General features: G+C 39.1%; 1 protein-coding gene across 2 annotated transcripts; it reads right to left on the bottom strand.

The window, feature by feature from the left end:
* Positions 1-13,309: 13,309 nt before the first annotated feature.
* slc4a3 (solute carrier family 4 member 3) lies at positions 13,310-65,465 on the bottom strand. 2 transcript variants are annotated; one of them, XM_018696673.2, is made up of 23 exons: positions 65,305-65,465; positions 58,056-58,476; positions 47,000-47,174; positions 44,894-45,144; positions 44,461-44,648; positions 42,144-42,370; positions 31,142-31,287; positions 30,356-30,536; positions 30,043-30,178; positions 26,180-26,363; positions 25,257-25,362; positions 24,561-24,745; positions 24,066-24,285; positions 23,388-23,603; positions 23,140-23,288; positions 22,801-22,995; positions 22,347-22,538; positions 21,431-21,520; positions 21,174-21,340; positions 20,825-21,078; positions 19,201-19,370; positions 18,046-18,219; positions 13,310-17,112 (listed from the first exon to the last, which is right to left on the bottom strand). In XM_018696673.2, exons 2-23 carry the CDS (start codon positions 58,107-58,109, stop codon positions 17,032-17,034), a joined length of 3,741 nt encoding a protein of 1,246 aa, XP_018552189.1. In that variant the 5' UTR covers positions 58,110-58,476; positions 65,305-65,465; the 3' UTR covers positions 13,310-17,031. The 2 variants fall into 2 exon arrangements, with proteins under 2 accessions (XP_018552189.1, XP_018552190.1); XM_018696674.2 differs by lacking the exons at positions 47,000-47,174; positions 58,056-58,476; positions 65,305-65,465 and having other exon boundaries at positions 44,461-44,643; positions 44,894-45,066.
* Positions 65,466-69,067: the final 3,602 nt, after the last annotated feature.

Here is a 69,067-nt window from a genome sequence, read left to right as displayed (position 1 = left end):
ATTTTCATTTGAGCATAATTAGATTTATTATAACCACATATGTTCAAATTCCTATATTCTAATTAAGTATAGTGGATTGTATTTTTTTTTATTTTTTTGTGAAGTTCATTTCAGGGCCAAGCCTAAATGACAACCACTAATAAAACTGACTCAGCATCATGCACACCATCTTAAAAAGGAAAGCTCAACTCAGAAAGCAAAATCACGTCTTTCCTTGGGAATATTAAAGTCAGTGCTGAGTGTCTGTGATGTGGCCCCTTCATTTGTTGCATGTCAGTTGGCACTCATTTAAAGGTGAAGTGAGGGGGCACAAATTCCTCTCCATTTCTATGCAGCCCAATTATTTTCTCCAATGGTAGCAGTCAACATTATGTTTTGTGCTACCAAAGCATATGGAAAACCCAACTGATTACAGCCTGAGTGCACCACAGCTCCAAACAAGTGACTGTTGACTTACACCCCATGAAGCTAGGACAGTTGTGATCTAGGGCTGACCTCATTGTGGTGTGTCTTTCCCCTGCTTTATTTTTTCAGTTCACCATGATGTTTTTTGACTTCGTCATTCAGTCCAGAATAGGAACATTTTCAAAGACTATAGCTACATAGCATTGTTCCTTTGCATGGAAGGAATCCGGGTGTTTTGTGAACCTGTACATAACCATCCTTGCTAGCAAAACCCCTGACAAGATTTTTGTAGCTGCAAAAGTAACAGCACATTCAAGTGCAACAGTGTAAGCCTAAGGGATCACATAAGTTGGTTGCTGTTCCTGTCATATACTGCTTCATAGCAGAATAACCTTGTTCCACACATCTGAATTAATGCCCATATCTCTTTTTTTTAAGTAATTCAGAGACATCTGATGTTGTGCTCACTGACAGCTGTTTCTGCTGACTGAAGAAAAAAATGGACTAATCAGAGCTTTGTAGGCAAGAAAAAAAGTTTCATCATTGTCCTACCTTGTTAGATAGCTACCAGGGTCATCCTTGAAAAACAAAGTCATATAAATGATGCAGATGAAATCTATGCAGCGGTACAGTTGTTGTAAGTCAGCTTCAGGAAACAACACTTTAATCAGCATATAACCAGGACCAGATTTGGAAAATTTTAAATGATGCCAGACTGGGGATCACACTCAAAGAAACAGGGACACACTTGGCAAACAATTAAAAATACATTTGGACTACAAATTTAAAACCTTGCCTCTTTTTTATTCAGAGTAAGAATTGCAAAACACAAAACTTTACTTATTCTTTAATGAAATAATGGAAATAATGTCAATAAATAACTAGAATTTGTAACTCCAAATAAATCCATAAGCAAAAGATTTTTCTAACATTTTATGTTTATGCTTGGCTAGGAGCATTATGAGCACAATGACCTCATATTGTTGTGAATACAATAAAAGATCAGGAATGCCCAGAGAAAATTTCATTTCATCTGGCACAAACATTCACTTGGACTCAGCAATGAAATGATTAGAATATGATGGTCAAAAGGCAAAGGTCAAGGTCACATGACCTCACGAAACATGTTTTTGGCCATAATTTAAGAATCCACACAGTAATTAACCAGAGTAACTTATTTTGGTGAAACTTCTGCAAGCGGAGAGGTGACTACTGTCACTGAAATAAAATTCCCTTCAAAAAAAAAAAAAAAAAACCCTCAACTGGCTCCTTTCAACACGAAGGAGCAGGGGCTCTACTCCGAGCTCCCTCCAGATGTCCACGCTTTTCACCCTATCTCTAAGGCTGAGCCCAGACATCCACCTGAGGAAACTCATTTCATCCGCCTGTATCCATGATCTTGTTCTTTTGGTCACTTCCCAGATATCTCATGACCATAGGTGAGAGTCGTAACGTAGTTGACTGGTAAATTGAGAGCTTCGCCTTCCGACTCATCTCCCTCTTCACCACAACGTTCTGGTACAACGACCACATTACTGCTGATGCTGCACCAACCCACCTGTCAATCTCACAATCGCATCCTCACTCTCCCTTACTCTTGAACAAGATCCTGAGATACTTGAACTCCTTTGCTTGAGGCAACAACTCTCCCCCCACCCAGAGGGAACAATCCACCATTTTCCAGCTGAGAACCATGGCCTCAGACTTGGAGGTGCTGATCCTCATCCCTGCAGCTTCACATTTGGCTGCAAACCGCCCCAGCGTGTGCTGAAGGTCACGGTCTGATGAAACCAACAAAACCAAATCATCTGCAAAAAGCAGAGACGCGATTCTGAGGTTCCCAAACCGGACACATTCCTCACCTCGGCTGTGCCTTGAGATCCTGTCTATGATTACCATAAACAGGACCGGAGACAAGGGACAGCCTTGGCACAGTCCAACACCCACCAGGAACATGTTTGACTTTGTGCTGAGAATGCGTACACAGCTCTCACTTTGGTTGAACAAGGACCAGATGGCTCGCATCAGTGGCCCCAGTACCCCATGCTCCTGCAGTACCCCCCACAGGATCCCTTGGGGGACACAGTCATAAGCCTTTTCCAAGTCTACAAAACACATGTAGACTGGCTGGTCAAATTCCCATGCCTCTCTCAGCAATCCTGCAAGAGTAAAAAGCTGGTCCACTGTTCTGTGACCAGGACAAAATCTACATTGTTCCTCCTGAATCTGAGGTTCAACAATCAGTCTGAGCCTTCTTTCCAGCACCCTGGAGTAAACTTTCCCAGGGAGGCTGAGTGATACCCTGATAATTGGAGCACACCCTCCAGTCCCCCTTTTTAAAAATGGGGACCACCATCCCGGTCTGCCACTCCCCAGCTACTGTTCCCGACCTCCATGTGACACCGAAGAGGCGTGTCAACCACAACAGCCCTACAGTGTCCAGAGCCTTTAGCATCTCAGGACGAATTTCATCCACACCTGGTGCCTTGCCGCTGGGCAGCTTCTTAACTACCTCAGCGACCTCTGGCAAAGGTATGGCCGAGGCTTCCCGTTCCTCCCAATCGCACCCCTCCAAGTTTCCCCATTGTCTCCCACGTGAGCGTTGAAGTCCCCCAACAGAACTATGGAATCCCGGCCAGGCCCCATGGACAAAACCCAGCCACCAGACGCTCGCTGGCAAGCTCCCCTCCCAGGTCTGGCTCCAGGAGGGTGCCCCGGTTTCCCTTGTCCAGGTGAGGTGACCAACTCTTGACTTGACTGACTTGTCGATTCATCAGAGTTTTGATTTGAACCACTCTTAGTCTGTCCCCTCCCCCAGAACCAGTTTGCCTTGGGAGACCCTACCAGGGGCTATTGCCCCGGACAACATAGCTCCTAGGTTCACCGGGTTCATGGGGGCACTCAAACCCCCCCACCATGATAAGGTAGCAGTTCACAAGTGATATTAATATTTAGTATTCAATTTCGTTCCATTAATTAAAACAGAAAAGTCAGTATTATAGGATTTTTCTGTTGGTACTAATGAGGAGCACAAGAGCATGAATGATGACGTAGTGACATATGATGTAATGGTGGACCAACACACAGTCAGTCATATGATGGAGCATGTGTTACACCTCTTGGGGACTAACAGGAAAGGACTGCACTAACAGGAAACTTTTCACCCATTACACAAGGAAGATATTTCCTCGTCTTTGACTGACCCCAGGACACATCCTAGGGTGTTCAGCCATGCAGTGCAGCTCCAGTGTGATGCCAGTGTAACATGTATAAAATGTTTCAACTTAAACTGGTCTGGGAGTATGAAGTGATGTTTGTCAGGGCCACTTGCATAAGGTTTCTGGACTGAAAAAAAGGTTTGCTACAGGACCAATGAAGGAAAAGGAAAAATTTCTGAGTTGTAAGTTTTGTTGTTTTGGACTGACTGACCGCTAAATAAGATTAAATTCTAAGGTTATGATTTATGATTTATGAAACTGAAGTTTCTAAATGCTAAGCCCTTAAGCATAGTTCTTAGTTCTATGTTAGTAAATTATTACTGTCTTAAAAGTAAAGCATGTATGAGGCTTCATACAATATTATGGGTTAACTTGAGACCTTATAGTATAGTTTGTTTGTTTGTTCAGGGATTTTTTTTCTTTGGCACCCCACAATGGTGGTGTCAAAAATGGCAGATGGCAATGCATGAAATCACTTTGACACAATTACTTTACAAAATTTCCAACTTTCTGGCCCAAACTCCAATTTGGACCAACATTCCAACCCACTGACATTTAAAGGCACTTCCAGTTTCCTTCCCACCCACATATGCAGCTGCATGGTGAGGGAGCACACTTGTTCCACTGAACAACTGGCATATGACAAGACATTTTTCTCTCAAGCCCCAAAAGGCTAGTAAGGCATTCTCTTCATTAATCTCTGAGAGCAAACTTCCTCCTCTATCATCTTTCACTTTAGTGCATCACTGCTGTCTTATTTGTTTGGGGGTTCATATAGTTTAGATTAAATAAAGAGATGAATGTGGTCAGTTATCCTGAAAGATGCACATAACCCATGCTTTTAGTACAGAGCCGGATCCAGCAGCAGCAAATGGCCCACCAGACTGGAATCCATTGTGATTTACTACAATATCACTGCGACCAGCCCCTGTTTGCCACAAAATATTTGCAGAATAACTCTCTGTTAAAAAAAGCTACTTATTATACTAGTTATTTTTTAACTTTGGACAGAGTCAGGCAAGCTGTTTCCACCTGCTTCCGGTTTTATGCTAAGCTAAGATAATGCCCTCTGGATCTCTGCTGCACAATGAATGCAAACAGTGGAGAGTGGTGTCAAATTTCTAATCTAATTCTTGGGACGACAGCATGTAAGTGTATATGTTAAAATGCAGAAAGATTAGATAAATGCAGCTTAGTGATTGAGACAGTGTTGATTTGCATTGTCTCAATCACTAAGCTGCAACCTGCAGGCATTTTATTTGCCTGCATAGTCTACATAAAGTCTCCACTCATTATCAAAGCTTGGTATCTATGCTGCAGACCTCTCCTTTAAATCAATATATACCTTTATAAATGAATAAATGCAATGAAAACATTAGGGTTACACTTTTTTGTGTAAAGTTTTACATTTACCTATATCTGTGCAATTGAGAGATATCCATGTAACACAATTGTTAAATAGGAGAACATCTTAAAGTCACATTTAATGGTGTATGTTCTCCTTCTTATCCACCACTGCTGTCTGGTTGATCATATCCTATCCATACTGAATTGTCTTGATTGTCATATTCCCTCCAATCTAATTGTCAAAGCAGCACATAGCCTCTTCCTTCTACTCATGTTCCTACCTGAGAAAATATTTTCCATGACTATAAATGAGAGATGCTGTCCAAACAGCTCGTGCATTGCCTTTCACAGGCACACAGCATTCATCAAGCTGTCTATCTGCTGGGCACTTTGTTTGCTCTGTCCCTTACACTATTATGCCTTCAATTTATAGAGATGGAATTGTTTTCTTATGACCACTCCTCAACATTTATCCACTCACAAATGCATTATGATTATATTATGTGTACATGTTGCTTAGAAACCCCAAATGAATGGGCAATGGCTGAACAATGTTGGATCATTTAATTTTACACTTAAGTGGAATAGTGCTAGTGCTTTGCTGAGAGATGTTTTAACTGGGCTCCTGAAAGATCCATCTTTCAAAGAGTGATTTAGTCGAGACAAATGTAATACCACAGACAGGTGGTCACATTTTCCACAGTCAGTCATTTTCCTCAGCCATAGGTATTATTCAAAGGAGAGAAGTGAAAAGATGGTCTATATTTGGAAGGATTCTGATATACAGTACACTAAACACCAGTGACATTGCAGGCATTTGGAATGAGCAGGATTTGTACAAAAAGGGTTAAAGGACCATGTTTCTATTTAATAATTCCTATTAAATATTTAGAATTAGGAAAAATATTGTTTTATTATTAACCACAAACAGCACTGATGATTATCCATAGCTAGGTACAATTAAACATATCTTTGTGTAAATACCTCAGAGCACTTTGTTTTCAGGGATGTGTGTACATAGGTTTGCACAGCCTTGAAATAAAGAATGCAAGAGAGTATACAGTATTTATTGACTGTTAAAGGTGTTTGGGGTCATCAGATCACCAAATAGCCCTACAGCAAGAAACATGACTCTGTCTTGTTTAATCAAACAGTAGCTGTAAATGAAGAACTAGGACTGAATTTGATCCAGTATCCAATATCATTTTAACCAATGTGTAATGAGAGGTTTGGCACTGTGATGCTGCAATAACAGTACGGTTCTACTTTTAATAGTAGAAAAGTTTACTTGTTAAACTTGACTACAGGTCAAGCACAGCACACAGCTAAACATCCTTGTTGCCTAGGAACTGCAGCATTTAATATTTTGGTCAAAGGTCGACTAATCAATATTTTTAATGTAAACGATGGATCAAATGGCTGGATGTAATTTGAAAGGCCATCCGGGTTCTGCATGTGACTGCAGACAATGTGAAGATGACATTCTCCAGAGTTAAACCTATCAAAGCAGCAGAACCAGACAAAATCTGATGCTATATCATCAAAGCCTGTGATGGACACCCAACAACTGCAGCATCTTCAGTGGAGTGTTGGGAGTGGTAATCAACTTACACACTACTCAACTCTAATATATGTCGTCCACCCAGCCCTGTTGCAAGCCACAGTTAGTCCAGATTGTTCTACATTCTAGTACTCCTCAGGACTGTGTCCTCAGTCCAGTCCTTTGCTGAAAACACCATAGTCTGATCAGCAACAATGACAAAACCACTTACAGAGAAGAGGTGGACCCACTAGCACTGACCTACAATCTTTCCCAAAACATAGGAAAAACAAAGGAGGTTATCATTGTCTTCAAAGAGAAGGATTTTGACCATATATCACTGACCATTAACTGGCACTGCTATGAAGAGGGTCAGCAACAAAAACCATCAGAGGCTATAGCCCACAAGTTATGTGGATATTCAATAAAGGCTTCAAACCTTGAAGCTCGAACCCATCAAGAATTATCACCTCAATATGTATTTCCCCTTAATTCTATTGGATGTTTTACCATCATTCAGCATTGTTTCGATTTTTGGCTTTACTTGTTGGCTAATTCTCACCACTTTCTGTAAAAAGGCTATAAAAAACTCACTGAAATGGAAATGAACTCCCTAGGAAAGGTCAACACTCTTTAAAATAAAAGTCTTATCAAAATAAAAGCACATCCAATTGTATGCCTTAAAGGCAACACACAGACAGACATACTATCTGAAGAACATAGAGGAGCTTTTAGAACCAGAAATTTCTCTTAGCAGCAGACAAGAGCGAGTATTTAACTTAAATCTGTCATGCAAACAGAAACACAACTTGAAATGAATGGTAATGTTGCACTGAATCTGCTGCTGCACCTTGACTTATGAGATATATTGACTATTTTTGTGCCAGTACTCATGTTAAATACGGTAACTGCCACTGATCACGCATTTAAGGTCAATTTCACATTGAGATGTTTTCTAGCGGCTTTGACACCTTGTAGTACACCAGCGTAAATTCTCTCTGACAGTCTATCATGTCTAGCAAAATATGTGAGGATTGGCATGCTATCATGCTATAACTGACAAAAGCCATATAATAAAAGTGTTTGGATTTGTATTTACGTGTTTCTGAACTTAATTAGCTTGTGTCATCTTTGGGGATAAAACTTGTGTCACCAATTCAGTTTCATTCCAATTGCATTTAGCATCAAATGATTTTTAACTTAATTAAAAGCAGGCAGCAAAAGCATATTAGTGTTAGCTAAGGGTTTCAGGAAATGAGCTGAGCCAATTAAACAGTTTCCTAAAATGTGCACCCACATCTTGGGAAATTGTGTGTGTTTTCATGTTCACATCTGAATATGTCCATGTCTATCCAGCAGTGGAAGTGCTGAGCATGGATGGGAACTTTCAGGTTTCTGTGTGTTTCCTCCAGGACCTCTGGCTCCCTCTCAGACATGAGGCTCATGTGATCTGGAAACTATAAATTGCCTGTGGTTGTGAATGTCTTTCTTTCAGTTTTTGAGTGTGCTGGCTTTGTAATAACAGCCTGGCAAACTGTTCAAGGTATTCCTCCACTTTGTGCTGTATGCATGCTGGGATTGCAGCATCCACTCCTGAATAGGAATAAGAGTCACCAAAAAGAAACAGTGACATTAAATATATTTGTAAAGAACCATTTTCCAGGCTTTTTGACACTGAGACCAGTTAGTTCAAGTGTCTCTGGGGGCTGTGTGTGGAACATGTCTCTGGGTAGCATGGGAACTGCCAGGCTCAGTCTGGGAAAGGAAGCAGGCTGTCTGTTGCTGTTGCACAATCCAATTAGTTCAGATAAGAAACTGGACCAGATAACCACAGAGGCTTTTTGTGATCATGCAGTTGAACATATGTTAGTTGACTGGTAAATCATCTGAAGCATCTTCTGCACAAGTTCCACTCAAGGTTTTAACCAGGGATCTAAAAGGGGAAAATAACAGCAACAAAAAAGCTGAGGTATGTACCTGTAAAACATTTTATATTTGTTAATCCGTTTAAGGTTTTAACATTTTATGCCTGCTTTACACAAGTATTTAGTTCAATATCTGATGCTTTTGTTTTGTCAATGTAAATAATATGTGAAAGACATTAAACCCATTTATTTTATAGAGTTTGATAAATTCTCAAATCTTCTATATGGACCTATAACTAACTTGCCAATCTAGGAATATACAGCATATACAGTATATTAGCTTCATACAAGCACAGACATTACATGACTGCATACTAAAGGAAAGGGAAAAAATCTTGTTCTCGCTGCATTCCCTGGTAACATCTGTTTTCAGTGTCCACCTCCCACGAGATAAATTCATTAATTTGTGGGAATATCCAGGAAGCAGATGGCCATCACGTCTGTTTCATACAGAGCTTGTTGTTATTGTTTTATTTCCTTTTTTTTTCAAGAGTGAGGCTCAACTTGGAGTTCAAACTGTTAAAATGCTGCCTGGGAGGGAATAGAGCTTGGTAAATGTAAGGGTGCATTTTAGATTCAGAGGAAGATCTAATGCAAGGAAAGAGACATCTTCTCCAGTTTGAACACAGGTCACCCTTATTATATATCACATCTATAGCAAGGCACATACACCAATGCCTTTTTTAATTTGGTTATGCATTTAACTGAGGTACAGTCTTGTACATTTTCACTGAGGGTAGAGGGATGGTAAAGAGAGGATGGATTTTTCAGCTGGAGAAAATGTGCCTGTTAGCCTGTATATGACAGATATCCCATCTCACGTTTTGGAGGATTATGTCGTTTACAGAAGAGGCTGAGAATTCACCCTATGTCTGATGTAATCACCAATGCATTTAGTTTATCTTTATTAGTGAGAATATACATTGTACAGTATGTATACATGTAAAACATTGCACTCCTATCCTGTGACATACGTTATAAAAATGTATACAATATCTATAATTGATTTGTTGCAGAACTGTAATATGTTATTATTCTATTTGAATATAGTATATAGAACAATCAAAACACACATATTTAATCCTTAGTCATAATTTTCACTATGATTTTTTTAAATTGTATTTTATTTTTCTTTATTTATTGATTTTTATTAACAGATGCTGTTGACAGCATGCTTGCTGGCACCTGCCTTCATATGGACAGGTAAGCCATACTATCGAGACAGCCACATCAGTTAGTGTTTCCTTGATTAACAGGTAGCATTTAATTGCCTTTGGCAAATTATTGTTTTATGTTCCTTCAATTAAAAATATCTGAAGTTTGACAAATTGTTTTCTCACTTTAACAATTTTTCAGACTGAGCCACTTACAATGGACTTAGTTGCAGTCAGTCAGTAATGGATATTTATTCTCCTAGTTTACACCTTTTTTCGTAGTCTGTTGACTACAATTTTCAACCCTGTTTACTGATGTTGCTCTCATAGATCTAAATGCAGATGTCACTTTAGTCACTGTTCATATTGAAACACTAGTCAGTTGAGGAGTCTTTGTGACTAAAGCTCTTGTCATCTATGCGCCAACAATTAACCCTCTTTCAAAGTCACTTAGATCTTTTCCTCTTACCATCTTGAAGCAAAATCATAATCAAGTGGGCTTGTTTCATACATGCCACAGATCATGATTGGATGTTGGCTGGTTAAATGTACCATGAAGTGTGTCTGTGTGGAAGCACTTGCAGACATTAAGAAACCATGCCTGTGTCTGTGATATCGGTAGGTGTTTATTTGGCCTGACTGGTCAGGACTGTTAAGTCTCATATGTTGAATGTCATTTTTTCCCCAGGAATGGCAGAATTTGTTGTTCGACCATGTGACCAGCACATGTTTCATAGCAATGTTGACAACTGCCTGTCAGAGTTCAACAACAGCATAGAGACAAGTGGATATCAGGACAGCTGCCCATGGCCCACTGTAAAATGGTAAAATTCATTTTACCATTATCATTTTAGTTATTTGTGAACTGATGTTAGACTCAAATAGTTGTGGTTGAGTTTCCAACACTTAAAGTTGCTATATATAAGGTTTTGTAACATTAGCATTAACAACTGTTTACTTTAGGCATTCTTGCATTTTCAAGACAAGAGGTTAGAATATGCCCTCTGAGCAGTGCTACTTCTTCATTCTCACATTTTGGACTGGGGGTAGACTCTTCAGTACAGTGACTCACTTTAGCAAAAGTGGAATTACAACATGGGACAGACTGGAGTTAGCTGGTTATGAGGTTAACTTCAGTAGAAGAAATATTGTAGAAATCGAAGTAAAACAAGAGTTAACATTGGTGTTGCTGTCCTCCACTGGAGTACAGGAATGAAGTTTGATGCTGAATAACATTTCTTCTAGACTGGTATGTAAACAGCTGTTAATGCTAATGTTGACAATAAAGAGCAATAGCAAAAACATAGATATAGCATCTTTAAATCATAAATTGTGTGTGATTGGAAAACACATGTAACTGTATTGTTACCACTTACACACAATGGTATTCATGTGACTGTGTTAATGGTTGCTGTTTGAGCCTTGGCATGCATGTATGGCCAGAAGCTGTTCCTCCACAGTGCAGAGCCCAAGTGAGTGAAAACACAGGAAGGCTGAGTAAAGTGGCACATTACACACTTTTTATTGCCCTTTTCAGAGAAGATATATGACCTTTAGTCATTGGAAAGTCAGATACTTTCCTGGCTACATTTGGTGGAGGTCAAAGTTTCAGCTAATTAGTCATTGGTTAATGAAAAAGTGCTAGACTGTTGCTCCTGGGCTCATATTCCCAGACAGCAGTTGTTTGTGGATACATTTGTATACTTTTGGATGCTTTTGTCATGCTATCTACAGTAGCCTTTAATTATAGCTGTAATAATCCATATTTTACTGTTAACTTGCTTTGAGGCTGAGCTGTCATAGAGCTCATATGGTGTCTTAGGGTGGAGCATACATCATCACAAGGAGCTCAGCTTGTTGATCAGGCTCACAGCTGTCAGGATCATTTGAATCTCAGTGGATGTTTTCCACACTAAAATCTCACAGTGACAACTGCTTGCAAGACTTGATGATTTAGTAAGGCTATGGTCGTTTCCCACCCAAAAGACGTGACAAATCAAAACTTAGTGAAATGTAAGCTGCCTCCTAAACATCAGTGGATGATTGTTCCATCCACAAAAAGCCTAGCATCACCATAGCTAGATGTTTTTGGCTTGTGTCACATTATTGCATTATTTCAGAGTGCTTTAAATATATCAGTTACCTCTTCTGGGGTTGCCAAAATGCAAGGCTGTGTTGTGCAAGGACCTTGCTGACCTTTTTAGTTTTCTTAGCTTTTAGATGTTGATGAATTTAACCTCAGTATTGCATGGAAATTCAGTTATTTGTAAGTGCAGACAAATGGGAAATGTTTGCACTGCATCATGTCATTTCATCAAGTTTAGTCAAATGAATTTCCAAATCTTTCAAATTCATAGAATCTCTTGATCAAATACAAGCCATTTAACATTGTCCTCCGGCTCTCTTCCTCTGCAGCATCTACAATAAACTGAAGATTTGCGTGGACGACTGGGCAAAAGTGTCTTGGTGTTGGGGGTCTCCGGTAGACAAGGTCTTCTTGGAAGTCCATCAGACTTACTTTTCGCTCTGTGGACAAGTCCGTGACCCCCCACTCACCACTCTTATCATGTTAATAACACCTGTCACCATTGCCACACTCTTTTTGCCTCTTCTGTGTGTTAATCTCACCACCTGGAACACAGAGATGCCTGGCACTTTGGGGCTCTGACGAGTTCAAATCTTTTCATTTTCATACTAAAACATAATTGCTTTATATCAAAGGTGCACTCTATGATTTACTGATATTTCTTCAAGTCATTTACTGTTGTAGTTATCTTTTGTCTTAAAATGTTAAATATTCACAGTTTCACCTTTCTCTGACTGGGTGTGCCACGAGGTTCTGTAAATCACCATGCTCATGGCATATAATTTATTCTATAGACATATAAAATTATACTTGACTTGAGCCATCTGGTACCTAAGAAGTAGGAAGACAAAAACAAAACCGTAGCAATTAACTGCATTTTTTGTGAAAACTAAAACATTTTATTGTATCATAAATTTTAAGGGTGACAAAAAAAGAATTCTGTTTGTATTTGAAACACATAATAAATATTTATTTCAGACAAAAAAATAACATTTTACAGTAGTTTGAAAACCTCTTTACAGCAATAGCAAGATAGACCTGCTATTCACACGACCCAATGTCAGTCTGTGTTAGGAATGCAAACTTACTGCATTTCATAATTTATCATCTGATTAGAATACATCAATTGATTGTTGTGTAGACCTCATGAAGACCATCTGTGTATCATCAAAACAATGTAAAGCTCCATCAAGAACGTTTTTCAATTTTAACATTGAATCTAATGACTACCTATGTGAAATGAATGCTAGTACTGCTGATCTCACTGAGAATCAATACCTAAATCTACAGCTCTATGTGCCCAGCATGGCAGCCAAAGTAAACAAGGGCATTGAGGAGAATCGAGGATGATGCAAATCCAAATCCAAACAGAAATACATTTCCTCAACAACTGGTGGACTACACCAAAGGTAAATTGACTAGTATTTCTTGACAATTTGAAATAGTATATCAAGGACTGCTGCTGCAAGTTTGTTGAAGAGTTGTCATCTGTGTTGCAGAGATTAAGAAAAAATGCTTATTGCAGCTTTACCAGTGTTTTGAGATAAATACTGATATTTACGGAAACCACTACTTTAAATGAATGGTATGGATGTTGAAACAAAAAAAATAAAATAAAATAAATACTATTCAGGTGGCATCATCATAATTCTGATACCAACAAATAAATAAATAAAATAAAATATATAACATTTATAAGGACAGTATTTTATTTACAGCAAGGGAGATTGCCAACAATATGTGCCAATGAACACCAAAATTAGGAAACTAATCCTACTAAGGAACTAACCCTTTGGTATTAAATGCCATTCTTGCAGTATTCAAATGATACTATCCTCAATAATTCTGTTGATCTTGAGAACATGAGTGTGACCAACCTTCCTTATAATAGATGATCTAGTTTCACACATATCTGATTTATAGTCAAATAATGGTTGAACCTAATACACCATTCCATATGCTACGAGTCCAAGATTGCCAGACATCTTTACTCAAACCAATGATGCTCAATTAAAGAAGGTTCAAAGATAACAACCTTACCTAACCTTAGATTTGGGTAGGTGGTCTGCCCTGCTACTGTGGTGGTATAAGGTGATGAAATGTGGTGAACTGAAAACATTGACAAGGCAGAACTTCTTGAGGGTCAAAATAATATTTTTTTCTTTTCATCTTATATGTTTCAACATCTAGTGCACAGACAGGACAGAGTGGCAGTACCAAACCTTTTATTATCTTAAATAATGCCCACAATTCAAATTTCTTTTACTAAAAGGATGTTTTGCTAAGTATACACTCACCAGTTAAGTCTGAGCTATGGCCTATTCAGGCACACCACTTCTTGTCATAACAAGAGCATGTGGATGTGTTTAACAGTCTTAACAGACTTGTATTCTCTAACAACGAAGGATAACATAGATCCTTGTGACTACTTTACCATCTTATTTTTGTTACTCATAACATTGCCCTTAAAAAATATTAAACAGAATTTAAGGTCTTGAGAATGTCAAATTGCTTGCCAATGTTTTTTTTTTTTTTTGGTTGTTGTTTGTTTGTTTGTTTTGGTTACAGGCTATTAGATTTCCAATTGAAACTCATAATCACAACTAAAATGGTATTCCAGGTTAATTCGAAGAGACTGCTCTTCTTTCAATTAACTGCTAGCTACTTTTGAGGACGCAGAGGCCATATCCTTTAAAAATCTATAATTTAAAAATAAATGTTTTTATTTTATAGGCTATTACAAATGTTTGTTTTTTTACTTAATTCTTTTAAATTTGACCAAAATTTATTTTTTTTTTTTTTAGAGGGAAAGGCATACAATTGTAAAAATAAAACACACACACAAAAAAATTCAAATAAAATAGCTGAATGAATTGCACACGTTCAATAATGTCATGAACACAGAAGAGCCAAATATAGTGGATAAAACGTATTTTAGCCCACAATTTACCATTCCTGTCTTTGTAAACTCTGAAACATAAACATGTGGTTGAAAAGGTTCATTAACAACAGAGTCAATTGTAAATGGATCTGCTATGGAGACCTAATGTAAAGCACATTCAGTAACTCGTTAACTTTTTGAGCTACACTACAGAATCAAATGCAGACTGCAGCAGGTATATGCTTCACATCAAACTGAAGCCTCAACTGGAGGCCTAAAGAAAACAACGGAGGGAGAAAAAAAGATTACTTTACAGATAAAAGTCCATGTGACCTCACTGGAGTAAAAACATTATTCTCTTCTCTTGACCTCCTTTTCTCCATTGTATTACATGAAGGCCTGGACTATATGGCATATATTTTTTCTATGCAAGTGTTGGATTGCCTTGACCGCTTTATGTACACAAAAGAGACAACAAACTAAACACTGGGAAGCAATATTTACAGATCGAAGGTTAGTTTCCCCTGAGACAGAATTCTTGCATGGCTTGTTATGTAGGACATAGTTAAGCGAAATGAGATAAGACTAAATCTCATGGTTAGCATACATAAATTCTAATACACTGCTGACCCTTGAAAGTACGGGTTTAAATTTTAGAATATCACAAGTTGTGTTTCACTTTTTAGTGTTAGTATTTAGTGTTAGTGTTTAGGTTGTATACCTGTAGCAACAAATTGTTTACTGGTTCCTATTTACACATCTTTGTTGTTGCAGACACAGTGCAGATGTTGACATGTACAAAAATGAGAGGTATTCACATCCAGTGAATGTTTCTCTCTTCTTGTTTATTCTCCACCTCAGGCTTAAATCTTCCAAGATGAAGTATTTTGAGTATTGGTAATGTTAGAACTGTTGTCAGAATATATCAACATACTGGTCTCAGTAAAACCACATCTATTTCTTATACTTGGGGCACTCGAATTTGTGCTTACATATTTAAGATAAATCAAGTGCTTTATGAAATTTTGTAACATTTTTATGTATAATAGCTTGTACAAAATGTGTTTCAGTGTGGCACAAGTAAGCTTTCTGAAAAGCATATGGCTGAATGGTTATTTAAATTCTGTAATGGGCTTGCAATATAGGAGGTGAAAACTAAATCTCTGGGTATTTCAAAACAACTCTGAGCACAGATGGTACGTTATAGTTCCAAGCTCACAGTCTTTTTATACAATGCATCATTCATACATTCTGCCAACACTCAACTGTTCCCCAGCATTTTTTTATGTTTGAATGCTTGCATGTTTGCTTAGTTTCTATGCTTTTCCAGTCAAGTGTGTCATTATGTCATCCATGACATCTTAAAAGTGCACCACACTTGGAAATTTTTCTGGAGAAGATGAAAGACTGGATGAATAGTTACATATTGTCTGTCTGAGACTGTCAACCTACAAATTTTCACATTTTACGTTTACACCACTTTAAGCTTTTTGGAGTCAAAAAATCACTAAGAATCTAGTGTGGCATCAAGTCCAATGGACACAAAAGAAATAAACAGAGCAAAATAGGAAACTAAGGTTGACACCATATTAGCTATGCAGTTATACATCCAAGGTCACAATAGTAAGGTCAATGGACTGGTATGTTGGGCATTATACACCTAACAAAGTACAGTAACGCCCCTTGAAGAGGCTCGCACAGTCTCTGTAGAGATCAAGGTTTCAGGAAGAGACTACATTTAGAGAGGAGTTTTGTGCCAGGGAGCTTGGTTGGCAGCAACAAAAGTGAACTATCATCCACTTAAAGTGCTCATTACGAAAGGTCTGTACAGAAAGGAAAAGGTCTGCTTAACTTGCACATCATTGCAATCTATAGGCATTGTCAGCAGTAGGGAAGGCTACTAAACTAAAAAGGCAGTGGAATTTGTTCAGGACTTTGAAATTTAGGGTCAATTCACCTGAACATGGTGATGAAAGTCCATTTCCTGAATTAAATTAAATCAAAGGAAATTGACTCCATTTCCTAGTTTCAATGCCAAAATTAGCTTAAATCATCCAGCCACTTTCCAAGAGGTCACCATTATCATTGCACTTTTGCCCAGAACCTGCACAGTAATTAAAGGGACAGATAGGATAAAAAGTTGGATTAAGTGTTCATGTAAGTTAGGTGTCCTGCTAGATTTGCATCTTCCACTTCTGGTAGGGTGCTCAGAGTTATTCGCTAGCCTCTGACAGAACATCTTCAGGAAGGTTAACACAAAACCACTACCACCACAGAGATCTAACATTAGGTGTGCTCTCTTAAAAACTGGAATAAACAAAGCTAAGAAGTAACAATCCAGCTATAGCTTTTGTATATTTAACACCATTATGATAGCTCCTCTTGCTTTGCCATGGCGAGGTTTCCAAGAGGCTTGCTCTGATTGTTTGAAGCTAGAGGCTGGAGGAAGTCCTGTTGGCTGGGTCCAATTCAAATTTATACAAGCATGTGGATCTCATTGTATTCATCACGTCCATCTTCATCAAAGTTGGGAGAATCTTCTTCTTCACAGTCAAGCTGCAAAAAGGAAAATTATCTTCAGTCAGTTTCATTTAAACTTCCATGCCTCTTTTTTGTGAGGTATTTGTACTATAATTTCTCTCTGTTCATCGCTATTTATTATACATGAGGTACAGGCAGTCTAAAATAACAATGTCTTTTGAGTTTTTTGAGAACACAAAAGAAGATAAATGAACACATCATTGAAAGTGAAAGGTTTTTTTTCACGTGGTTACATGCTTTACAGTGTTGATTGTGCAGGATGACATTATCAGAACTGTCTAATCTGTGATTTAACTGTCAACTCAAATGACTTCATGTTTTCTCCTTTTGGTTTATTTGTAAAAGTGTGTGAACACGACCAGACCAGAACTAAAATGTATCACACTGAACAAGGGTGAAGGTGTCATTAGGTACCAAATAACAGAACAACAAACCAAGGAATAAAAAAATAAAAAGGCAATTCTGCAGTGCCTTGGGTTCATGAGACCTTTAAATGAACATAACACAAATGGTGGTCAAGTTATGAACAAAGATGTTTATCCTAGCTCCTGAAAAAGTTGACATTTTGGAAATATGACATTTTAATATGACAGTGATGACACGTATGAGGTTAGAGAATCAAACCAAGAAAATATGAGGGCTGACTTCATGGTGGACCATGAATCTTTTTCTGGTTAGAACCCAGGGCAAAAAGAAATATTTGCCTATCATTTGAAAATATTGGGATGAGAAAGTTCTCCATAATCACAGAGGAGAAAATCATCAGGAAAGTCAAGCGTGAAGTTCATCTGAAACATTTCTTTAACAAATGTTAGTGTTGGACAGATACAAAAACATGCCAACATCCATCTTGCTGCAAAATAAGTACCCTGGAGCTACTGTATGTGGGATCAGATGATTGTGGCACAGGTTCACACATTCCTAGAATGCCTCAACTACCCAACTCACAGCCTGGAGCTCACGCTCCTCAAAGATCCTGGACAGGATGAGGCGGCGCAGTGGCACTGTCATGATGAGGACGAAGGGGAATGCCAGGGAGGCCACAGTAGACTTCACTACCCACAAAGCCACAATGCACGCCAGCTGGATGATGGTGAACATATTCATCCGCCATGTCTTCACCTGAAGCAGCACACATCTGATTGTTAATGGGTAGAAAACCAAAAGACCATAGACCACAGTACAGACATAAAGCATACACAGAAATACTCAAAGATACATTAAACACATTAATTCCCAAACCGTACCCCTGCATATTGAAAATCTGACATGTTTTGGCTCCATCTAGTGGTGAAACTAATCACATGTGTAATTTGTGTTTGACTTGTCGCTATGATCGTGAGGCATTCACTTTACAAAGTCATCTAACGGGAATGTGCCACTTGCATGTATTTGACTGGCCAATCCACCCCCACTGAATCAGTGCAGTCACCTCATTCAAATAAATGAAGGTGCACTATTTTTTCAAACAGTGTTGTTGTCTTTCTCTATATAATATGATAATAATAATAATGATAACAATTAAACAACAAGTAAATAGTGGGTTCTCTTCAAAATAGTTTTTTCATCTATTTCTTCTTTCATCTATCTATCATTCTCTATTTTACTGCTAACCTTAGCTGCACAGGATAGATTGCACTGCTCCCTTACTGATGATCAGATGGAGATTAAATAAATACACAGTCACCAGCTAGCCGGACACTAAACTGTTGTCTTTAGCTGTTGAGGTAAGATCTGGTTGTGGTCAATACTCAAGCAACATATCCCAGGGATGTCTCTATTGGTACGAAAATTGTAGATTTGCTGGATGTGGTCAAGTCCCAGACTTGCAAAGCTGTAGAAACCTGGATAATGTTCATGTGTCACAATCTGAATGATGTCTGTCGTGTCCTGTTCTGTTATGTCGTTAACTCCTCAAGCCACTCTGTTATTTCTGTACAAAGTTAGTTAAAAAGTTAAGGATTAACCCCCCCACCCCCCACCCCCTGGTCTCTGGCTGCCTGGACTCTGCTGCAGTTACCACTCTTCTGGGTTTGGCTTCTTCATCTTACCACTAATAATACAAGACGAGGGCATGTAAACATTCAACACTGCTTGTGTTACCTTGGTGACGTAGATGTGGTCAGGGTGATGCTTGGCAGGCGTGACCATAAGAGTGATGCGTTCATACAGCTGAATGCCCGTAAGAGAGGTGACCCCCATGTACAGGAAGATACCAAAGAGCACAGCCAGAGGGATGAGGCGGAGCACATCTGTCATCACTATGGACATGCCTGATGGGTAGAATGGGGTTAAAAGTGAGGTTTTCAAATGACATTATTGTTGTTGAAACACAAAAATGCACACTAAAATGCAACTGTGGAGAGAATTATTCATTCAACGGGGGAACAGCCCTCATGACAAATACACTGTCAGTGCTGTTTATTTGAAACATGTTCACTGTTCATATGTCTTGGTTGAAGCTAATCCAAAAGTCTTATTCCTAATCCAAACAGCATTTCAATCAAACAAAAGCTCAACAATCATCATGACTCATTATGGTTATATACCCAGACTGGATCAAATTATACTTAAGACTACTTTGGGAACCCTAACTTAACTGAAACAAGATATTCTGCAGGCAAAACATAATGGATAAGAGATGGATAAAAAACAATGTTACAACGTCAGACATGAGTTTAGCAAAAAAAAAAAAAAAAATGTTTTGATTTATTTATAAGATTATTTGTTAATAGAATGTGAAATCATTTGAAGTCACTGCATGGGTTGATTCATATGTCATGAATGTCTAGACATGCTGATCTGCAGAAGTGCCACTCTGTACCTTCTAGCTCACATTTGCATTTCACAGCAAATACTTGCCTGGAAGTTCCAGCACTGTAATTAAAGTTGCAGAAAAATATAATGCACTCATATAAAGATTTAAAAAGACAAAATAAGTTTTCTCAAGGTATTCAAATGGAGCATTTCACCAGCCAGTCATCCTTGGTTATTGCTGCTTTGCATGTCAGGCGTTTTCCTCTAGCACGGCTCGTATTTGCACTGTTTACTGTGGTAACAGTGGCAGATTTAACACTCAAGTCAATGGGTCTCCAGCTTCACTCAGTAGTAAACAAAAGTTGGCTTCTCATTTCTAGCTAGCAGTTTTTCAGCTGTAGATAGTGTAAGCTAATGCTAAAACCCTGGCTTATTAATGTCTTCAGCTGGTTTATTTGGAAATAAGAACCATGTAAAAGAGTCCTAAGTGCATAATATTATGTTTAAAGACTGGGGCTAAAGCAACATGTACAGTATTGTAGAGAAAAGTGTAATCATAATGTTACATACAACATAACCCTTGGATGGCTTAGATGCCTACTACAGAAAAACTTACTTGGACAGGTAACACAGTTGTTAGAGTTATTTTTAAATATTAGTAATTTCAAACTGTATGCCTTACTTTTACAAGAAGACATGCACTGAGGATGAGGACTAGCTGATTATTTGGCAAATGTGATGCTAACACAATTTTGTGTTCCTGACATGTTATTTTCCCTAAACCAAATAAAGAACAGCACTGAGTTGATAACAGTATTATAAATTCTGCTAAAAAAAAAAAAAAAGACACCAGTCAGAAATCCAAAGTGTTGACAGGCCTGTGTGCCCATCTACAGTTGCTAAGCTATGATTGGACATTTTATGATGGTCATCTGGCACCCCACACTTCCATCCTCCCTTTTCTGCTTACCAACAAGCACAGCCACAAGAAGCCCAGTTAGCCTCTGCTCTTTCACCTCCTGGATCATGGGCTTCTCGCCAGGCGCCGTGGCCTTGCTCATGACTGTGAGTGCGTTGACATGAGTGACAGAGCGAACAGTGGCTGCTGTGAGCCACGGCAGGCCGAAAAGGGGACAGATGGCACCCAGGATGACAATGAGCAACAGATCCAGGTGGAAACCCGAGCCTTTAACCAGGCGACGCTCCTTCTTACTGACTATCAATCTGAGAGATTGGTGGAAAATGTTTAAAAGGTGGAAATTTATAAAAAGTATACATTAGCACACAGATATTCTTATACATAATCACACTCTACATACGAAGTGATCTGAGTTTCCATGAAGATGAGGATGAAGACAAGAAGGGCAGGTACAATACTTGCTCCCATCATCCAGGTTGGAAAGGGCTGCTTATCACCAAAGGGACTGATGAACCAACCTCTCTTGTCAGGGGATGTGACTGAAAAACCTGATGGCACATTGAGTTTCTAAAAGCAGATAATGGTAATATTTAAGTTTTCAGAAAAGATTTGAAATGCAGTTTAACTGTTACTGTGACTGATGTGATTAACTGTTACCTGTGTGTAAGTGTCAGTAATGGAGTAATCCACCAACACTGAAACCAAAATTGAGATAGGGATGCCAAAGTCACCAATGATTCTTCTGGCCTGGGGACATTGAGAAACAAAATAAATTGAAGCAAGTCAATGGTCAGCATACTTCTAGTCATATTAAAAGTTTATAAAAAAAAGCCACAAAAAACACACACAAGCCAGAGGTGAACTACAAACAAGTCAAAGCATGTGTATCAGTATTGATGTATCAATATTATTGAGCTTCAAGTTCTTCTATGACAAAATGCAAATTATACTATTGACATGCCCACTTCTCCTCAGACTGTCTTGGCTATTCTTCCATTGTTGCTGGCATGAACATGACGTAAATTAGATAGACATGGAGAGCCTATAGAGACCCAGTAAATACAGCTTCTTTGTTGATATCCAAGACACTCTTGTGATCTTTAAAATTTGAAATAAAATGTGTAGTTGCAGTACACATTGCCACTTGTATTGATTCTTTAAGTAAGTGGTTTTAAAGGTGCTCTGTGGAGTTCTTAACCACGAGTAGTGCTACACAGCAATATTTTTATGCATCTCATGTATGCATCAGGTGACATAGGTCCTGCAGAAGGTTTTACAGCTCATCAGTTCGTGGCAATAACATGCCACAAAGCGTTGCAAAGTGGCAGACCCATTAGGGATGAAGAAGACTAACTAATGAACGTTAAAAAAAAACAAAATTGGTTTTGCTAATGCTTTATGAGAAATGAAATGCAGCATATTTGTTAGGTCTCAAGGATCTGTGCATCTTAGTGAGAAACACTGATTGTATAAATAATTTCATCTTCTCAAAAGAAAGCTCCACAGGGTACTATTAAATGTACATGAGAGGTCTGATATTGACAGCTTGAGTTAAAAGTTTTTAAAAGATTACCTTGCCACCTAAAAATCGACTGTTCCTGAACTTCCTGAGGAAGAAAGCAACAAAAAAAGTGCCCATCATAAGAACCAAGGAGAGAAGAGCAGTGTTGGGCTGGTTGAAGATGGGGCCATCAGTATCTCGAAGCCCAGTAGCTAGTGTGGAGTCAGTTGGGTACATTGCCATCAGTGGATGTTCCTTAAACACCTGGGAACAAGAGCCTCAATTCATCCTCTAGTGACTGACTGTAATGACTTTTTGCAGACAGGAAAATGAAAGGATTAAATCTTAATCCTGGCTGTGAACTTCATTTATAAACACAGTTCATGCAACATGCATCAGTAGTAGTAATTATAAAAAATTATAATAATTGAAAAAATTCTGGTATCCTTTAATAGGAACGTATTCATAAAAAGTGTTATGTTGTCCCAAGTCTTACAGAGCTCAGTGAGCTGTCTGAGGTAGTTACCTTTATGAGCTTGGAGAAAGTCTCATAGATGAAGATAAGGGAGATAAGGAAAGCAAAAATCTCCTGGGTAAAAGGCGAGATGTAGCGGACGAGGAAGCTGCCCTCTGCTGCCACAATCACCAGGACGATGAAGATGAGCCAGAAACCGATCCACACTCGACCAGTCAGGTACTCAAAATTGTGAGCCTGACAGAACTGAGTGAAAAGATACAGAGTATTAGGTACATGTTCAAGGAAAACAAAATTATGTACCAGAAACACTGGAGTATGTGATATGCTGTGTGGGTGTGGGTGCAGGTAAAATACATTCCTGATTTCTGCACTTTACAGGTAGAGTACCTTATAGTAGGCTTCTTCAAACACCAGCAAGGGTCCTGAGAAGCCAATGATGAGAAGAGGTTGACCAGCAAGCAGCGAGAATATAACTCCAAGAGTTGCAGTTGAAACAATAAGTTCAGTCACTCCCATCATGCCCTCTGTTTTCTCTCCTGTACGCAAAAACACATAAAAAAACATCTTCAGAACACAGAATTATCAAAATAATGTGGAATCAAATTATCCTTATGTCATTCAAAGTTTCAGTTTACCCAGCAGGCCTCCGAAGGTTATAGTGGGTGACAGTGCCGCAAAGTAGATGAAGATGACAGCGGCAATGCACTGCATGTCCACAGCATCTTTTAGATCACTGACATAGTGTGGGTAGCGGCGGCGAATGTCGTGGATCAGTCCTCCAAATGGGATCCCAGAGCGCTTTAACGGGTCTACCTCCTGGTCTCCCTCCTCCTCTTCCTCTGGACTTACCTCTAGAGAGTTTTTTTTACAAGCACCATTACATGAAGAAACTACTACTGATCATAATAATAGTACAACAAAAATATTTTTTTATAGTTGTAGTTATAGAAGTATATTGCTGCCTTAGATTCTCCTAAGAGCACCACATGTGTATTATTCCACAGCTGAAAATACATGTAAGAACAAAAAATGCACCACATTTTCACATTTGAGAACCTGGAACCACCAGATGTTTGGCATTTTTAAAACAATTATCAGAATAGATGGTAATTAATTTCTGTTGATTCAGTATTCAGTTAATTGACTAATCATTGCAACTCATCACACTTTTTTGCTAAGTGATTTCTAGCTGTAAAAAATGTGTTTGCATTGCAGAACTACTGGTTTGCAAAACCAGAAATGTCTCATTCAAAAAAAGTACTTTAATCAGAGATTTGATGTGGAATAGGCTCTCAAGAAATTTGACTGAGCACCTTTGTTGTCCTGCACCATTCCAACTGAGGAGTGGTGCTTTTTGAGCTCTCTTTCCTTCCTCTTGCGCAGCATCTGCTTCTGGAAATCAGCCACTGTCTTCAGGAGGTCTTTGCCTGCCACGTCTGAGGGTGGAATGACGATGCTGCAGTCCAAGAACTCATTGATACCGTTCAGGAGGTCCTGTCTGTCATCAGCAAAGTAGGCCACCTCATGGAAGTTCTACAGGTAAATACAACTACATGTCAACACCAGAATGCTAGAGAAAGGAAATTCAAGATATAAGTTATACACCATTGGCCCAGGGTTTGAAAAAAGGATTGACAACTTAAAAATATCAGTAGTGGACAGTAATTACTTATGCTACAGTATCCAAATAGCTATTTATTTACTGTGAGTGAGATAATTAATGTCCTGTTTGCATTTATCAATTTGATATTTTTAGTTTTATCATGCTTTGTTTCCTCTGAATGAAATAAGGAGAATTTTATGTCTACCTTATCAGACATGAGAGTGGAGAAGGAACGTCCAATCTCATGATAGTCCATGTTGGACTGACTGGGACCAAGCAAGACGAAAATAAAGCGAACAGGGACTGGGACCTCCAGCACAGACTCCAGAAGCACAGCGTCATTCAGCCTGACAAAAGCCATGGCTGGCTGCTCCAGAAACTCAACACAGCCTGACAGGGGAAATAAAAAACACACGCTGTTTAGTTATTAGTGATTTTCCACAGCTTCACATCAGAAACAGAATCTGTGATTGCACTTTGGCTTAAAGTATGTTTATTCATCTGTTTATTCTCAAATATCAAAACAGGAATAAATCAGCTGCTGTAGAGCTAATTTTCTGTTAACACCAGATGAAAACATCATGCAGCTTTACAGTTAAAGTTTTCCATGTCGTCACAGGACACAGCAAAGCAGCTGTAGAAGTATTGACTTGACATTAATGGCAGTTCAACACGACAAATTAGAGTTAAGGAGAAAGCTGATCAGAATGCAAAGAAATAGGATACTGTTAGTAGTATCAAAACATTATGGCATTATTCTGATGTTATTTAATAATTTCAATATTTCAGGCCCAAACTAATAGAGAATTTACAACAAGCAGATCCATCTCTTAGCAGTTTATAAAAACAAATAAAACATAATTCCTCTCACTAATCCTTTGTCAAAACTCACTGAGCTTACCAACTAAAACAATGACAGCTTCAGCATCTTTGGGAATCTTGGCGAGTAGTTTCATGGATCTGGCTGCAGCTGGATGGCTCTCAGGAGGCAGAGGGTGGAGAGATTTCTTGGAGAAAGACCAGTGCAAAGATTATCCATTTTATTGTTCTGACCAACATGATGTGACACGATAATGAGACATAACATGGGACCAATAATGTGCAGTTATTGTGGGGATGGTAATGTATGTATGAACAATAATTTACTAGTGCAATTCATTTTAAACCACCCAACTGTGTAAATGGTTCTTTACATTTGAAGAGACTGAAGAGAGGCTGTTTTAAATTTACCAACATTTTAAGCCACGTTTTCACAGTTAATGCATCAAGAAACTTTGACTAAAAACACCTGTAAGCTGACTAAAAAGATAATTCTACACATGTGGCCCAGGGAGGTTTGTTTTCTATGACTTCAAGAACCACCTACACGACTTCTGACCTCATGGAGGGGTGTTTCAAAGAGCAATGCAAGAGCCATAGGCCTCACATCAGGACTACAGTGTAATTATGCTTAAATCTACGTTTACTGCTGATACTTAATGCAAACCATAAACTAGAACAGTGCAGCTCAGTGTTGCTTTTATCTCTGTCCACTCAGATGGCTGAGTTCAATTATCCAAGTAGGTTCTAAGTCAAAAGTGGTTAATCACTTTGGCTCTCATAAATTGTGTTTACTGTGCAGTCTGCCTGCACTGTTTCAACTACATCACAGTCTATCATCAACCAGATCTCAGATCTCTCAGATCTTTGTCACCAGCCTCTCAGATTGACACAGTAAATGAAGTGTGAAGAATGGGGTTGCTTTACAGTTAAGGACCAAAAATGCCCATTAAAAAACATAACAAAAAAAACAAACAACCCCCCCGAAAAACCACAGAAACTTACAAACAGGCTGACAAACACATCTTGTTTGGGGTCGTATACTGGTCCTTTGTTATCCTGGTGTTCATCATGCTCTTCAGCCACTAGTGGCAGATTGGTGTCAGGGATGTGGTTGTGATTGAAGCTACCATGAAGACTGCTGGATGAGTGGTGGCGGTGAAAACGATGTTTGAAATCACTCGGATGGCTGTGGGGGGGAGACACGAATAACAGTCAACATGCTGGCAACTTTGTAAGGATGTAGGTACAAAAGTATGGCCAAGGTTGATGGGAATGTAAAGTTAAAGTACAAATAGTTCAAGATTAAAAGTTATGGGATCACCAAATCTATTACAATTCATCCTGGCCTGCACCAAATATTGGAACTCAGTGATTATTCAGACATGTTATTTTGATCCCAAAATGTCAACATCATGGTGGCACTATGTTAGAGAAAATGTCAAGGGATCACCAGTCATTAAACTATGAGGATACACATTCTGGGAACCATGAATGTCAGTCAGTTAGGATTGCAAAATTGCATCTATCGAGTCCCACTGCTAGATAGTGCTGGGTTGGATTTCTGATTTCTTCTAATATGGCCCGAACAGCTAAGTTTAATTCCCGCTTTATCTGGAAGACACTGGTACAATTACTCAAACTCAGCATTGCAGATTTATCTTCAACCAGTTAAAGCAAATTACAAACCATCATAGCAGCATAGTGGAGGGAATAACACATGCTTCTGCAACAATTTGACAAAATATTACTTATCTTTCCTTCACTGATATCACAATATGCTGTTTATTTAGATCTTTACAACATACATCACTTGTTTTTTTCTGTACTTTCAATGTCAAACCAAAGCCTTCATATGTGAATGGAATTTACAGATGGAGAGTACAGTTCCTTTAAAGATTGTTTTGTCAAACTGTTTCCAAGGTCAAGAATGAACATTAAGGCTTGAATGTTTTTTCTCAAAAATGTCAGAAACTGGAGAAATAACTACCTGTTATCTCTCCACCTCTCCACCTAACCCTAACCCTATCTAAACCACTTTTCAGGTCAAGCTAATTAGAAAGCTGTTATGAGAAAATTTGAGTTGACGTTTTTTCAAATGTGATGTTTGCATTAGAACATCAATAAATCAGCCAGAGACTAATCTGTGTAGTCTTACTATCAGCACATGCATGTGAGGGTAAGCACGTTTTCTCCCCCTGAAAGTGAGGTATTTATACACACAAGCCAAATTTTTTAACACAGGCTCATTACATCACTAAACAGTCCACTGGTGACATCATCTCACTCATTAGGCCCACATGGTCCAATAAGACGGTGCTTAAATTGGACACGACAGAACCCAGAGACAAAAGAATGAGGTGTGACACTAAAGTGAATTGTGCTTGAGATGTTTCCAAAGGATCTTTAAAATGGTCTGAGTAAGCCGATGAACTACATTTTAGCTGCACTTTCTTTCCACGTCATAAATCTGATATCTCAGACTAGTGATGACTCTAATAACAGAGTGTTTTTTTCCATGTTGAAGCAGCCAGTGACATGCTGGAAATTTATGTGGAAAGGCTGTGAAAGATGGCCTGGTAGTAAGAAGCTGGCTAAGCTTATCTTGCATCTATCCAAAAGGATGAATTTCTTTAAAAATAAAACTAAAACAGGTCTGGGTGACAGTTGTTTTGATCATGAAAACAACAATTTAAAAAAAATACCACTCCAGTGTCCATTTAATCACTGTTTTGGTCTTATCACACAACAAAAGTTAAGAGCTTTTAAGCTAACATAGATAAGAAGTCATTAAAGTTTGCAGAAAAATTAAAATCTGAACATATGTAATTCCAGGACAACTCAATCTGCTAAGGAAGTGCAATCAAAAGCTCCAAAACTGATGGAAGCAAATCTCTGGAGCTATATCATTAGCTTGTTTGTAGTGACAGTTTAGTGATTGGTGTTTGAATAACATTTAAAGTGATCCCTGAAGTGAAACAAAATATTAACAGTAAAATGAGCGAGCATAAGGGCTCACTCAGGGCGCCATTCCGTGTATTTTTGTCCTTATCTCTCATCTGGTAATTTAGTCTGACAGTCAACATTTAGTTATAAATAACTTGTTTTTTCATTATGTAACTCTGAAAAATCTATAAAGCTCTATGTGTAGCACACTGTTCCATTGATCAGTTTAGTTGGCGTGTCAATACAAGTGCCAATCAATAAGTGGGAACCATTTGAGAGAGCTAGAGATAGCTAGGAGATGACATGTCACATGTATTACTTCCACATGCTATTTAAGTATATTTAGCAGTACACAGGCTCTGATGCAACAATTGTCTCTCTCTGTTTTGTGAGCACTCATACAGAAAAGTGGGATCAGTTGACTAGATTTGTCTCTCTTTTGGGGTAAGCAAGATCCTGAAAGCAAGTTGCAGTGTCCTACAGTCTATCCCCTCTCCAAAATCTACCCCCATACACTTCCGCTTCTGCTGGTTTAACAGCATCACACCCAATAATTTCCAACAACGCCATTGACCTTGGCTAACTCAGCCGGCTGGAAAGAACCTACTCATACAGAAAACACAAAGCACCTCTCTGTTGGCAAGAAGAAAACTTTTGGAATGAAGATACCCAAATAACTTGATGTTTAGTCTCCTATCATCTTAAATGGATTTTACATCTGTCTCATCTCAAACCACAAATTTTAGACACGTAATGAGCATGGATTTAAAAATCTGGAAATTCTGGTTTCAAGTTCATACTTTTTTGAAAGGTCTCACACTAATAAACATCAGACTGAAACCCACTCTTACGTGTATGAAACGGATTACTTTAACAAAACCACAAATCAAAGGATCAGGACATCTAACTCAAAGAAGTATTTCATTTTAAATATGAAGGCCCTAGGCTTTAAGAGGCAGTGCATCTACAGTGCTGTCTTGACATTTACAATGAGCAAAGTCTTGTTAAATGTCACTTTTTGGAAATTCCCTGCTCAGTTACCCTGAATTTTTTCTTTTTCTTTTTTTGAAAACACCCATTACAGAATAATGATTAATGAGGAGGCAGAACAGAGAGAGTAGTTTGACTCCTCATTGCTGCCAACCCACAATTAACATGTAAACAAAGCTGCATCCACACTGCCATACACTAACAGGTCTGCTCTACATGGATAAAGAACAAACTAAATTGGAACCTGTCAGATGAGGCAGGAGTCAAGGGTTAGTCAGGTAACTTAGGGATTATTCCCACCTGACAGAAATGGCTGGTATTGCTTAAACTAACCTAAACTGTAAGCAGGAGGGTCTGTTTAGGCTTAACTCACAAAAACAACATTCATAATAGAAGCATATTCTTATCATCCAACAGTGAGTGCACAGCAAAATTGCCAATATATCCCTAGAAAAGTGTCTATATGTCCACTCTTTTCAGTGTTAAATTAACACTTTTAAAAGTGTTTTTACACTCACCCAGAGTTATTTCAACACTGTAAGAGCTGAAAAATGAACACTGGCACTTTCACTGTGTATGGGCAATTAAGAGTCACCAGTTAACATAATGTGCATGGTCTGTGGACTGTGGGAGGATGCCGAAGTACCCAGAGAGAACCCACACAGGCACAGGGAGAACATGTAAATTCCACACGGGAAAGCCCCGGGCGAACCAGGGCTCGAACCAGAGTTTCCTTGCTTTCAGGAATTTATTCTAGGGGTGTTAGTTTTGATAAAATGTGCTAAAATAACACTGACCAATGTTAATGTCAGTTAACACTGAAAATTTAACACTGGCAACTTTGCTGTGTACTTTCACCTCTCTCTTTCAGCCAAGAACATCAAATTAGATGTCCTCTAAATATTCAAGTCAGTGTAAGACTGGTTATTGACCTGTGTTTGAGAAGCAAAGCACGTAGAACACTGGGTCTGTCCTCTGCTCTGATCTGATCAGAGATGATCATCGTCTCCACCACCAGGTGAGCAATTCCAGGCAGAGAGTTCTGCTCAAGGTCCAGAAGGATGGCACCTAGGGCAGGAAGGTACAGGAGGAAGGGGGGAGAAAATGGCTGCTGAGACTGGTTTGTCCAGAAGGTTTGTCATTACCTGGTAATCCCAGGGAGAATGTTAATCAGGAGAAATATTTTCAAGCTTATGTATTTCTGTTTGGAAAAAATGTAGCCAAAAATACACTGTAGCTTTTTACCATGAGTGATGGTGCGACGAAGCTCCAACAAGCTGCGGAAGGAGAGTGAGGCCACATGAGGTTTGCCCCAGCGATCCGTGTCCTCCTCAACATCCTCTTCAAACTTGATCCAGCGAGCCCGTTCCTTCCAGCGCATTTCATGATCCTTCTCCACTATAAGCTCATTCAGCTCCACAAACAACTACAGATAAAGCAGGGCATAAAAGTATGCACCAGAGCACAAAATGCATGGCTTTACATTTCATATGTTTTGTCAAAGATAACATTACGTTCACCAGCTGAGTACAATATTTTAATATTGTGTGACTCTGAGGGGAAGACCTGAATCTTTCAAGTTGTTAATACTACAGAATCAAGTGTCTAGGAACAAATAAAAAACTGTGAACTGATAATAGTTTTCAGCTAAAAACCAATAGATAAATCCACAGTATGGCACCAGCCTAGCACCAAATAGCTGGCAGATGTAGCAATTAGCAAGAAACAACTAAAGAGCCAGATTCTTCTCAGGAGTTGGAGACCAAACCAGAGCAACAAGGAGACTGGATATTGGACAATCTGTTGAATGGTCACAGATACGGCTTCCACTGAATGTTACTGTTGCACACAGCCTGCTGGATGTGTTAATAAGCAGTTGTTTGCTTTCACATTCTTCATACTGACTTTATTCAGTAATACTGAATAAACGCAACTAGTGTAAATGTTGTCATGTTGTCTGCATATTGAAGTGGTCAGTATGCAGACTAATACAACTGGTTGGGAAAGCATTGCTGTGAGCACACTACAAACCTCATGAGTTTTCTTTTCTGCAGCTCTCTTCTTCTTCTTCAGGCTGGATAGTGGTGTGGAACTGTTGCTGGTCCGTGTCACCTGACATCGGGATGACTTCTTCACCAGGTGGCGCCTCACCCCGGGGTTGTCCTCAAATCTGTGACCTGAACAGCCACAAGTGTTTTAAGTCAGAAAGCGAAAGGTCAGCATTGCTAAATAGTGATGTCTACATTTTAGGAGGCCAGCTTGGTGACTCATTCAGAAACCAACCTACCAGGGAGCAGTTTATGTGCAGCAGTATAAAATGCTCTTTTAGGATTTTGAACAAATCAGACATCCTTTCGAAGTCAGAAAATGTGCTCCATGCTGGAAAATCAGAAATCATATTTATATGTCTGTTTAGGTTTCCAGCTGAGAGAGGAACATCCAGTAATAGAAGGCAAAAGCTTCATGGGTGAGTGAGAATCTATGTGCGGCATGGGAAACTGTTACAGAGGAGGTTGGTTTAACCCCCACACATTTGTCAGTTCAAAAAGAATTATTTCATTTTTAATTTCCTTGACCTGCAAATCATATTTTACTGAATTTAATATAATTAGGAGGTCTTCTCATTACAGCAACAAAATGTCTACTATTTGCCATGTAAAAGAGTGGGAAGCTTGGGTGGTCACCTAATTTGGATAAAGGAACTGGGAAATGCAAAGAAAATGATGTGTGCGCCTCTTACTTCAGTCTGAAAATCAGTTTGCAGCAACTACACATGCATGATTCAATGCAATAAATATTTTGTTGGAATTAATTTAATTTTGATCTTTGTTAGAGGATGATGCTAATGCACAAGGGACTATTTTGGAACCTCTCCCTTCTCATGTTTCCAAGGAGGCCGTTAGCAACAAGATCTAAGGGTGGAAGTGTTGGCAGAGCAATTTGTCATTATTACGCTGTAACGTGCAAAATCACTGGCACACATGGTTAAGTTATGCCATGGGGTTGGTGTACTTAAGGTCAGGGAAAAGATCTGGGGGACTGTTTAGAAACTGACATTGCATTCAGTGTGGAACAGTGGCCAACCAGTCAGACTAGCCAATGACTGGATTTAATTTCTTACTAAATAAACACTGTCTTTTTTAATCTTTTACACAAGCAGCCAGAGGTAACCAAAGTGCAGGTAAGAGTGTGTGTATGTGTGTGTGTGTGTGTGTGTGTGTGTGAGCATAAGCTGCAGTAAGTGTTCCACTCTGCTGCGTCATGCCTTCCTCGGGGAAGTGGAGAGAAATGGAAATGAAGATGAAATCAGACTGTATTTCATTTTGTAGAGTCTCCCAAGGGAAAAGCTTTAAAGGTTGTCCTTGTATGAACTTAAGCTGATTTGGAAGACCTGATGTTTTTTTCACCACAGGCCAGGGCAATGAAGGGCAAATAACTCTGGATGAAAAAGATGTCATTTTGTTCATATAATTAGAAATTACTTGCACTGCTACTAGTTTTATTGCTACTTTTGCAATTAATACTTTAATTACCACTACTATCATTACTTCTACTGTATTACTGGTATCACTTTACATTTTTTGCATGGAACTGTGTTATGATGTTCTTCTCTCGCTATTCTCTACCCCCCACACCCTTCTCAACCCAACCGGTCAAGGCAGATGGCCACCCACCCTGAGTCTGGTTCTGCTCGAGATTTCTGCCTCTTAAAAGGAAGTTTTTCCTTGCCAGTATTGCCTAGTGCTTGCTCATGGTGGGATCTCTCTCTGTAAATACCATATTTTAAAGAGTATGGTCTAGACCTGCTCTACATGAAAAGTGTCTTGAGATGACTTTTGTTGTGATTCAGCACTATATAAATATAAACATTAAATTGAACTGAATTGAATTGAATTGAATTAACATGTTGGCCAAAAGTAACTGTCATGCATTAATTGGAGAATGCACTTACTGGAAAAGCCACATCTGAATATATGTTGACACAAATATACTATAAGCTATGCAAAAAGGGAGTGCCACTCGTACTGCAAAGCAACCCTAGACATAGCCCTTAAAAGTGAAGTCTTTCCGCTCTAGCTATGGCTGAGCCCAAAGCCAAATGGGTGCCACTGGATCAATAGGAAAGCAGGAAACAGCACCAGTCAAGCAACATGTCAATTTGATCAATACTGTGGACAATCTTGTTCTGTTTGTGGCCATGAATGAGCCTCATATTGCCATTAAGCTAGCAGTGGGCTACAATCAATGGAAACACATGAACGACCACCCATTGATTATCTATATAAAAATAGAATAAAATGCTGATCCATGTGAATTTCCCATTGTGTAACAATTGCATCAGAACCTCTGAGGCTTGACAGAACTTTCACCACAGATGTCAAAAGTGCATGATATAAAACTCTTCATTGAATGGACCAAAATGTAATGTTTCTCAAGAGTAGAGGTGAACCTCCACAGAAACACAACTACACACAACTTACGGATAGGCTCAAGTGGTGACCCCAGCTGAGTGTGGATTGACTCAAGCAAGTCATAATCATCAAAATCCAAAACAAACTCTTCAAAGTCCTCAAACCCATCCACATTGGACACAGAGCTGTGGTGCTCATGTTGGTGCTGCTTTGTGGTGCCAAAGCCTTTTTGAACACTGCACCGTCGATCTGTTGCATGGTAGTCAGTGGCATGCTTCTTTTCAGAGGTCCCATGCACCTGGTTCTCCTGTCCTTCAATATCTGTCATCTCCACGGTCGGTACCTCCTCCTATCCTCCTCTCTCTGAGTGAACACACTGCTCATCCAGGGCTTCCGACTGTTGAACGCCGTTGCTCACCCTGGGTCAATGTTCAGAAGAGCCTGGGTCCACCAGCCCACCTCTTTGTATTGGTTGTGCAAAAGAACGTATGTCCAAACTAACCAGCTGCTGAGTGGCTCCCAGCCAACCAAGAGAAAAACAAAAGCTTATGGTCAGTAACTACAACTTCTGAACGAGATATTGTATGAAGCAAGTAACAACAAAGAGAAATTTTCAGAGGACAGGTACAGACACAAGATCCTTAACATCACAAAAACTTTTTTTGCCTTAAATCCAAATAAAATGCAGAATTGGAGCTATACTCTCTGCTGGATCCACGATCAGAAAGATGCATAAATGGTAGAAACATTCACTTTAGCTGCGACTCTGAAAGCAAATATCGATAAGGGGTGGTCTACTCTGTGAGACCTGCCTGTCAGCTGAATGGTAGAGCCACCCTTATTTAATGATGTGCACAGCCCATTGATCCTCCTGGCTGCTGGGAAACTAACATAAACAAGATTGGAGCAGAAGAGTTGATGCCTTTCGTTTAGTGCCACCATCACTTTCCAAAGGTGTTGTGCAGGGGTGTAAAGGTCAAGTTCCAAAGGTTGGTGTCTCCACCTGAAGTTAAACTGAAAATGCAGACATGTTCACCACAGAGACACATGCAGAAAAATATATTGAGAACTAAATCAAAGTAAACATGTGGAGAATAATATAACACCTAGGAATCAGCTCTGGCACTCTGCATAGTGAAATACAATGGTGTTAATTATCAGAGGGAGTGGTACCATTCCTGTCTCTTGCATCTCCATGGAAACCTGAGGTGTTGTGGTCTGACAACAGGTGCACCAGTGTGAACCCAACAGTACCCTCACTTTAACGTGCTGCCTGAATACTATGTGTCTCACCGTCTGTATTTGTACACATGCATGCTTGGGTGTGTGTGTGTGTGTGTGGGTGTCATACTGCTCTGTTTCAAGGCAGCTTATAAATAGATTACTGCAAAAGTTCATAATGTAATCTTGTCTAAAGACATCTATATCATTCATCAGTCTTCTCCATCCTGTTACTGTCATTGCCATGTCTGAGCTGGCCTCAGCCTCTCACCTTGTCCATTCATGGCCACATTCTTTAGAATTGGTGATGTCTAACACTTTGCCCAAGGATAATGGAAGGCTTTAATACTCTGACAGTACAAACCACTATATAGCGAGGTAACTCATGAGTGTAAATACATTTAATACATTTTTTGTTGTTGCTGACCTCTTTTAACTTCAAACTATAACATGCAACTTGCAATTTCAGCTAGTATGTGATTGGAAAGTTAAGTAATCCTCCAGACATACGAGGTATGGGTATTAAATAATGAGACTGTGCTTATGAGGATAAAACCATGCGGTTCACAGTCACACCCAGTGTTATATATTAATGGTTGGGTATTCATGCACAACTGCTGTAAGTTTCCAGTAAGTGATGTCTTAAGTTCACTGCTAGCTACTGAATGAAGTGCACATGTTTTTGCTAAGGCTTCGGAAAATGATATGATGATGATATAACTTAAAAGTTGAGTTACGACATTAACTTGAAATTGAACAAAACAGCAGCTTTTCGTACATTGTATGGGGAAAACTGCATGTCACACGCACGTGTGTTTGAATGGCACAAAAGATTTTGTGAAGGCAGAGAGGATGTCTAAGACAATGAACATTCTGGGCACCCATGTACATCATAAATTTCTGAAAACATTCAACAAACTGAACAAATCATTTGAAATGATTGATGACTCAGTATAATAATGATAGCAGAAATGATCTCCATTGATAATGAGACAGTTTGGCAAATTTTGCATGAAAATTTGAACATGACAAAAGTGTGTGCCAAAGTTGTCCCAAAACTTCTGTGTGCCAGCTAACACTGCGTTCTCCGTAAAGTTCAGTTCAGTTCAGTTTTTGGCCCAGAAACAAATCACAGTACTTGATCACCCTTCCTATTCACTTGATCTAGCATCTAATCTAATCTGTGCTCAAAGGAACATGTTTTGAGTCTGTGTCAGAAGTTAAGAAAAGAACGACAGAGGTTCTGAGACAACTGTCTGAAGAAGACCTTCTGCACTGCTTTGATCAATGGAAGACCTGAATGCAGCGGTGTTATGATTCAAAAGGGGAGTATGTTGAAGGAGAAAGACATTAAAAAATGTTTATGTTCAATAAAATTGTATTACAGCATCAGTCTTGTCATATAATAGCCACACCTCATAGTTCACAATAAAGACTAAAAAAATAATTCTCAATTCATACTAATAAGCAATGCTTTTTTCACTAAGAGCACAGATAAAGTACAAACTAATCAGAACAGAACAGAGGGACATACAGTGGTGATATACACAGCCTGTCAATGATCACTCTACAAAGCTTGTTCTGAGTGACTCTGGGTGCCCTGTTTTCTGTTTCCAGATCCTAAACAGTCAATGATTACTCTGCTCTGGTAAAGCAGGAAAGGCCAGGGGCAGGGTCGATGCTGAAGGGGAATCGACTGCAGCCTCTGTTAATTAATGCCCCTAGATGCTGGGGTAGAGTGTTTTTCTCTGGCTACATGAGCTTTTGATTCCCCATCTGTCTCCTCTTCTCTCTCTTTATTCTTTTTCTCTGTCTAACTTTACTCTTTCCTTACTGTTTATTCTCACTTTTTAACTCTGTATTTATTCCTGTGGCAGGTCATCAACTATGGCTTCCGCCCTGAAATAACATGATAAATGGGCAGCCACTTCATACAATAAAGTCTGTCAACAATGACAATTAATGTGAAGAATCAGATTATAAATGTATCTGACATTTAATACTAATGGTGCTACCATTGCCTCATTAGCAATCTCAACTGCAGTGAGTCTTACATTTGATGCTGTGACTCAACAATCATATCAATTAACATGAGATTGTGAGCACTTACAGAAATAATGAGTAGATACTGTCATTTTTCTGTCCTCCATCCGTTGTGTTATTTTGTTGGAGACTTATTTTTAACAGTGTATGTGGGAGCCAGGAGCTGTGTGGGTTGGCTTCATGAGACAGAAGGTGCAGGACGCCCGCAGTAGAGCCATAGGCAGCAGTGAGAAAAACTTGTGAATGGTCGGGAGTTGCCACAGACCAATATTTCAAAGAGGTGAATAATAACAAGATTTTTTTTTGTTTATCAAAAATTCCAATATAAATTACCTTAAATTAAGCTTTTAACAAAACTCTTGCTAATTCAAGTAGATTGTTTTGATTTGCTAAGTATGTTGCATCATAATTGAGAGTTGAAGAGTGTGTCACATAATTTGTAATTTATAAACAACTTTAATGTACTCTTGCAGATTGGTAGTCTTGTTTGTTCCAAGTCCAACTTTGTGATTTCTATGGTTAAAAATATTTCTGCCCAGGAGGGATTTTGATATTATTACAATTAGTAAAGTGCTGTTTGAAAATGACTGATAATTATGCTCTATTAACATCAAATGTAACAGATAATATACCATGAGCATAAAAAACAGTCAGCATCTGTGTTTAAGATTTCTAAAATTAAACAGTAATTTACTGTCCTGTTTTGGAGGCTTACAAGGATACAGCCTTGTCATTCATTATCAGTCAAGGAACCTCATAGCAAACTGATAATTGTTAGAAAAAACTGAATGGAAAAAATACTGGGCAAAATTATATATCTCTTAATACATATGCCCAATTCACTGAAGAGGGTCAAAAAGAGGTCATGAAATTACATTTAAAAAGCTGAAATGTTTCAACTGTGGAGTGTGAGTGGTGCACTGCAAAAGCACTGACGCCTCACAGAAAGAAGGTTCCAGATTTGATCCCTGGTTCTCCCTGTGTCTTTCCTGGTACTCCGGCTTCCTCCCACAATCCAAAGACATAACAGTTTTGGTTAATTGGTTTATATGTATGTATATGTATGTATGTGTTTATATGTACACACCGATCAGCTGTAACATTAAAACTACCAGCTGAAGTGAATAACATTCATCATCTTACAATACAATGTTCTGCTGAGGAACCACCCTTCTAAATATTGTTTTAGACCAAGCACACACCCCCAATGGCAACACCACTCCCGAATGTCAGGGGCCTCCCCCAGCAGGATGATGCTCCCACCACACCACAAAAACTGCTCAGAAATGTCTCCACACAGCACTGTTAGATTTTCAGTGTTAGAGTTGAAAGTAAAAAATATAGTCATTTCAACTCTTGTTAAAATCTAATTCAACTACAAGATAGTTATTCCTCTGACAGTGTCAGTGTTGATACAGAGAGTTAAATGACATACTCTGCTAACAACTCTAGAGTAGAGTTGATTTCACTAGGTAGCCAGTGTTATTGCCAGAGGTCCAACGTGTCTGTTTTTTCCAGCATCGAGGCAGGAGACCAGCCAGCTATTGTCTTTATTTTTGACTGGATGTGACCAGACAACACTCCGAATGTGACCAGGAGCATTGATGTGTGTACATCTAATCTTAAATTACCTACCCAGTACTATTTATTTTAGCTGGTGGTTTATGCTAAATATCCTGGGTGCTTACGTAGCGTTAGCTAATCAACTGGCCATGTACTGCCTAGTTAATTGAAAAGAATAACCCTGTATCACATGTGTTGCTAAGTGAATTGAATGGATCTAGTAACATTTTGCTCATGGGAAAAATAGCAGTCCACTGGTCCCTTACGGCAATGGAACAGTGAGGTAATACTTATTTTCAAGGCGAGGACATGATAATGTTTTAAGATTATTCACAGAAGTTCATGCTTGGTCTGCACAGTGGTGCAGTGGTTAGCACTGTCGCCTCACAGTCACAGGCTCTTCTGTGTAGAGTTTGCATGTCAAACACAGTCCAAACACATGCAGGTTAACTGGTGACTCTAAATTGCCCATAGGTGTGAATGAGGGTGTGAATGGTTGTGTGTTGGCCCTGCAATGGACTGGTGATCTGTACAGGAGGGAACCCTGTCTCTCATCCAATTACAGCTGGGATAGGTTCCAGCCCCCCCACAACCCTTAACGGATAAGCCATATAGATAATGAATGGATGCTGTCTTTAAAATACAGATCAACTCTACAAAGAGTTAAATATTGAGTTCAATTTTACATCCTCTACAGTGTTAATATGGCAGTAACTCTATTCAGTGTTAAAAAAAAAGAATATATGGATAGTGTTAACTTTTGACACACTAGAGTTGTATAACACTCACCTGTGTTGACCTAGTGTTAAATTTTAACTACTGAGAAAGTTGCTGCAACTCTGTCATAGTGTGAAGTATTTAACACTTTCAAAAGTATAGTTTTAACTCTGTGTAGTGTGGACCAATATAGACACTTTCAAAGTGTTGAATTTAACTCAATAGGTGTTGAATTAACACTGCTGATTTTGCTGTGCAGGAACACGACAAAGAGCCCAAGGTGTTGACCTGGCCTCCAGACTCCTGTGGGATGATCCAGAACAAGTCAGATCCATGGAGGCCCCAACCCGCAACCCACAGGACAGACCCAACAGGTCAGAGCTGTTTTAAATAGGTCCCCCAGTATGACCAATGCAATATTAGGCAGGTCCCACAGGTACTGAATCAGATTGGGATCTGGGGAGTTTGGAGCCCAGGTCAACAGCCTTGGCTCTTTGTCGTGTTCCTCAAGACATTTCTGAGAAGTTTTTGTGGTGTGGTGGAAACATTATCCTGCTGGGGGAGGCCCCTGACATTGGGGAGTGTTGTTGCCATTGGAGGGGTGTGTGCTTGGTTTGTGACAATATTTAGGTGGGTGGTATGTGACAAGGTAACGTCCAAATGAATGTCAGGACCAAAGGTTCCTCGGCAGAACTTCATCCACCAGTGGTCATAATGTTATGGCTGATCGGTGTATACAGTATATCAGCCTTGTGATGGGCTGGCAACCTGTCCAGGGTATACCCTGCCAGCCTCTCGTCCAGTGTCAACTAGGATTGGCTCCAGCCCCCAACAACTGACAAATGATAAGTGGTATAGATAATTGATGGACGAATGTTTCACAGTTGTAACATTCCAAATAGCCATTATTTATTTAAACATTCAGTATGTTGTAAATGAAGACAAGTCTGTAGTGATACTTATAATTGCCAGCAGAGGGCACTGAACATTACCTACAAAATATCAATCAAGTTTCCAAATCAAAATGCAGGTGAAGATACTATCGGACGAAAATGTGGGATTTTTTTGTATTACGTTTTTCTTTTTTTTTTTTTGTTTCGTTTTGCTCTATTAACATGGCATTTTTTGGTCTGATGAAAATTCAGTGTTCTGCCCTCCTCTCCCACAGTCTATTCTGATGTTTCTCACCTATTAATTGACTACTTTATCTGCTCAGACATACACAGTCCCACATATCATTTTGCCATATTTCTCAGTACCAGTCAACATACACTGAGCCTTTGAAATTTGGGAAAATTAATTGCCAGCCTTAATTCACAAGGTGAACAACATGAAAATATGTTTAATGCATGACTGCATTCCTGTAATAAAGACTATAGACAAGTTATATTATAAATATTCTAGAAATCATATAATTTCGTATCATGGAGGTCTGATGGAAAACTGGTAGAGCTTAGTTACTGGCTGATATATAACAAGCAACCGCAAAAAGATGACCCCACAATGTTCTTGTGGTATGGATGCAAAGTAAAACTGAATCATCTCAGAGTGTGTGTTTGACAGGGGAACTCATCTCCCACTACCCTGCTCTGATGCCTTTATTTCTCAATCACAATGAAAAAACATTATAGTAGTTTTTCAGTTCACAGGCAACAGTAAAGTGTCCCAGCAATGTCATCACATTGTTAGACATATGGTACCACAAGATAGTATCTTATTTCTATTAAATACTGTTATTTCTTACTAAACTGTATTTGGCAGATAGGAGAAAAAAAGGAAAATACCATAGATACCTGAAAACAAAATCTGTATTTCACACAGGGCTATTTGCATATTTTCCCCACAACAGTTTTCTTATGGTGGTATAATGACATATGTTAGTACTAGCATTACATGGAAAAGTGTTTCTAATATTATGGCCACATTAGAAACATACCAGCTACATTCTATTTTAAAGGTGTATGTGTAAATTGTAAAACCAGGGATATGGAAATATGGAATTTCTGATAATTCAGTAGGTTTCTGTTTAAACTGTACAACAAGACAACACCAACATACCACATGGTTCTCTATATTTAATTGCAGGGAAGCATAGCAACAGTATGTTTATTTCATGCTATGTTACCTATCAGCTGAGGAATATCAAGAATATCTGCAGAACACATGATCTGCCATGTTAGCTACTTCATTAAATATGTGTGTTTAGAGAGTACATGTCACTGGCTTGCATCCAGATGTCTCAATTGCTGCCCAAAGTTTTTTGCTGCCATTTACTGACAACATTTCCTTTTTTAGAGAAACAACCAAAGAGATTTTCAGGCTTGATTAAGAATGTCCTTGCTGTGCTTCTCAGGTCGAGAAAAGCAAACGTCCAAGGGAAAAAATGCAAGTAATCCAGTGTGTCTTCATCAGAGTCAAAATGGACAATGGCATAAGGCAAATACATATATAGTCAACCTAAAACAATTGTACAGTTGTCATTGGAATTGGTGGATCAGTATTTCTCAACTACTGGATAATGGCCTGAAGGGTGGGAGTTGCCATGGATCCATGTCAACTAAAAATGTTGTATGTCTTGCTACCAGGGCTGTTACATTTAGTGTATACATAAAATGGCGAAAAATGCCAATCACAGCTTTCTAAATCATCTTTTTTGTCAGTCAGTGAAAAATATTATATACATATGATTAACTGATTATCAATGCAGTTGCAACTTAATTTTCTGTTGATGGACCAACTGACTAATTAGGTGGTATTAGTTGTTCCAACTTCACTTGCAGCTGATTATTTAGGGCAAAACAGCCCCTGCCACACAAATGTGAAAATTATGTTATGTTAAACAATGACTATCAGACTGATATGCCACTACCTAACAAATTATTTAACAGAAAAAATGACATGATATCAAATGATGACCTGTTAGTCAAAAGAACCACAGGTATAAACAATATCTTCTGAATTCATTTTAGATGGCCATGTTGTGGCATGCCTACAAACACAATCCTGAGAACATGGTTTCCAAAAACCAGCTTTTGTACAAGACCTGAAAGCACTTTATTATACAGTATCTTCCTTACTTTTCATGTCATCCAGATCAGCACTGGCCAACATCTGGGCCTCAGCTTCATCAGTAGGCACCTGCTGGTAGATGGCAGTCTCCATAGCAGTCATACTCCCGATGCAGATCCGCTCCCGCAGGTCATAGTTACTCCGCTGGGCACCTGCCAGGCGGTGATGTACAGGCCTCCTGCGGAACCAGCTGCGGGTCATGGTTGAACTTAAGGAATCTGATCCTGGGGGAACACTGAGAAGGAGCAAAGAAAGCGAAAAAAAATGTTGCCATGGAAAACTACACATTAAAACATTGAAAAATAATGCCATGCAGTGTGTGTGTGGAATTTAGATGTTAAATCTGTTAAAAAAAACAAACAAACAAAAAAAAACGTAATGTTAAAAATTAGATAAATTATTCAACCAAAATTTCTCAGTGTTGTGCCTCTTGGTTGTACTGCCACTGTTTCACCAACAGAGGGCTTCACAACACAGCAGCAGGCATGGACCGAGCCTCTCTAGGCTGTGTTCACTCAGACACAGCTTCACAGTGTTGCATGGTAGGGGCATGATGGTGTTTCTCAACCAGGCATTAGCAGAGACAAATACCTGAATCACCATGGAGACCCTGACCTCCAAGCAGCAAGCTCCATACATAATTCAAAGCATCACCAAATAATTCATATTGTGATGGTTATGCACGTTTGCTGTCCAGATGGGTTTTCTAATATCTGTGATTCAGCTGGAGCTATTAGTGGATCATAAATGCCTTAAAAACTCTATCAATTATGTTGTTCTGTTCTAATGAATACTGATGTTCACATATATCTGAAAGATATTGCATATACATGTGATAAGAACAGAAACTACTGTCTGCTCTATTCTATTTTGTACTGTATTATTTGTTTAATATACATTTGATGAACAGGGTCAGTTCCAAATTTAGAAAGATAAATAAACCTTTGAATATTAATCAAATCTTTAACTGAACATCTTTTATCTGCTTTACTTTCCAGCCCATAATTTTTTTTGTAAGGTTTCTTGTAACCGCTACTATTGTATTTTTCAGCAGCAGCTGTTATTTTCAGCAAAAATGCTTTAATGTACTAACTGCACCCTCCCTGCCCAGCTCCAAATGGCAGACAGAGTTGGCAAAAAGCATACAGTGAACATAATCAAGTGAACTACTAAGCATTTAGCGCTTAAAAAGCCATCAGTATCAGTAGTACACTTGTCAAGTCGCTCGAAACATGACTTGAGATGAATGCTAATGTTGCCATGTGTTGGCAACATGTATAAATGGGCAATTTTGTTGTGTTGTAACACCTGTGCTTTTGCAAGTATAGCAAATGTCTGCTGTGCCCTGGACATTTTTGTAGATTACACATTATATTGTAATATTGTCAACCACTTCATGTTCCACAACATAATTAACATAAACTTGGAGTCTTAAACTTATTTTATTTAAAAGTGATATACACAAGACGATACAGTTAACGTGTTGACAAACAGTTGCTTATTTATACGTTCAGCAGATGTGGAGCAACATTAGCTTATCTCTTTAGCCGCTAAGTGCTACATGGCGTTCACCAGCTAATTTTTGTGTATGATTGCTGTTTGGTCCTAGGCAGGTAGTATTCAAAAGGTTTATTAGAGCATTTTTGCTGAAAACAGCTGCCTGGTGTGTCTGGAAACTAGGGTTGTTTAGAGCAATAAGAGGGAAGTAAATTTGTGGACCATAAAACTAAAACAATGAGCTGGAAGATGCTCTTTGTAGGGTTGAATGATGGATGATGATACCCCCTTTCACATATAGTCATTTGATCCATTTTGATCCACTGATATAAAGATATTGACCGTGCAATTTAAAGGTTTGTTTGTTGTCAGTTTATCTTTTATTTCACCAGGGGGAGTTAATTAGTAATGTAGCATGAAACAGAAGTAAATTGCCATGGTTACCTACAGTTCAATTTGCATCGCTGACTGGTTTACGGAAGACTGGTTAAATTCTCAAAACACAATGTTTGAGGTGCACCTCTCAGCTAGTCAAATATGTGAGGAATACACAGATACTAAAGATTAAAGATAGGTTAAGGTATGAGGAACTGTAGAGTTGGGTGATAATTCTCTTTAGGTGAGTGACTCCACTCATTACCTAGATAATTTAACCCATTGTTAATATGAAAATATTGGTGTGGTATTTTAATATTGCGATGTGTCCTGAATCCTCTTGTAATGTATAATTGTGTATTACATGTATCACTACATAATACATTTTAAACTGATGGAGACAGCAGAGTCCTCCGTACAAACAGAAAAACCTGGGATGCTGTAATATCCTACCTGTTGCAATCTGCTTCCTCCCCATCCACCTCGTCGCTGTGGCTAAGAACATCAATTCCCCCATTATGAGCTGCCTCCTTTATCAGAGTGAGTGCAGCTGTCTTCGACAATGGATGTTCTTCGTTTTCCGTGTGGAAGGTAGTGAGTGGAAGGGGTTCCTCCAAGTCCTCTTGGCTCCCCAAACTAAACTGAGAGGAAAAGGAAGATCAGTGAGAGGGTTGCAATGTGCTTACATATAGTTATAACTAGTAGGTGGTCAAAACCACTGTCAGCTGTCAGTTTGCTAAGCACTCCTGCACCAGTACACTTATACATGTTCATGGCTTGGTCATCTCAAAAGAAGCAAATACAGAACAAAAAAGTCAATTCAAAAATTTTATTTTGCCATCTTTATACCATAGAGATATACTCTTCAGTCTCAGTCTTATTTTACCTGTGGTTGGATATCAGGTAGCTCTGTGGGTGTGGCAACCACCCCCAGTCCATCTGTGTCAGACTCCGCCTCTTCCTCATCTACCTCATGGATGGTGGGTGTAACATCGGAGGGGGGCAGAGAAGTCTTTTTTTTCTTCCGCTTTTTTTTGCGCCTTCTGTCCATGCTGTGCACCCTCTTGCGTAAACGCTGGGGCAGGGGCAAGTGGGTGGACAGGGGGTGGTGCGTATGGTGAAATGTGTGTCTGTGATCTGTGTAAAAAAAAAAACATTAGAAACAAAGTCAAAAATGTATCATAATGTAAAATGTTGAAATTATGTGCACTGACTATGTAAGTATTGTCATCATTCTAAGCTACGTTATACATATCTGCCAAGTTTCAAGAAAAACAAGGGAAAAGGGTGTTCTGTTTTTAATGTTATGTCTCCAGTGACTAACAGCCTCTCTGCATCATTTTTATAGCTAAAGCATCTTACATAAATACATTTTTGCATTTTCCCAACGCAAAGCCTTATGAACAAATTGTGTTTTCTTAGGCACAGGCTTTTGAGTCCATTACATAAAAATGCAGTGACAAATGCTATTCTCAGATGAGATGTTCTCTCCCCACCTAATTCCCCATTAAGCACTTGAAAGACACAACATAAACAAAAGATTTTAATTAACATGCAATATTGGAAAGCAACACTGTTTAATAAACATCTGCTAATCTGCTGATCTCTCTAACAGTAATCAACCAATATATTTAGCATATACAGCATTTGGTGCTCTGCTCTAAATCTGATATCTTAATATGTTCGGTATAGATTTTAAGCATGTTTAAATACATGTATAAACACATTAACTGGATTACAACATGATAAGATAACTAGAAGAAAGTCTCTTATTATTTTAATGGTGTATCAAATTATTCATATGAACAAGCTATGTGAGGCTAAGAGTTGGACACAGCAGTGCTTTGCACACCAATGTTTAGCATGTATAATATTTGCCATGTTCACCTTCTTAGTTTGGTGTGTTCGCATGCTAACATTTAGCAAGCACAGAAGAAAAACGAGCAGCTAATGGAAATGTAATTATTTGCATAATTGCATGTATTGGATAATGTAAAGCTTTGACCTGATGGTAGGTTCAGGGATCACTAATTATATTTATCCTAATAAGGATTATAAATCATCCTAAGAGGGCACAAGAGGACGCAAAAGTCAGAAAATTGCCAAAATCAGTGAGATTCAGTGGACACAGCAGGCAATCCATCAAATATAATGATAATTCTAATTGTCAGTGTCACTTTTTGGAAACTAAGGCATTCTGAGTATCTAGCTTTAAAGAACAATGCTGTTCAGTACTAGGAGGGGAAATCTTTCCATTTCAATTCTTGGTATCACGATTCGTGTCATTGGCTAATAGAAAAAAGAAGAGAAAAGTGTATGGGAGTATACAGCTTTTTTATTTAAGGTATATTTCAAGTTATTTATTTAACTTAACTGCATGAACTTGGAAGTGTCTTACAGTCCTCTTGTATGAAAATCATGAAATGCATGAAATATAATTGACAGACAAATGTCCTGTTAAAGTTGGATGGGGGGGGCAAGCTCTCCAACTGTTTGTTTTTGTTATTTATGTTATGTCTCCAATAGTGGTGAACAGTCTCTTTGCAGCAGGAAATCTGTTTTGAAGTGAAACAGACTGGGGGCCAAGTAATTTTACATGCTCTACCAGAGTTGGTAGAAGTTGGTTTGAATGCTGCAGTGTGTGTTGGTCAGCCAGCCTCATTTGTTAGTGCTAAAGTTTGGCACTCCACTCAGCTAACATTAACATTCTGTAGGTGATAGGGTACTAAGTATTCACAAAATATTAATCATTCAGTCATTAAATTCAAAATGCACCCACACATGCCTTTTTTGACGATGAGTTACAAAATTATGCTAAGTGTGCTGCCCAGATTCCACCTTTTTTGTGTCATCAACATATACTTTTAACTAATGTTTTCACAAAAATCCTTTGACACTTGTGAATCAATTCAGAATTCAATGTTCATACCTCTTCCTAAGTGACACGAAGTGTGTAACTGTAGGTATGTTGTGGACATGGTAATTCACTTACACTCAAAGTCTTTCTCAGTGTAGTGTCGGCCCATCCTGTCTCCACTGGTAGAAGCAGAGTCACCAATAATGTCTCCAAAGCGCTCCACAGACAGCGCTTTCTCCCAATTCTCCTCTTCCTCTTCCTCCTCCTGTTCCTCCACAGATCCTTCCTCATCTTCCTCCTCTACCTTCACCTGGAGGTTAGGGAGAAAACACTTTCAGTTTGACAGAAAACAGGGAGAAAGAGTGGGGAGGGGGCAATACAATAGAATAATTGCAAGAGATAATGCAGGAGCAAGGATACAGAATCTTGGAATATTCAAATGTGGTCAATCCTGTTACAATCAGTAAGTCCTAGCTAAGAGAAGCGGTCTTTTGGATCACTGAGTTATCTACAAGGGATGAATCAAACAGGTTGATGAACGAAGGGCATGTGTTCATGCAGAGTGCAATCACCATTGCCAAGAATTCGGAACTTGATGATTACTCAAATTTTGCCACTCTGATTACTGCTTTGTATGTATTACAAGTGGGTAATCCAATCAGACATTCCTTTAGCATAACACAGCTTGGCTCTGACATCAGAAATACCAGCAGAACACGGAGCAGATTCATGTTAATGAAAGTAAAATCCAGGATGAACATAGAACAAACAAATGTGGGGTAACAACAACAGTAACAACAATACTTTAACATTATCTCCATACTGTATTATGGAGAAACTGTCTCAACACACTGCAGGTAACTACTTAAAATTATGAAATGTCGATAGCAAAAAAATGCTCTTTATTGTTTCCACCACATTTAGGGTTTGTATTTATAATAAGAGCAATGTCAAAATGCATTTTAAGATAATTCCATGTCCATAGAATAGGCACATAGTGTGTGTATTTCCTCCACTAGGGAGGACATCAAATCAATACAACAAAGTGCTAAGCAGCAAAGAACTAATGCACTAGACAGCCTCTGGGGACACTGGAGGCTGAAGGGAGTGTCCTGCCAGGGGTATTTGCTGCCTCTGATAGGTCAAATCACTGGGACAGGTCGCTTCCTCTGCCTCACATTGGTGCTGGCATGGTAAGCACTCTGGCTACAGCTCTGTGGTCTCAAATTTCTCTGTGCCAGGTCTCCATTACTCCCTAATTACTAGTGAGCTGAAGGGACAGGATACATTTAATGATCTGAGCTACCTATCTACACTAGGCAGAGGCAGATGAAGCCAGACAGAATATAAAAGGAATCATTTTAAATTGAGTGAGCAGTAAAAGCCTTGTTTTCACTGGACGGCCAGCTCAGCTTTGTTCATTATTTAAGGTGCTCTGTGTTCTTACAAACCAAACAATTTTCAGATTAATTTCAACTTCTCCTCTTACATCCCAATTTCCTTTCTTTGCTCTAAAACGTAAACGTAAAGAACACTCTCAGTTGAGGCAGATATCAGTCTTCTAAACATGCTTCTTCTTTACTCAAGTTCCATTCGATCAAATAAACTCTTTTATGTCAGCTTTGAAGTCAATTGGGATGGAGGGACACAGACCTCCACCCAGGAGGTGAGCTGCACTATGTGAATAGGAATAAAATGACATGCAGTGGAGTAAAGTGATGTCAAATACACTTTAAATTTAATAGACACTGGAGTGGTAAGGAAAAATCTAAAAAAAAATTAGTTTTATATGACAGGCATGGTTAGGACATGGTTCCAACTCACACCTGATTGATTAAATTTATGTGTGTGTCCCCAGATTCATGAGGCAAAAGGGATTTTGCTGTTATGATACTCAAAAGTGATTTTTTTAGCATGTAACAATAAGTATCTGAACAATTAATATTGCGAGACAGAATTGGAATTCAGCTGGATGCAATAAACCGCCACGTGAACAGCTGCGTTCAGTTAAGCTCATGCTATATCAATAGAGACTGTCAATAAAGCATGAACATTAGCCCTGTTATGTAGCCCTCCTAATATGAAGACCTTCTCAGGTTAAGACCAGGGAGCCTACCTGAGTAAGTCAACCAAAGCCGCTGACAAGGTAAAATATCCTATTAGCCCTAAGCACTAAACTTATGTCCATACTTAGCATTGCAGTTATGTGTCTCTACTCCATGTCTCCAATAAACAGAAAGTATCACTGAGCCAAAAGGCAAAGAATTCTGGAGCCTCTGACCAACAATCCTCACCCACACGTGCCTTGTTGTGGAACTGCCAGTCTGCAGTGAACAAACCTGATTTCATTCCTGCCAATGCAAACCAATTATCCCTTGAGCTTCACTGATTTGGATCAAACCAGAAAATACTGCTACGCCAACTGCACTCCCCACTAACTACATACTGGCCTCCTAATTTCCAACAAATGGAAATTCACTCAAATGTTGCCTACAAACAAATACTCCTTTTTCGAGTACCACACAATTCTCTGGATATTAATGCTGTTATAATGAATGCTGGATAAGAGCTCTCATCTCATCACAGCCTCTTTATTGTGAGTTGTGTTAATATCTGCATGAAACACTGATATTTGATGCATGAAAATTAAACTACTCTGTGGCTGGTTTGGCCACTTCTAATCAATTATAGGGTGGCGCTTCAATCAAAAAAGTCTGAGCCGGTGTACACTTCAGTTAAAAACATGCTGTATAACCTTTTCTCATGAACTGCCCAACTTGCACTACAACATTAATATTTCATATTTAATGGATTGCTGAGCCAGAGACATGCATTAAAATATTTATCAACTGCTGACTAATATGGAGGAGTTTGGGGTGTGTGTGTGTGCGTGTGTGTGTTATACCTTTGCTTTGTTTGTCAGGATCAAATTTCCTCACATAGCGATCAGGAAAACCCTCGGGAAAGATGGTAGTTTAGAGCTTTAGAGCTAAAGGTTAAGAATACTGTTAAATTTAGGATTGCTGTTGTTAGGTCTAATATCAAGGTGAAGGGTTTCATTTGGGGTCATGTTTTAATATATATATATATATATATATATATATATATATATATATATATATATATATTTACTGTCAAGTATGTAGGACATAGGAATCATCCATAGACAGAACATTATTTCTCTTCCTTTTAGTTATCAGGTAAAAGCCTCTTTGAGACCTCAAGTGAGATGTGCCCAAGAAGCAACATAAAAACAATGTTACACCAATAAATACAAACTGTCACACACCACAAAAACACATAATAAATAACCTGAACTTAAGATGCATATAGAGATGTTTGAGCTTGCAAATCATCCATCCATCCATTATCTTTACCACTTAGGAAGTCTGTCCCAGCTGACAATGGGCAAGAGGCAGGGTACACCCTGTATGGATCGCCAGTCAATCGCAGGGCCAGCATATACAAACACACAACCATTCACACCTATAGGCAATTTAGAGTCATCAACGTAACATCAACCTAATGAGCATGTCATTGGATGGTGGCAGGAAGCTGGATTACCCGGAGAGAACCCACAAACATGCAAACTCCACACAGAAAATCTCCAGTTATCGAATCTGGAACCTTCTTGCTGTGAGGCGACAGTGCTAACCACTCCACCGCTGTGCCACCCGCTTGCAAATCAGTTATATCCAAATCAAAGGATCAACCACAAGTATTATTTTCCAGATCCTTTAAAAGTGATTTCAGATTAATAACCTCTTCCAAATTCTACTAGTAGACAAATTAAAAGTTACTTAAAGAACACGTGGGCAAAGACACGAGGACAAAAAGACAGTTATAAAGGGCAAAATTGGCTCAAAGCCAAAACATTGCAAAAAGCTTTGTGGCAATGGCTGTAAGTTCATAGCACAAAAGCAAATGGAACACAGAGGAAATTGTATGGTTTTATCCCTGGGGAATAATGTCAGACTTGAAAGTGTGGTAACTCAATCTCTGCCAATTGGGGCTCCTCTCCCTTTCTTTGTCTCAGTCACAATGAAAAATTTGCTCTCTTATACACCAAATTGCCCACAGATTGTATATTTGTCTTTCATCATGATTAATGAAGGCATTAAACAGTAAGATATAAAACTTGATTTATGAGCAAGAAAGAAACATGAATGAACACAAAAATGGAATAAAGTGACGTTAATTGCAAATTTTAAACATAATGGTTAATTGAAAGAACACATTTTTTTCTAACATAATTAGATGTGAGCAAAGGTATGACCCGCAAGGCATCTCTGCCTGTTGCACCTCCGTCAGCCACAGGATCATCAGCTGGGAGCCACCCTTCCTAGATGTTTCGCCCCTTTGATCCCAAAACATATCTGGGTGATGGGACACTGGTTGATTTTTATTAGATTATTGTGGCTAACTCCTCTTCTGTTGACCTTTGATTTAGTTAATTTAAATGATCGGGGAGCAGACAGTCTCTATGGGGTAACGGGGAGGTGACTGCCCTAAAGGTGTCACAGAGAAGCGTGTAAGACTGCAACTCTGTCTCCTGGTCTGAACTCTGAACTGTCAGGGCTTTGGCTTCCTAATAAACTCAGATTTTACCATACTTGCACTTATCTTTAGTCAGCAGCTTTAAATATGATTCAATGTTACCCGCTCTGGCCCCAGGAAAACATTTAACTGTGTCGCCAATTTCGTGTTCCGCAAGATGGAGTCTCCAATTGACTCCGTAGCGGGTGTGTCGCTAAGCAGGGAGTTATCTGTTAGCAGCAGGAGACTTGTCATTGCAGATCAGACTCTACAGCTCCAGAGGCAGAAGCACCTGTAGAAAGTGAGAGAAGAGGAGAGAGAGACGGAAGAGCGCACGACTATGGGAAAGGGGAGATCCAACATCATGCATCAGACAACAGACTTGTTTCTGTACTTGTCTTGTTAGATCTCAGTGCTGCTTTTGAAACGATTGACCATCACATCCTTTTACAGAGACTGGAGTATTTTATTGGCATTAAAGGTACCACACTAAATGGGTTTAAGTCCTATCTATCTGACAGGCTTCAGTTCATGTATGTTAACAACAATTCCTCCATGTACTCAAAAGTTAGACATGGAGTCCAAGGGTCAGTGCTTGGACCGATTCTTTTCACCTTGTATATGCTTCCCTTGGGCAACATTATCAGGAATCACTCCATAAACTTCCATCATTATGCAGGTGATACATAGCTTTATCTGTCAATGACGAAAAAAACCGAAGTTATTGCACTTGGTCCTGATACATCCTCAGAAATACATTTTCTAATGATGTAGTTACATTAGTTGGCATTGCTCTGCCCCCCAGCTCCATTGTAAAGAACCTTGGAGTTATCTTCGATCGGGATATGTTCTTTAGCTCACACATAAAACCTACAATCCCACTAGGACATTGTTTTCAAGAGTAGAATGGGAGGCAGAACCTTCAGTTATCAGGCTCTACTGTGGAACCTTCTCAGTCTGGGAGGCAGACACCCTCTGCACTTTTAAGAGTAGGCTTAAGACTTCCCTCTTTGATAAAGCTTATAGTTAGGGTTGGCTCAGGCTTGAACCATCCTTTAGTTCTGCTGCAATAGGCCTAGACTGCTGGGAGATTTCCCATGATGCACTGAGCTTCTCTCTCTCTCTCTCTCTCTCTCTCTCTCTCTCTCCATCATATCATGGGTTCATATCCCATATTACATGTTACTAACTCAATATCTTCCCTTTCCCGTAGCATTGTGTTCTCCCGTCTCTCTCTCCTCGTCTGTCACTTTCTGCAGGTACTTCTGCCTTTGGAGCTGGAGTCTGATCCATGATGACAAGCTTCTGGCTGCTGCTACAACTTAAAAGGAAGTTTTTCCTTGCCGCTGTCGCCTAGTGCTTGCTCTTGGTGGGATTTGTTGGGTCTCTCTGTGTAAACACCATATTTTAAAGAGCATGGTCTAGACCTGCTCTGTATGAAAAGTGCCTTAAGATGACTTTTGTTGTGATTCAGCACTATATAAATAAAACTGAATTGAACCGAATTGAATCTCTTTGATTGAAGAGCTGGCACACTGCCCAGACAAACATACCACAACTTAAATAAATATCAGCACCAGTGTTTTGCTTTTGCATTCACAGAGCAACTAATATTTATGAGAAAATATTTTAAAAATGTCTGCCTTATCAATGAATGTGATTTTTTTAAACAATCGGTGAGCAAGTTTCCCTTAAATTTCATTACACATGCATTACATACATTTATACACAATTACAAATTACCGACAAACTCAAAGCACCACCACTACAAGCAAATAAAGAAAAACGCTTCACCACAGTAACAACACAGGCAGCATTTTGAAATAAATGCTGCAAACAAATAAAAGCAAATTAGGAAACAACTTTACCAACATGACAGCATATAACACAACAATCCTGTTACAAAAATAAAATACAATTACATACAGAGAGACACTGTGTTTTTTGACACATGACCACCACCTGTAGCTCAGTGGAATAATTTTAAACCACTGGTAGGATTGTATATCACATCACCTGGGAGCACGTTTGTTGCTCCATAGTGCTTCTAGTGGTCAGAAACTTAATATGACATCTTCAAGTTGCAGTGCATTGAGCTCCATGAGCCACTGGCTGATGTTTCTTGCTTTATTTCCTGGCGTGATGAAACATATCAGCGGTTTGGAAGATGACGGGCTGGTTCTATTGGCTTCAGACTTGCGTTCCTCCAAGACTTCAGCCAGTTTCCTGAGCACTTGGTTATGGCACCATCTGTACCGGCCCTGGGTCAAAGCTGATTTGCAGCCAGTTAGAATGTGCCACAAGCTGGGATTTCTGGGGCAGCTGTGGCTCAGGAGGTAGAGCAGTCACCCACCAATCAGAAGGTTTGATTCCCGGCTCCTCCAGTCCACATGCTGAAGTATCCTTGGGCAAGATACTGAACCCCAAATTGCCTCTGTGTCATCGGTGTGTGAATGAGCGTGTCTGTGTTAGAAAGCACTTACATTCTATAGAACAAGTGCTGTATGAATGGGTGAATGTGATCTGTAGCATCTGAAGCGCTTTGAGTGGTCAAAAAGACTAGAAAAGCGCTATATAAGTACAGTCCATTTACCATTTATTTACCATTGCGGGAATCGCAGAGCCTATAGTTTGTTTCTGAGCCATACCAGAGATGTACGTTCTGGGGGTTCTTGGTGCCTGTGGGATCTTCCACATATCAGCCCAGATTATGGCCCTGCTGATGACTGCCTCCCAGTTTGTCCACCTTTCTTGCTGCTGCTGGTTCACTGCTCTGATCTTATATGTTTTGTCCTCCATTCTGATGACTTCTGTAACCACCAGAGGCCTGTACTACGAATGGAGTTTAACCTACTCTGATTTAACTCAGGGTTATCAAGGAAAGTCGGGGTGGCTGTCAACAAAGCCAGGGAGACTTGTCACATGTTCTCATTCTATAAAGTGGCACATTCATTTTCCATCATTAATACTGCATGTTTTGGTCTGTAGTCTACAATTACAACAGCCTGTCACATTATATTGTCTCAGGACAATAATACCCCCCACCCCCATTTAAAGGATTATTGAAATTGATAATATGCAACACTAATGACGCTAAATTCTGCTGCTTGAATGAGAAAAAAAATTACAAATAAAAATAACTGAAATGGAGAATGGAAAATGCGGAGCATAAAAAACACTGTTTATTGGTCCACATACCTCTACCATGCACTACATCCTTTTTTTTTTTTTTTGGTGGGGGTGGTGGGGACTGACTGTCTTGAGACAACCCCTGTCCTATGGAGTCAGCCTCTCTCAGTCGTTGTGCCAATATCGATTGGTTGTTCCACCTGTGGGGCAGTACTTAGGTAGAAGTAACACCGGTAACACCAAGTTAACCACAAACATAAACTGCTCGGAGCAGTTTAGAGACGCAGTGTAAATTACCATGGCAGCAGACCCCAGGTAAGACCTATCCACCTTTCATAGTACAGGTTAACTGGGAAGTTACACCTGACGTCACTAAGTTACTCCTGAGGTTACCCTGATAAGCCAGTAACTTCGCAGCTCCTTCCTTTCATTCTCTGAGGCCTTTGACCACATCTTGGGGGCTGGTTACCACCCCACCTCTTGATGCTGTTGTTGACTGATTGACTGACTGGTCAACTGCTTGCTCAACTCTCCATTTGTGCCCTGTTTGGACTGATGGCTTGGCTTGTTGTGCAGTTGGATCAGGTGAGTCTTGGAGATGCAGCAAGGCAGACCTAGCTATTTTCAGATGTAGTTGTTTGCTTTCACATCCATCCTCTGTACAGCTGTTGCAGAGATCTTGCATAGCTTCAGTGGCCACATCAGACGCTGATCACTGTTTCACGGTCAAACCCCAAGAACTTGCATTGTTTAAATTAAAAAACACCTAAATCTTAAGACACACATGAAACCAAATACCCCCATAAGGGAGTCTCCCTCAAAAACTGTATGAGAGCTCATGTAAGCTGGCAGCAGCTGGTGATGTTTCTGTAGCAACCCAGACTCAGCAGGACCACAGGATTTAATATCTTCCACACACAGTTCCCTCATCTTTACACCAAACCGCCTTCAACAAAACAGTAAGTCTGTCATGGTTCTGAGCAACACTGTTAAGCTGTGCAAGGTAATGGTGGAAAGAAGCAGCTCTGTTTTTCTCCATAGATGGAGTGTGTGTATTTTAGTTACATAGTGCACAAGCAATTGAGGGTAGGACATTGAAGGGTCCACTTATGTAGCCAAGCATTCAGCCAATTATTTCCTTCAAACCAGTGTCACAATATGCTATGCTTGCTGCGGATGACATGGCCCCCGCTGCACATAATGACACATCACCTACTTAGCTTGTGGAGCTAGCTTTCTTTGAGAGCATAGGCTAATCTGTTTCACTTGAATACATGTGACTCATGCCTGTGATGAAACACTGTAGGGAACAATTCAGTCTTAAAGACATTTTAAGCACTTTCCATTCCAGATAATTGTCATGTCTTAATGTGAGGAAAATCTATTGCTCTAAATCATTGAACATTTTATTGTTCTGTTCACCACTAGTAAACCATGTTGGCAGTGCTGACCTTGAAGGAAAAAGAGAGCTAGAGAGCCTAAAACAGAGAAAGCTTTCGTGGTTTATTAGCAGTGTGGCCTGATCCACTTAACCTCCTCTGCCAGACTATAAACTGCATCACTGAAGAAACATCATTTATAGAACATTAAAATGTAAGAGCGAGAGAGAGTGGTATCCTAAAACGTGTCTCCTTAGCAATCAAACTAACTAGCTTGCTAGGTGACAGATAGCAAGCTAGGAGAGAACTGTAACCTTCAATTCAAACATCCAACAAATACTAGGAGCATACAGTAGAGCAAAAGCAAATTTTACTGATACATAGGCATTTCTTAGTGGCCTATAATAAACAAGTCGCTTGGCAGCTGATTGGTGTGAAAACTGTGAAATGAGTGTCAGAGATTTTGCAGCTAGAAACTGAGTTACCACCGGATCAAAGAATGATTTCATAGCTATCTGTCAAAAAAGCATTTGAAGACCTGTTTTCTCCCTTCACTATTCAATCTCAAGCATTAAGACATGCTGCTGGCATTAATGTCCCCATTAAAAAGGCCACCTAATTTTGCTCCAATTTTTGAATGACTCTTACTTTAACTGAGCATGACTCCATTTGAACAAGCTGAGAGTCACATTTGCTAGACACTCATTAATGTTTTTCTTGCAGTGTAGTTTTTTAGTGTTTGGTCAACTCTCATTGACTTGTCAGCAATTTCACATTTCCATCTTGCAGTCACAGTGCTTACCAAAATGAACTCTAATCCCTCCTTCATTTTTTGTAATTCCATTACTCCATATTTGACAATGCAAACCTGCACCACTGCCAATAACACTGTTTTGTATTGTATTGGGTTTTTTTTTCTTTTGCATTCATATAGCAAATAGACTTTCTGTTTGAATCCAGTCCAGATATCAAAAAAGTATGTCTTGTTTACTGTTGTTGCCAAGACAGCATAATTTTATTCTTCTGTTCTTTTTGCATTTTCAGACCAACATCTTTACAGTTTTGATTTTTGCATGGAGTAAACAGGCAAGATTTAGATATTAGTGTGCTTTAGTGGCACTGGTATCTTCATTTTGTTTCCTTTGAACCTTTTACCTCTGCTGTTTCCCCCCATTTTCAGTCTTCATGCTATAAGATAAACACCTCCTGAATCTATATTTAATGCCCAATCATGAGACTGGAATATATCAGTTCAACTCTCCCTCAGAAAGAAAGTGAATAAGCATATTTCCAAAAAAGTCAATTCAACAGGAATACACAACTACATGAAACGCTCTGGTTTCTAGTGTTTCGATTACAAAGGACAGACAAGGCCATTATAGAGACTGAGGGGGTTCTGGCACCATGTAGTTTCTGGACTTCTGGCCAAAAGACAACAGAATCTCCCCATGGCAGGACTAGCTCTTCATTAAATAAAAGAGACGGATGTTTTTATTTGATTTTAAACATAAAGCTTGAGAAATTTTGATATTAGAGCTGCATCAGACTTGACTTCACATGTTTATGTTTCCAAATGGGATGTTTGGTTTCTGTTTACTAATGCTACAGGTTTTCCCTGTGTTGTTTTGTTTATCCCCCTTTCTCCCCATGTCTCCAGTCTCCATGTGTGTGTGCTGTGTGTGTGTGTGTGTGTGTTTGTGTGTTTGTGTGTCGTCATCAACTCATCGACACCACCCCAAGAACCTTAGCTGTCCTCTAACTCATCGCCAGATTGTTCTTCCATCTCAATGGTATGTAACTCTCAGCCTCTCAGAATAGAAACTTTGTCTGATTATTATTCCCTGTGTGATTTCCTGTGCATTGACTAACTTTGTGTTTCTCCCGTGTCTCAGTGATCTCTTCTGATCTTTGCCAGTTTTGCTGCCCTGCCACTTCAACACATGCCACCTCAGTCTGTTCATCTGCCCATCAACCATTTATGTCCAAACCACCAGCCAATCTCCACCAAGCTCAATTTTCACTAAAACCCTTTACTTTAACCACAACACAGTTTTCGAGTCTGCTTTTGGGTCCAGTATAAAACCTAGACTTAACCATATAACCTTCATATTAAATCATGTTTAAGAAACATCTCAAATAATTCTTACCTGTTGTAGGTTGATCAACACATCTATCTCAGGGGCATGACCTCCTGTAGCCATGGGGCCTGGCGTGCAGCCAGTAGGTAAAGAGCAGATCTCTGAAGAGGTCAGAGGACTGAGGGTAAATCTAAGTGTGCAGCTTGTGTGGCTGGAATAAAAGCGAGAGGACAGGCTAGGTATGGTGTTGGTGTGGGGGACGTGATGTGACTGGACAAAAAAAGTCTTAGAGATGGAGGATGACAGGGGTGGCAAGGGTCAGGTGTAGGTGAAGGAGTTGGGCGGGGCTAGTGAGGTTGGGAGAGGGGAATAATCAGGAGAGGGAACAAGAAAAAGATGGGGTGCAAAACAGCAGGAGCCTGGGGGAAAATGGAGCTCAGCCCTTCTCTTTCACGGCTGGGGATCCTGGAATCCTTTGGGGTGGCATAACCTGCAAGAGACAGACAATAGAGAAAAAATTACTAGTCTGATTTTGGGCAGTAACTGAGCACACATAATTTACTCCAAACACTGTACATTATCACTGTATGCTGAAAAATATACACCTACTCACACACATTTGAAATAAATGAAATTTAAAGCAGTTATGTTTTATTTCTCAACATTTTAGATTCTGGCAAAATAAACTGAATCAGTGTGTACTTTTATGCAAATATATTCCACAGTATTTCACAGATTATATAATTTAATCAAGCACCTAAGTGTGATACATCATGATATTTCATTGCTGCTTCCACCCACAAGATGATATTTGTGGGGTTTTTTAGGAATAAATTTATCTTTTAGGATCCATGTTTCTGTGTGGTGTTTTTATCAGCTGCCATGATAAAAACAGCTGTCAGTGCTCACTCAGACTTTTATCAGAGGGTGCTGACATGCAAAAAGAGTCCATGTGAGGATGTTGTGGTTGCACCCATATCACCTGTGACTGATGCAGGAAAACTGGCACCTCACATCCATGTAAACATGCCAGGAATTGTTGGTCTGCAATGATTCCAGGCAGTGTGGGAGGGCGTGAGCAAGCAGAAAAAACTGCCATTTCATCTACGGAATTTCTGCTCTTTCCACAGTACTTGTGCCCCTCTGCCAGCAAGCAAACAGTATTTGAATATTAGGTACTCTAAACATAAAAAATCATGGGAACTGATGGAATATAGCTGACAAATCCCAAATGACCCACTCTGTTTTAGAGCTGCTGTTTTCCCACAGTCACAATAAGTGGCTCTACATCTGTCTCAGTTTTATTCAGCTGACTCATTCGCTCCCTCTGAGACATTTACAGCTGTCTCGTAGCTCACATTATGCACAAGGCAATGCACGAATAAAAGTAGGCCTACTCTATTGAGATGAGTTTGGGGATTACAACATGGCATCATTATACTGTGTTGTGCTAGCCACACTGAGATCTCTTCTTTTAAGAAGAAAAGCAGTTTTGACCATTGTTTTGAAGACAATCCAGACAGTCCAGCATGATTTTGATTGATTATGTTACAGATGATATTTTGCCAAGCAAATAAACACAGTAGCAAGACAGTAGCAAGTGTTTTCAATATTATCCATCCATTATCTATCCTTACAGGTCCAATCCCAGTCGACACAGGGTGCACCCTGGACAGATCACCAGTCTGTTGCAGGGCTGACATGAGACAACCATTCACACTCACTTTTACTTTTACTTTTTTATGGGCAATTTAGAGTCACCAATTAACCTAACTTGCATGTCTTTGGACTTTGGAAGGAAGCTAGAGTACACAGAATGAACCCTCACAGGCACAGGGAGAACATGCAAACTCCACACAGAAAAGCCCTGGGTGAACCAGGGTTCGAACCTGTAACCTTCTTGCTGAGGGGTGACAGTGTGACACCATTGCACCACTGTCCCGTCCTGTTATCAATATTACTCCACACATTAATGTATCAAGCATGCACATCTTATTTGTAGTTATAATAACATTTTAAGTTTTAAGTTGTGTAGCATTATCTCACCACAGTACCCTAATGGGTGACTCACTACAAAGCAAATAATCTGTGTATTGACAACTCAAAAAACATCCTTTAAAAGCCTTTAAATGTACTTAACCCTGCACAGACTCAACTATTCTGAGCAACTCCCACCATCATCATAACTTTTCGGTTACTAGCATTTGTGCTGTTTAAATATGCTATGGAAAAATATGCCCTGTACACATGTTGCTCCCTACCTGAATGGCCAAGGTGTCATCCTGACTGCCCACCAGTGGACTGTATAATCACCTTGGCCAAAGCTGACCTAGCTAATGCCCAGCCTACCACTATTTAACTCACTGCCACTATGATATCAAATGTCCCACCCCCCCTTCATACCAGCTGTGTAATCAGAGAGCTCTGAATGGCTCGCGCTTTGAAATGTGTGAAAGGGGCACTGACATGCATAAGTGACAGACATTAATAGCATTATGATGTGGGGCAAGACCAGCTGAGGAATGCCAACACACAGAAGAAACAGAAAAACAAAACTTTTGATGAAAAGGCTACAAAATAAATGATGAGGGTAATTCAGGACAGACTCTCTTAAATAATTAACAATAAATTAACAATAATAATTAATAAATAATTAACCATGTTTCATTGCGGACATGAAATACTAGTATGTACACTTACAGTACAACCTGATCCTCAAATTCAACTACCAAGCAACACATAACACTAAAGATTTTGAGGATGATGGAATTATATCCTAGAGGTGACACACAAATGATGGCTAAACACTGTGACTGTAATTATCACATTTGAGTGCAACTAGTTTGGAAGATAAGAGAGCCATAAAGATTTATTTATCGACAGGCATTTTATTTAAACAGGTTACTAAATGTAAGCCTTAACCAGCTTTTCTCAAATTATCAATTTCCTTGACTATGTCATCAATGCTTAAACCTATTTTAGCTTTGCATTAACTGTATCATTGTGAAGATAGAATCACTGTGAGGTAGTACAATATGAAAAAACAACATAATACAATGAGGCACTAGAATTGTGCTGAAACACTAGCTCCTGAGATGGAAAGTACATTTATTTAAGTATTTGTACTTAACTGAGTATTTCTATTTTGCAGTACTTGTACATGTATAAGATTAAACATTTAGTCTATAAAAACTGAGAAAAAAAATACAACAGAAACTACAAAAAATTTCCTCAAATCTGATGTATAACTTTTTATATATTTTGTCAACCAACAGTCAAAGCATTCAACTAAATTTAGATTTACATCTGATCAAAGCTGTGAATGAACAGTTTTTTTGCTCAATTTATACAATGAAATAAATTAACAGTACTCCATAATTTACATAATTCACATTATCCGGAGTGAAGTTTTCCCTACTTTTTAGTATACCTTGCATCTTGACTTGCTCACATCATACTAGAAGCAAACATAGTTTTTAAGAATTAAATGAAATGCCACTTTTGCCTGACACTCTCAAATGTAAGCTAAGACCCATGAGAAAGAAAGAGACTGAGGGAAAGGGAAAATACGTGCCAATTAAAAACTTCACTCTGCACTTAAAACAGAACTGTTCGATGTGCAGAGACGCACAGATGTAGAGATGTTTGTGTGATTATTTTTCAGCAGCCTTATGTTTGTTGCATGTCATTTAATCAGAGTAACCACAGTGGATCATTTGTGCCTAATGGCACTGTGCTTTGGTGAGGCACTTTACAAATAAGGCTGCAGATGCCAAACTCATATCTGCCCTGTGGCCTCCAGATGGCTGTAGGGATTCAATTAGTTGAAGGAGAGGACTCCCATACCATCTCATACTGACAGCAATTACAGGTAAATCATTATTATTCTTCAGCGGGGTTGGCTGCTTTATTTACAGTCTTGGTTTTTGATTTTGATCCCCATGCATCTAATGCATGAATACCATTTCTTTAAAGGTCTAGTCTAGAGTAATACACTTTTTCTGTGCTCGAACAGAATATGTTAATAACCTGATGCATTAAAGAACAGAGAGAGCAAATTTACATTTTATGATCCTTATATGTAAAAAGACTGCTGTCAATGTGTCAGTTCGTAAATCTATTTTTAATTTCCTGCTCATTCAAATTTTTGCGGCTCTGTCTCTCAGCTGGAGTCTGCAGCTGCACACACTCCTGCCACATAGTGTAAACAAACGCACCAGATTAATGTGCATGTGAGGGTCTGGTCATTTTGAGATTCACTGGAGCTGTAATTTTCTGAAGTGAAATGAAACTTCAAAAAATTTGACAAACTGTTGTTCCACAAAACAACACAGCTGACAGTTGGCACCTATTAGGAACAGAGCTAGGATGGCGAGCACTGTTTGTAATAGGATGGTGTCACAAAAAACTGAAAAACACAAAAAAATTTCAGGTGGTGAGGACACCCCTAAATTTCCTTCCTCCATTTTGCCAGCAGCTGTAAATTTCCAACAAATACTACAAAAAACTTTACAGGTGGTTCATTTTATAACTAGTAAATTATCTGGGAATTATTACTGCATCAAAGAAACTAGAGTCATAAAGTTGATCAAAACAAAACAAGTATCAGTCTTGGCATGAGTGCACAGACATCTTGCAGAGTTTCACAGAACATACTGACAAACATGGACACAATTTCACTTACACTGCAGATGGAGAGTGTAAGATCATGAGTTGCTGCAAACACAGTTAACCTGTTAAGCCACACATATTAGTTTGTAGCACCATTAACAGACAGCACTTCTTAAGCATTGTTCATGGAGGCTGTTGCTGCCTTCTGAAAAAAACACAATGCAAATGTTCTCCTGTTGTTCAGAGGTTATAGGGTCTGAGGAGTGACCACCAGCAGAGTTGTCAGTAACAGGTCTTTGCCTAGTATGAACCACTGTCCTGACTCCAGGCCAGATCAAGCCACTCCAGATACAGCAGAGAGTTATTTTTGATGTATAAATCTAAGTTTAGAGACAAGTGGGAAGCAAACCTAGAGACACGTTGACTCATAGATCTACAAAGGCCTCAAAATTCAAGACTGCGATGTTTGCCTGAGGATAAAGGGTGGATCAATACAATAAGCTTTGAGGACAAAGCCAAAGTATACTATTGGATTACATTTTCTGGCAAAAGAAATTAGACCTATACCCTTGAATTTTTAGCCATTCTAGTCCTGTGGTCGTTTGGAACACCACTTTGGTTTGACTATTGGAGGAACTGTCATAAATTTTGTACAGCCTGACTTTTCCTCAAGCCACTAACCATGAGATAAACATTTGTGGTTCAGAGTAAAATGTGTCATTGGATCCATAGCCAGGGACTTTCATACAGACATTCATGTTCTCCTGAATTGTAATAATTTTTGGTGAATCTTAACTTTTCATTTAGCACTATCATCAGGTGTAACTTTGTCCAATACTTTAAAACCAAATACCAAGTAAGCTGCTGCCTCAGGTGTAGCCTTTTTTTATTTTTGGTGCTAGTTAGTTTATGTTTGCATGTTAACCAGTATTGGGCAGTAGCCTAACACATTAATGAGCAATGTTACCAGTAATGTGATTACTTTTTTTGGTAATGACTAGTGTAAGAGAGTATGATTTGATATTGAGTAATAATTTTACACTTACTTATCAAGTGTTGTTCTCTTACTTTCAACACTGGGGCATTGGCTTGGTCACTGTTTAACCGGGAAGTTAGTGGGGTTTGGTTGGCTGTTTGGTCTCCATGTGTTCAGGGAAGAGATGGTGCTGAATGTGTTTGTTTGGCACTTGTGTGAGGGGTGTGTGAATTCCATTGTGAAGACTGCTGTCTGTACTGAACAGCTAACATTAAGTTAGCTGTCAGTGGTCAGTATATCCTTCTGTGCTGGCTGCTTAAACCAGAATGTCTTTCTCTACTTGTGTTATGTGGGTGTGGAGGCTTTGGGATTGTCTCAAGGCAAATTGATGAGTATGTGAATATTTAGTAAAGTAACTTGATTACATTTTCAATGACTAATGTGCAAGGAGGTTAAGTCCCAGCTAAAAAAAAAAACAAACAAACAAGCCACCAGCAAAATCCTGACGTTTTTTTTTTTTTTTTCCACGGGGTAACTGTACAGGGTAACAGGGAAACTAGGATGTTGAACATAGTCAACATTATAGCTGCTAAACATCAGCATTTAGCACTGGCATTGTGTATAAGTTCACATGCTGACATTAGCATTTAAGTCAACGCCAAGCCACATATGGTTGTAGACTGTGACTGTTTGCCATGGTTTAAATGAAAAAAAAATCTATTTTGTGAGCACCATAAAATTAAATTCACCTCCACTGTATTTGCGGTGGAGGCCGTTTCCCAAAGACATATACATATAAAACCTACTCTACTACTCTATCTACACAGTATAATATCACCAAATTAGGACATATTTATTATGTATAAACTGACCCTTTAATCACTTATAGTTAATCAAATTTTATCTAAAATTTTATTGTAAAAGGTAAAAATGAGGAATGATGTTACTGTGTGTAAAAAGCAAAATAGCACTTACCCTTTAGCGCACTTACAAAGAGTGGAGGACTCATTTACATGGCTTTGGAATCCCACACTCCTCCTTGCTCAGACATAAGTGGTACAGTGATCAATACTTGCACTCAATAATGAAATTCCTTATTTATAAAACATTGAGGCTGAAAGGTGTCACATTACTACAGCCATCTGGTTTCCACAAGAGCAAAACAGCCAGCTGTTTGACCGTCCAATTTTGGTAAATTCTGTGAAGCCACCATTGGTTTACTCTCCCCAGCATACGATGGTTGCTGAGTCATTACTATGTGACCTTATCCACCTCCAGCTGCTGTTTAAACTTGAATCTCGGGAGTATACGGCTAACAGATGATGTACAAAGCCTCTGATCTCTTTTGAGCGAGGAAGCAATGATGCACTTCTTTGCACAAGCGAAGCACTGCAGCACATCAGTGACTATCAACATGCTACAATCAGTAAGCCACCGCCTCCGGAGCAGTGGTGTTCCACCTGCACACAATGAAGACGTCTCTGTCTCTCGGTGCAGCCACCGCGCATGCAGGGACTCTTCAGCATTGACTTACATGGATGCATATCCCATTCAGTGCAAAAAACCTCAACTCTGTACCGTCAGACAGTCATTTCCTCCGCTCAGTCACATGCATGTCTTTGTTGCATACCAAGTATCGGGACAGCGACTCAGCATCATTTGATGCCAGTGCGTGGTTGCCTACTTGGAGCTCAATGGTTTAACATTTTCATTAGTAACTCGCCAACTTACCTGCGATTTCAGAGAGCAGTCAGGCGGTAGAAAAAAACAGAGGCAAGAGATGCTGCGACTACACACGGCGGCAGTCGAGCTGGCCCATATCGTAACCTAGTGAAGACACGCCACACAGCCTGCTGGATCTGCGAAGGATGCTCAGCATGAACACGTGACTCTGGAGGACAACCTGCCCATCTGAAATTGCTGATGGACGGCCAACAATAGCATGCTGTGCAAGCAGGTAAAATACATTATACCACCACCACTAGTACCACTAGATACAGACCGCATGCATACTACCCCACTCAAAAAATAGGACTGCATCTTTAATTACACATAGAAATACAGTTCAAATTCTTAGTATAATTGTCTATGCATAATGAAAAAAATCTATCTAAAGTTCCAGCTTCTTGTGCTTTGAGCAGAATTAAGGTGAAGCATATTGAATTATGCGTAAATAACAGCTAAGTACATTACTATGAAGATCAAGAAAAAATAAAGAGACAGAAGATTAAATACATTCATCCACCACTTTATTAGGAACACCATGAGTAGTTCTTCCCTTTGCACTCCAAACATCCAAACAGCCTGATGTCTTTGTGGCATGGATTCCACAAGATGTTGGAAACATTCCTTTGAGATTCTGCTCCATGTTGACATGATTGCATCACATCATTCTGCACATTCATGCTGCTAATCTCCTGTTTTACCACATCCGAAAGGTGTTCTTTTGGACTCGGATCTAGTGACTGGGTGGCCACTGAAGTACACAGAATTCACTGTCATGTTCATGACTTGGTGCATTAGTAATAAAGTAATAATTATTATGCTGGATGTAGCCATTAGTAGATGTGTAAATTGTGCTCCTAAAGTGAATGTACATGGTCAGCAACACTGCTCAAATAGGCTGTACTCACTGCAGCCTCAGGTTTCTGTTCTTAGCTGACAGACATGGTCTTGTATTGTGGTCCATCCACTCCCAGGCTGGATATGTTGTTCATTCAGAGAGGCTTTGCTGCTCACCATAGTTATAGAGTGGTTATTTGAGTTACTCTAGCCCTCAAGCAGTGTGGCCATTCTCCCCTGACCCCTCCCATCAACAAGCCACTTATGTCCACAGAGCTGTTGCTTAATTGATGTTTTATTATTATTATTATTATTATTATTATTATTATTATTATTCAGTCCATTCTAATTAAACTCCAGAGACTGAAAATCCCAGGAGATCAGCAGTTTCAGGAATATTCAAACCAGCCCCTGACCTGACACCTGACCTGTATCTGCATGATTTTATACATCGCACTGTTGCCTGATGATTGGCTGATTGGATAACTGAATGAATAAGTGAGTGTAAATGCATTCCTAATAAAGTGCTTGGAGAGTGCAAAAATGAAGCCTTGAGATGACTTTTGTTGTGATATGGCGCTATATAAATAAAATTGAATTGAATTGAAAATGAAGTCATCCAACACAGAATTACAGCTTCATTAATGTGGCCTCAGATATGATATAAAGGCCATTGTGTGCCAATATTTTGTTCAAGCACATTCATAGATGGACATAAACAAAAGGCTGGAAGGACTCAGACCCCCAGGGGTCCACACAACCCCAAATTCAACACAATTCACTTGTTTTTTGGTAATTTTAATAATTTCATTTGGACCTCAGTATCTTGATGACATCTGCATTGTGATTATTACACCTGATTATTAAACACTATTCTGCCCCTATGTGATTTTGAGGTACTGGTTTTAAAACCTCTCTTTTGGAGTGTTGTGGTGGTGTAATAGTTACTACATTTACTTACGGTGGTCACCATGTTCCCAGTTTAAGTCACAGTCGTTGTTTCATATCATTGTCCTGCTCACCTCTCAACTGTCCACCTTTTAATAACAATAATAAAAACTTTAAAATCTCTCAGTTGTATTGTGTATTTTACAGTCAGAATTACAATTACAAAGCTGTTGAGAATAAAACACTTGCACGATAAATATGCATTAGGTATTTATAAAAAAATAAAATAAGACAACAGTAAGTTTAACTGTATACTATGTGTTTGAAGTGAATCCTTTCTCAGTCTTAGTCTTACCATACCTTGCCCTCTACTGGCCTCAAAGCTGCACAGCACTTATGAGAACCAAACAGCTCAATCAAGGAAGCTGAATCAATCACAGCTAGATTTGTTTTACTTTGCCAAATTAATGAATACATTTTGATGGTTATCACGTGGTATCAAGTTGTCACAGATGCAATCTAAGTGAAATAGATTTCATATTTTTTGACTGACATCTTTGCTCTCTGTTGGAGAGTTTAGAAAAAGGAAACAATAATGTGAGAGCTATACAATTTTATTATAACTACACATTCAAAGATTAAGTGTGATTTACAGAGATACAGCAGGCACCTACAGGAACACTGGAACATCTTTAGTTCCATGTGTCAGTTTGCTGTCACCATCAGTTGGATTTATGATAAAGGAAAGTTTGCATGTCCACACAAATTTTCCCAGATACTGGATCAAAAATATGAAGAAATTGCATTGACAGCTCTAGTCTCTGTTCAATCTCAACGTTTTGATCTTCGTCAGACTTTTTCCTGATTAACACATTTAACAATCCCAGCAACAGAAATGTACAAAATAATACACAAAATAAACAAACATATACAATTTGTAAATAATGTCAGCAATGTTAATCACTGTCAACAAAATTATCGGGGCACTGAAACAGAGGGAAGCCAGTCTGTACACTCGTGCATGTACCAACATGCAATATGGATTCATTCCACTAGAGGGTAGCCTCACCTTAAATATAAAGAAAGCATTACCCATTTTAAGTGCTACTTGTATATGATGCACAGTATCTCAACAGAATTACCAAGAAGTTGATTAAAAGCGTATTATACTATAGAAATAAAAGAAAACATTAGAAGAATTTCTAGGAACAGAAAGAGTAAAGCCTCCCATGTCATGGAAAAATGCATTTTTACATTTAATCAAATTTGATGAATAAACATTTGTTGTGTTATTCTACAGATTAATTAATGGTCTGTGGTTGCCATACAATACATTCAAGATAGAAATTAAAGTATATATTATTGTGTAATGGTAGTAGGAAACCCTGTTGATGTTCAAAGGCGTTTAAACCTGCAACACGAACATTCTTATTGCGTTCAGGTTTAGTTCCATTAATTAATTTAGATTTGATGAAGATGAATTATCTCTCAGGCCTGTCTCACATTTGAATTAACTTAAAGGAAATGCAGTCACTTGCTTCTGAGCTCGTTCCCTAATGTGACCTCACACAGACATCCTTGGGTGTTCTTACAAAAATGTCATTCTCTGTCATCCCGGTCTTGCCTCCTCCCACTCATCGTTTATTCCTGTCCCATCTCAATCAGGTGATGAGTACTAAAATTGAGTCCCATCTCTTGAGAATCCCACAGGAATCACGTGACCCACAGGATTTCCAAAAAAAGTTAGTCTCTACAAGGCACAGGTTTTAATCTAAACCTTGGTGACACATGTGAGTGCAATGTGAAAATATCTCAGCTCCTATTCAGACACAAACACAAGGACACAAGGACACAAACAAGGCCAGTCTTGAATCTGCGACACTGTGGTCTTTTTTTCAGTTTATCTACACAGATGACACATGTAGCCTGTGTTCAGTAAAGTCTCCCAACACTGGTAGTCACCAGATTTCATTGAATACAGTTACACTTTATGACTCAATAGGGAGAGTTTGAGAGGTGTACAGAGCCACATCTCAGCATTGTG

Source organism: Lates calcarifer, linkage group LG1 (genome assembly GCF_001640805.2).
Source record: "Lates calcarifer isolate ASB-BC8 linkage group LG1, TLL_Latcal_v3, whole genome shotgun sequence".
Lineage (NCBI taxonomy): Eukaryota > Metazoa > Chordata > Actinopteri > Centropomidae > Lates > Lates calcarifer.
Note: the sequence above shows the minus strand (reverse complement) of the source record. Positions and strands in the feature narration are given on the sequence as shown.

Excerpts from the sequence above, each read along its gene's own strand:
- slc4a3 (XM_018696673.2), bottom strand. The coding sequence starts at position 58,109 with ATGGCTACAGGAGGTCATGCCCCTGAGATAGATGTGTTGATCAACCTA. Across the intron at positions 30,537-31,141 it reads CAGAAAAGAAAACTCATGAG|TTGTTTGTGGAGCTGAATGA; the intron begins GTTTGTAGTGTG and ends CTTTATCTGTAG. Across the intron at positions 30,179-30,355 it reads TCGTCGCACCATCACTCATG|GTGCCATCCTTCTGGACCTT; the intron begins GTAAAAAGCTAC and ends TTCCTGCCCTAG.